At 34.7% G+C, this 72,089-nt stretch overlaps 1 protein-coding gene across 1 annotated transcript; it reads left to right on the top strand.

Moving 5' to 3' along the window:
* Nucleotides 1–52,987: 52,987 nt before the first annotated feature.
* On the top strand, nucleotides 52,988–59,364 carry LOC139840091 (histidine kinase 4-like). The gene is made up of 8 exons (XM_071830312.1): nucleotides 52,988–53,722; nucleotides 54,330–54,566; nucleotides 54,648–54,817; nucleotides 55,357–55,762; nucleotides 56,372–56,653; nucleotides 56,752–56,850; nucleotides 57,235–58,346; nucleotides 58,789–59,364. The coding sequence occupies exons 1-8, from the start codon at nucleotides 53,378–53,380 to the stop codon at nucleotides 59,042–59,044; spliced, it is 2,907 nt and encodes a 968-aa protein (XP_071686413.1). The 5' UTR covers nucleotides 52,988–53,377; the 3' UTR covers nucleotides 59,045–59,364.
* Nucleotides 59,365–72,089: the final 12,725 nt, after the last annotated feature.

The raw sequence follows: 72,089 nt of genomic DNA, 5'->3' as shown, positions 1-72,089 counted from the left end.
ATAGAGTGGATATACCTAAACCTTCTTACAACACTATAGGCAGTGTTCCTAATCGTAAAGTAGTGTAGTTTTTAGTAAGTCCGGTTCGTTCCGCTGGGAGCTAGCTGAGTTTAACGCTATATTTATTTTAAACTATATTTGTATCAATATATATATATATATATATATATATATATATATATATATATATATATATATAAGTAATATTATTATTATTATTATAAAAGGGGGTTTTTACCGTTTAGTGACCGGTTTGTCGATTTTATGTCTTAAGTCACAATTAAAACCTAATGTAAAATATTAAATATAAATACAACTTAATTTAAAGCGTAAAGTAAATGACGATAAATAAAAGTGCGATAATTAAAAGTGCGATAAATAAAATGACGATAAATAAAATTGCGATAATTAAAAGTACGATGAGATATAAAATAAAGGAATTATACTTATTTAAACTTCCGTAATCATGATGTTGACGTGTTGATTTTAATTTATTACCATAGGTTAATTGTCCTTTGTCCTGGATTATTCGATATGTCCGTCTGGTTTTGTCCATAATAGTCCATCAGTCATAATTATAAAGTGCGAGAGTCTTCGTCAAATTAATCTTATTATCCGAAGTCAAATATTCCAACTAATTAGGGATTTGAACTGTAACAAGGTCTTAATACTTTGTTTAATAAATACACCAGGTTATCGACTCCGTGTAATCCAAGGTTTTAATACTTTGTTAACAATTACACCAATTACCCTTGAATGTAATCCACCCCTATTTTAATGAGTCCAGTGACTATTAATCCATCCCCGTGTCCGGTCAAATGAACAATAATTCGTATTTATAAATATCCCGCCCACCGTACCCGATTAAGCGTATGTGGTTATATATAGATACGTCAAATTGTAACCTTTATATTAAAGTAACGAGGTATCGTTTAGTTAATATAAAGCCCATTAATAGCCCATAGTCTAATTTCCACAAGTGTCGATCTTTTTTCCAAACCGCAATTATGGTACAAAGCCGAATATCCCCGTCTTTAATATTTAGCCCAACATCACGATTACTTCGATTTAAATAAGCATAATAATAACTTAGCTACGAGACATTAAATTAAAAAGGTTGAACATAACTTACAATGATTATTAATAGCATAGCGTTACACGGACATAATTTCGACTTACAAACTTAAAACATTCGCCAACATTACCTTATTATTATTAAACTTAAATTAAAATTATAATTATAAAATATAAATAAATATATATATATATATATATATATATATATATATATATATATATATATATATATATATATATATATATATATATATATATATATCGTATATGATATGAGAAAGGAAAAGAAAAAGGTGTAATGAAGTCGATCAGAATGTGCGGCCTTTTATAGGCCCACTTTGAACTGTACAGCTCCGCGAGTGCTGAGGTTTTGTGCTTCACAGCTCCGCGAGTGCAGAGCTTTGGATTCCAGCTCACCATAGTGATTTAAACGTGGGCTGCTTTTAATTATAATATATAATAATATATATAATTAATTATATATTATATTATATTCTTGTGCATAGTTGACTTGTAATTTTTGGTCCGTTGCGTCGCGTGCTGATAGTTGGTTCATGTCTCGGTTCCGAATTTCCGAACGTCCTTGCGTACTATTTAATATCTTGTACTTTGCGTTTCACGGCTTGTACCCTTGTAATTTCTAGACGTTTCTCATCAAGAATTTGAACCACCTGGATTGTACTTTGTACTTTTTAGCTTTTTGGTCGTTTGCGTCTTCAAATCATCGAATCTGTCTTTTGTCTTCACCGTTTATTATTTAAATGAATATCACTCGTAAATAGAACTATTGCAACTAAAAGCTTGTCTTTTTTGAAGGATAATGCTATGAAATATGTGTTCGTTTTTAGCATTATCAAATATTCCCACACTTGAGCATTGCTTATCCTCAAGCAATATAGATCTTGAATAAAACTTTACTAGAATCACTTCTTTATTCTTCACACTTTGTACATCAGTGATTTCAATACGGCGGTACGAACAATGATGGTAACGATGTGGTTTATAGTCCCACATGACTAAAAAAATTTAGATCCGTTAGGAAATTGGATCTTTATGAAAACATTTGATCTTTTAAAAATTCAATCTAGTTTTACCCTAGATAAGTTTTCCGGAATAACCCTTCACCGGTGTTTGCAAAATGTTTTTGTGGATTTTGTGGGTTTCAGATTTGAAAATTTTAGCTTAAAACTTGCAGTTTTGTGTCACCCACTTACTAACCTTGTATTAGGAAAACAACACGTCCAGTTTACTTGCTCTGTATATTACCTTTCGGTAAACTACCGTCTGGTTGTAAAGGAAAGCGTTGAACAAGCAACTGTTAAGGCAATATCCCGTGACATGCAGATAATTATGTTCTATATCGTGTTGGATGCAATTACTATCCTTTGTAGGAGCAATAGTAAAGATCACCCTATAATTTTTTTTCGGTCTGGCACAAGGTCCTGACTTCGACCATGCTATGCAACCACCGTTCTTACGGTTGACACCTGATTTGGTTCAGGTGACCTAATGAATTCTGGTGAATTCTTAGGATTTTACGTTCAATGGTGATGAACGCATTAAAAATGGGTTTTCTGAAAACAAATCGGTTTGTAATTTGATCAAAATATTTTCTCGTTCAAGCTCGAGTTTAGATATCATCGAATTCCATGAGTTTGTAATTCTCAATCTTTAAGGTCAATCTCAAGGATTGAGTAATATCAGGCTTAAAAGCTGATTTTTGATCTTTAAGGAGATTATCCTTTCTAGGGATCTGATTCATTAGTCTTATAAGCTAATTTGCACGGTGCCCCCCCATTGTATGAGACAGATCCTCTCATGGTTAGGATAAGTCTGACCACTTGGCGACCCTGTTTGATACTGAGGTCCATGGATTTCCAGCTGATTTTCGAGAAAATTTTTCAAGGTTTTTCGTAGACTCTACAACTGGTCTGGATGACAACTTCCTGACCTAAATCAAAAAGTGCGTATCTTTTTCTCGGAAGACTTTACTTCCTTTTAAATCAAGTGGCACATTTCTTTCAAATATATTATAAGAAATCGGGTAAAACTGATAAAATCGTTCAAAACAAAAGTATTTTTAATTATTTGTACAAAGATATGTTATATGTGATTTAAATAACTTGGTAAAAATTTCCCACACTTGGCTTTTATTTTCCTTTCTTTGCCTTTTTATTCTCCTCTATTCCATTTTAAATGAATTCTAACATTTTGGGTTGTTTCTCAATTTATGTCCTTTACGAGGTAACGACAATTTCGGTATTAACACCTAGTTTTATCGTTCATAAATATGTATAAACATGATTTTGAATTCATTTATTTGAACATTTTTAAAAAAAATTACTAGAAGTGGGTAGTCAGTATATAAGACTAGGGTTGTTCTTTATTATCAGAGAGCACTAGATTCTAATAAAACTACTGCGTTACTAGTATTTTTAATAGTAACCAAATGTTTAAATTAAAAATTTAAAAAAAAAAAACCTAAAGAATTTAACCCCTTCTCACACTTAAGATCTTGCAATGCCCTCATTTGCAAGAAATCAGTAACAATTTAAATTATTGAGGGTGATTAGCGTAGAAAAATGATTAAAATTTTACCAAAGTTTTCAAACATATTGGCGTTTGTTTTGAATGATAAATGGTGCACTTCATTTGTTCATTCCGTCTGTTGTTACATCACACTTGTTTTTCGTTTTGTCGTCAAAATTAATAGCTTTTGCTGAACTTAATGACAGTCTTTGAAAGTGCGCTGTTTTACCCTGTTTTGTACATGAGATAAACTACAAACATATATATACATATTTTTTAAGTTAGGTATATCACCCCCACATTCAAAAATTATTAAAATCTAATAATAAAAGTTAGAAAATTATAAAAACTATTATAGTATCAAAAGAAGTATTAAAAGTATAAAATTACAAGTTACAAAATAAATAAAAATAGGCATAAAAGAAAATTAGGGTTGATGAGGATGGTTCCAGTAGGGATTCCATTCATAGCCGTAAGTGCTGTAGAATGCTTGAGCTGGGTCATATGTAGGGTACGGTGGTCGGGTCTGTGTAGTCCAGGGAGGAAATATGGGCATTTGAGTAGGAATGTAGTTTGTATTTATGTGTGCACAATGACTTATGATTTGGTTTTGATGATACTGCCAATCTTGAAATGCTCGTTGTCTAGCCATTTCATACTCATGTTGAGCCATAAAAATTTGCATTTCTGTCATCTGATTCCCCCTCCCATATTACCTTGCTGCTGATCTCTTTCGACCTGTGGATGATTGCCATCATATGGTGCTGTAGCGTTATGTCGTTTCTTTAAAACCTTAGCACCATGATATACTTTCAAACCAATTATATCACGGGGTTCTGGTGCTGCAATTATTAATCCCCCTGACTTCTATCGACACCGAGATACTCAGCAATTAAAGTAACAAAGATACCACCTCCTATTATACTATTAGGTCGTGTACCCCTAACTATAGCTAATAAATAATAACCCACACAATAAGGTATATTCACAGCGCTCTGTGGGTCTCGAATACACATGAGATAAAATAAATCATTTTCATTTACCTTCTCTTTGTTCCTACCTCGTTGTGTAATCGAGTTTTCTAAGAACCTATGGATTACTCTTAGCTCAGCTCTATCAATATCAGTATAAGAGTAATACCCCCCACGAAATCGGTTATGGCTAGTCATTCTACTCCATATTCCATTCATATCAAAATTTTCATCAACCCTCCTACCATTAACTATCAACCTTTGACAATCAGTAGATGCTAGTTCCTCAGGCGTATATATACACAAAGTCTGAGCCATAACTAGTAGAGACATATGACGCATCACACCTCCTAATAAAAATCTAATAAAACTCCGATCGGTTAAGCTAGCTACCCGATCATTTATTTCAACACTACATAATAATTCCACACACCATTCTCTATATACATGCCTACGTATATTGAATAAACGTTCCCAATCATTAAAAGTAGAATTACCATACCTTTGTGTAAGTAATTATCTGATTGGATCGTCCAATCCCACTGTTTCTAACGGTTCCCAATCTATTACCCTGGGTACTTCAACATCATTAGACTGAAGGGTGTGTAAGTTCCTTTGATATTTTGGATATTCTATCCAAAATCTTTCAAACCTCAAGTTTGGGTGTAAATCTGCCTCATGGATATTTGAAAATGAAATGACTTGATGAGGTATATTTTGTCTGTATTGGTCGTTAATCTCCTGTTCATCTGCATTCTCAGGAGGAGCATTGCGAGCCTGAGATGCAGATGAAGATTCACCCCTTTCAGTCTGTAAAACACATTAAACACAATTTTTGTGCATCCAAATATGTAGTAGTGTTAGCAGAATCATAAATCAAAATAATCATAATGACATGTTTAATCCATATTAAACTTTATACGCATTTTCACAATATTAACAATTCTACACTTTTACAAATAAACATATATGAAAATGTATACAATGTTCCTTAGCATTCATCTTCTAAATCATGTCAAAAATAATTATTATAGCAATTAAACGAGTTCCAAATGGCATTCATATCAATTAAATCGAGTTCATGTATTTTTAACTCAAAAAGTCCACTTTAATACTCAAAAATCATGTTTAGGATCAAAGTTTTGATTATTTAGCAACCTAAACATGTTACACTACTTAATTAAGCATGAACCATCAACAAAATTCGGCCATAACCCGTTTATATCAAGAAGTCCCAATTTTGCTCAAGAACACAAACCCTAGATTACTCACAATTTGAAGTTTAAGGCTTTTAATCATGTTAAATAGCATCAATCTAGGTTATACAAGCATAATATACAAACAATTTAAGCACAATTAAGCTAGAAATCATTAAAATTAAATTAGGTATAATTTTGCTCAAGAACACTAAAAATCCAAATTAAAGAGTGTTTGGATATAGAAATTACCGATTTCCTTGAAAAACTTCTTGGCAAGTATCTCCTCATCGTGATTTTAGCAAGAAATTTGATGATTAACGGTGAAAAATCGCGTTTTTTTAGATGGTTTTTGTGGGTTTTTTCGCAGAAAATATGTGGGTGTGTATGTTTGGGGACTGGTCTGTCGACCAGTTAACCTGGTCTGGAATTTTAGATCTCCACGAGTGCGAATGTGCTACCCCACTAACCTCCGCAAGTGCGGATATTTTTTTTTATAAAATCTTTAATAATAAAACAATTAATTAAATTTAAAATTTTGTTTTCCTTTTTATTTAGGACGAGGTTGTTTCGGTACGTTTACCTAGTCCGTCCCTCGACAAAATTTTAAAATTTGTCATTTTAAAGCGATTGTTTTAAAAGCAAAGATTTTTGGATTTTTTAAATGTTTTTGGCATACTTTAAATCAATAAGATTAAAAATAATTATAACAAAATTTCTCGCCCCGCCCTTGGGTAAAGCAATTTCAGTTACATAACCTAGTCTTCAACATACGACGAATTTTAGAAATCATATTTTTAACTTAATGAAATAAAGAAAATTTTATTTTTAAATTCACACCAAACTTAAATTTAAAATGCATAAAATTTCATATAAATATTATTAATATTTATATATTTTAGTTTTACAAACTTATATTAAAAATATTAGTTTTTAAAATATTTACAAACTTAAATATATTGATTTTAAAAAATTATAATATTAATTTTAAAAATATGGTAAAAATAAAATTAAAAATCTTTTTGGTCTTTTATCCCACTCTAATCAATCAAATATTATCAAAAATATACGCCCCTCTTTTGGGTAAAGTAATTTTGGCTATATTACCTAGTTTTACTCCTGACGAATTTTTGAAATATTTTGAATTGATTGATTAAAGATATTTATACCTTATGAATAAACGGTAAATTTCGCAGTGATGAATTAAATTTTTGTATGATATCAATAATTTCGGTTTTGCATACCTAATTTTATTGAATATCAACTTAATACTTTATAGCGAACGATTCAGCGTTTATTATCAAAAGGTTAAAAGCAATAAAAAATAAAAAATAAAACTGTACATACTTACCTGTGAGGTAGAATTCTCAGTGACCTGCTTTAGCCGACTCATAGGAGAGTCGTTCGATTTGGTTTTCCATAGCTACGTAAGCGTAACCTCGAATTTTCAATAAATTTTCTTCTAAACATATGAACGGTCCTTTTCTGCATAAAGTAACGAATTCGGTATTGGAATGTGTTTGATTGCTCGAACATTTACCTTTGTGTGACCATTTTCCGCATTTATGACATCTTTCAAGGTGTTGTGCTCTTCTTTTTGTTGCGGATTTTGACTTTCCTTTACCAAAATGTGTCTTATGATGATCTTTCCTGAGTTCTTTCCTCACTTCATCCATTTTTCCTCTTATGAATGATACTAGTTCACTCGGGAATGTGTCATTATTACGTTTAGTAATTAAAGCGTGTAGTAGTAGACCATGGTTCAAATCAAAGGAATTCTTCATCTCGTAAAACCTAAAAAAATAAAAATTCAGAATGGGGGGAGAAGACTAGTTCTTTAGGGTCTACTAGGGATAGACCATTCGGATTCCATTTTCGAGAACTACACGAAAACAGAAAATCTAACTCTAACAGAAATATATATTATCCTTAAAAAAAACTTGATTCTCCCCAACTTAGTTATTTTTGGTGTTGAAATTGTGATTAACTTCATTGTTATCTTTAATTGGATCATCAACAACTTGCATATCTCTGACTTTGGCTTCAAGCCATTGATTGATTTCTTCTGTAACATTCATAAATTCAATTAACATTGCCCTTTCTTTAGGCGACAAATTGGATACTAATCGGTTACATAACTTAAAGTTCCCCTTAATCCTAGCATCTTGAATCCGTTTATAAGGTTTCTTCGTTGAACTGTTGAAAACGAGTTCATCTAATTTCGTATCAATAACGGGGTTCTTTGTTATCGGGTTATCATTAGGTGTTTCTTCATCTTCCCCACACATAGGCATTTTTATGGGTTCAACAGTTTTTGTTGGTGGAGATCTAAACTTTCGGTTCACAAAGGTAACCGATTTGTCACCATCCCTAAGTGTCATTCTACCTTCTCTTACATCAATGAATACTTCGGTGGTTGCTAAAAATGGGCGACCTAAAATTAGAGGAATATCAAGGTCTTCCTCCATATTAATAACTATGAAATTTGCAACAAAGGTCAAACTTCTCACTTTAACAAGTAAATTATTGGCTATTCCAACCGGGTGTTTAATGGTTTGGTCAAATAATTGAACACCTATGCTGGTTGATCTTAATTTACCTACACCTAATCTTTTGTATAAGGAAAGAGGCATAACATTTGCACTTGCTCCTAAATCTGCGAGTCCATTATACATAGCACCATCATTAAGCAAGCAAGAAATGATAAATTCACCTGGGTCTCCTACTTTAGTAAGTAGAGTTGGTTTGTTAACCTTTTTTGGGTGATCTTTTCTTGGTTCTTTCACTTCTACTTGAACTTCTTGTTCACATTTTTCTTCGTTTCTTGGAATGGGAGGTTTGTATAGGAATTCTTCTTCATCACTCCAATTTGAAGCTTCCCCATCTTCCAATTTTGGTTTTTCATATGTTGTTGATAACATATTTATGTTTTCATTCTGAGGGTTTTTTTGGGTGGTGAAATTATGATTGACTTCATTGTCAACTTCCATTGGACCATGTATGTAATGTTTAACTCTGTGACCATTAACTTTAAATTCAATCCCATTTGAATTTATCAACTCTATTATTCCATATGGGAAAACTCTTTTGACTATGAATGGTCCAGACCATCTTGATTTCAATTTTCCAGGAAATAGCTTGAATCGTGAATTGAAAAGAAGAACTCTGTCTCCTTCTTTAAATTCTTTTGAACTTCTGATTCTTTTATCATGCCATTTCTTCGTTCTTTCTTTATAGATTAACGAATTTTCATATGCTTCATGTCTTAATTCTTCTAATTCTTAGTTGACTTAACCGTAGATGTCCGGCTTCATGCAAATCAAGATTACATGTCTTCAAAGCCCAAAATGCTTTATGCTCAATTTCTACTGGAAGGTGACATGCTTTTCCGTAAACAAATTTAAAAGTTGTGGTTCTAATTGGAGTTTTGTAAGCTGTTCTAAAAGCCCATAGTGCATCCTCCAATTTCATGGACCATTCCTTCGGATTTGATCCTACGATTTTTTCTAGAATACATTTTAATGCTCGGTTGGTATTTTCAACTTGTCCACTTGTTTGTGGATGATAAGCGGTTGAGATTTTATGAGTTACTCCATATCTTTTGAGAACTTTCTCAAGTTGATTATTACAAAAATGAGTACCCCAATCACTTATTAAAGCTTTCGGTGTTCCGAACCTAGCAAAAAGACGTTTTAAGAAGTTAACTACAACTCGTGCATCGTTAGTTGAGAGAGCTTGTGCTTCCGCCCATTTAGATACATAATCAATGGCAACGAGAATGTAGAGATTATTATGAGATTTTGGAAATGGACCCATAAAGTCAATACCCCAAACGTCAAATACTTCACCTACTTGAATGACATTTTGTGGCATTTCATCACGTTGACTTATTTTTCGGCCCTTTGACAAGCATCACAGGATTTACAGAGAAGGTGTGCGTCTTTGAAAATTGTAGGCCAAAAGAATCCAGCATCGTAAACTTTTATTGCTGTAAGTTAAGGCCCATAATGCCCTCCTGTTGGTCCTGTGTGACAATGGTTTAAGATTTGACTAGCTTCATCCCTGAATACACATCGGCGGATTATTCCATCAGGACAATTTTTAAACAAATGTGGATCTTCCCAAAAATAGTGTTTTATATCACTAAAGAATTTCTTTCGTTTTTGGTACGACAACCCTTTTTCAAGGAATCCACATACTAAGTAGTTTGCATAGTCTGTAAACCATGGAATTTCACTATAATCGATTTTCAATAGATATTCATCAGGAAAGTTATCTTGTATGGCCGATTCATTTAGAACTTCTAATTCAGGATTTTCAAGACGAGAAAGATGATCAGCTGCAAGGTTTTCTGCTCCCTTTTTGTCTCGGATTTCAATATCGAACTTTTGTAAGAGTAAGATCTAACGGATTAATCGTGGTTTGGCATCTTGTTTCGAAAATAGGTATCTAAGAGTAGAATGGTCGGTATAGACCACCGTTTTAGCTAGAACGAGATATGAACGAAATTTGTCAAAAGCAAAGACAATGGCAAGGAGTTCTTTTTCAGTAGTTGTGTAATTCGTTTGTGCTCCTTGTAACGTCTTACTAGCGTAATATATAGGTTGAAATCGTTTTTCAATCCTTTGTCCTAAAACGGCTCCCATTGCAAAATCACTTGCATCACACATGAGTTCAAATGGTAGATTCCAATTTGGAGTTATCATGATCGGCGCATTAGTGAGTTTTTCTTTAAGAATATTAAAAGATTTGATGCATTCATCCAAAAAGATGAATGGAGCACCCTTTTCTAGGATTTTATTCATAGGAGTGGCAATTTTAGAAAAATCTTTTATGAAACGTCGGTAAAAACAGGCATGCCCTAGAAAACTCCTAACTCCTCTAACATTGGTGGGATGTGGAAGTATAGCAATTACATCTACTTTAGCTCTATCCACTTCAATTCTTTCCTTTGAAATTTTATGACCAAGAACGATGCCTTCTCTAACCATGAAATGGCATTTCTCCCAATTAAGTACTAGATTTGATTGTTCGCATCTAATAAGCATTCGTTCAAGATTAACTAGACATGATTTAAAAGTATCACCGAAGACTGAAAAGTCATCCATGAAAACTTCAATTCATTCTTCTATCATGTCGTGAAAAATCGCCATCATGCACCTTTGAAAGGTTACAGGGGCGTTGCAAAGTCCAAATGGCATGCGTTTGTAAGCAAAAATACCATAATGGCACGTGAATGTAGTTTTCTCTTGGTCCTCGGGTGCGATTGGAATTTGAAAGTATCCGGAGAAACCGTCAAGAAAACAATAGTAACTGTTCCCAGCTAACCTTTCCAACATTTGATCAATGGACTTAGGGAGTCCCCAGAAGTATCTCTCCATACGCTTGAATTCCGGGGTAACCATGGTAGGACACATAAGAGCTAACTCAAGAAACCTCCAATTGTAACCATCGAGATCGTTGCCAACAGCTTTCAATTGCATAAACTCTATTTCCATCTTTTGTATCTCGGTTCTCGGACAATACTCATCAATCATAGCCGCTTTGAACTCCTCCCATGGCGTAGCATACGCCTCATCAATACCTTGTGCTTGAGCCATGGTGTTCCACCACGTGAGGGCGCCATCAGATAGCGTGGAGGAAGCAAATTTGGTTTTGTTGGACTCGAAACAGTTGCTGACTCGGAATACCGATTCAAGCTTTTCAAACCATCTTGTGAGACCAACAGGCCCCTCAGTTTCGCTGAAGTTATGTGGTTTACAGCTCTGGAATTCCTTGTAGGTGCACCCGTTTCGAACGGGTTGGATAACCGGCGGTGGTTCAGGTTGAGGGTTCATTTCCGCCAAGGCTGCGGTGACTCATTCATTAATCATCTCTTCGATTTGAGCTACTGTGGGTGTTGTTCATGTGTTTGCCAATGCCCTTCGAAACAGAAATTTTGACTTCAGTCAAAATCCAGCATTTAATACATAATAATATAGTATATAGTAAACAGGGAAACAACACAATGCATGCCAATATAGTAATGCAACCAGGTATAAATACCGCAAAACCAACATACAGTAACGTAAATAGAACACTATGCAAGGATTAAACAACGCAAAGTTCCATTAATAAGGAGTTGCATACATAAGTTGGTACATTACATAAGGAAAACATGGAACTACAAACGAGATTACAAAATGAAACCTACTACAAAGCTCTATGGTGATGGTGGTTAAAGGATGTCCAGCACATGGGACATCTGCTCCTCGAGCTCAGTTACCCGAGCATGGAGGATCTCCACCTCCCTTGCCAGTTCCTCGACAGAGGGAGGGGTTGGCAGAGCAGTCGGTGCTGCTGGTGCAGGTGGTGATGGTGGTGCAGATGGTGCTGCTGGTGCAGATGGTCCGGCTCCAGAGGTAGATGCTGCACGGCGGTAAGGCTTACGCACGAACGGATCAGCCGAGTAAGGCACGACCCACTTACGGGCGGTAACCCTACGACGTTGGCCATGTGCATCAGTGAATGCTCGACCTCCGTTGATCCCCGGAATAACGATGCCATCGGAACGGTATCGCTTCTTCGGCGGGGTGGAGGGTGGCTGCACAGGTGCATCATCAAGGTTCTCTTCGTCGGAGTCGTCGTCACTAGTGTCGTCTGTGGATGAGTCGTCGGATGATGAATCAGCTAGGGGTGGCGATGATTGGCAACCGGTAGTCATGATCCGGTATCTGAAAGGTGGGATCGGTATGACACGTCCATCAGGAAGGCGTCGGCACCAATGGTTATGCTCATTACGAAACGGGACATCCCCGTATTCCCCGGGAATCACAACACCACCGGGGCAGGGCTGTGGCTCCTGAGGTACCGGGGCAACTGGAGCTGGAATCTCCGGAGGGTCCTGGGTTCCGACTGCGTTAACCACTGGTACAGGTGTATGGCTGCTGGTTCCGGAGGATAAAGCGTCGGGGTCACTGGTTAATGGGATCTGTGTGTCGGTAGCAGCAGTAGGTGAGGTGGCTGACGAGTCTGAATCGCTGCCCAAAATAATGACAGGTGGAATATCCGACATCTGAACAAGGAAAATAAATTTTCCATATCTGTAAGTCATAAGCAAGCAAGTATTAGGCACTATAGCAACCAAGCATGGCAATCAGTACTAATCAGAGATAACATGTGAAAGTAAATAGTAGTCATGCCAAGGCATAAATAGGCATACAGCAAGTTCGCATGGCAGTAAAGATAAGCAATAGCATGCAGTAAGATCATACAGCAGAAAGTTGGCAAAGCATGCAGTAAGTCTCGCAGAAACAAGTAAACTAGCAAGTTGTAGATTAGTCCTATTAGTGAATCCTACTTAGGTCCGGTCTAGACTCACTAATGTAACCTAATTCCCTACAACCAATGCTCTGATACCAACTGCGACACCCCGTACAAAACCATCATGTACGGATCATCAACAACACGATCATCACAAGGTCAAACACTATATGCTGTTTGAAAACCGATTTGCATTCCTTAAAAGATAACGTTTTACAAAGATAACATGTCATAAGACTTATTACAAACCATTGCTCCAAAATAACATAAGTTTACGAATGCAAAACATAAGTTTCATAATTTGAGACATCTCTAGTAATGCAGCGGATAACTAGTACAGTAGGTCCATAACAGCAATTCAATAACAGCATGACATCAAGTCTAACAGCGGAAGCAATAAACCTCTAGGCACCTGAGAAATACACGCTTAAAAAGTCAACACGAATGTTGGTGAGCTATAGTTTAAGTTGTAACAGTAACGCAAGATAGGCCACGAGATTTCAGTGCTGCAACAGCGTATCAAAACAGTATGAAAAGTATATGTATAACCGTGGGCACCCGGTAACTAGACTTAACGTTTATAACCCCCTGAAAGTACACTTGGCCAGTGCGTATGTCCACAAAGTATTAAACACCGTTAAATGCTAGCGTGACTAGCCCGAGTGGGGATGTCAAACCCTATGAATCCATATCTAAGATTCGCGTTCACCGGTTCAAAAACCAACGACTAAACGTTACCGTGCTAAAGGGAATGTTTATGCCGTTATATAACCCACACACATATAAAGGTTAAGTACTCGTGCCTAGTATGTAAAACGTAAAAGCTCAGTCCCAAAATAGTTAAAGTTAAAAGGGATGCTATAACTCACAGTGATAAAAGCGGTAAAGTCGGTAATGAAAGTACGCAAGTAGTAAGTCGGTCCGAAAGGTCGTCAACCTAAATTAAAGGTTACTAGGTCAGTAGGTTGTCTTTATATATTCCAATAGTGCATAAAATAAGTTTAAGTGTCATCATCATCATCATTCATCATCATAAAAGCTAAGTAAGTTGACGAGAATAGAGATCGAAACAATATGATGACTTCGGTCAGCTGCTGCGACCTCTACGTAAATCGAAAAGACGCACGGTCAGTAGCTATGGCTCCGTATATGAGTCCCCTAACAGCTGACCAATTTTCAGAACCTAACTCGTCTTCGTTTGACCGTGGCGATGGTTTAAGTGCGAGTAGGTCAGAAATTTCAGCACAACGTTAATAGGGTGTAGTGACTCTCGGAGGGCCATTAATCCTAAACCGTAACTCGGATTAAGACGAGGCCTAAACGGAAAATCATCTACTCGAACCGAACTAACTGAAAATAAACTTTCCAGTAGCCCAGGTGGTCTGATCAGATACGAAAATCAGTGGGTTATGTGCTCCGGTGGGGTTCTTAGTACTTGATGCTCATCACGGTTCTCATCCTTGATGCTTGTAGCTTCAAGTGTACAACTCGTTGATGGTTTAACATCACTTTTGACCAAGATTCACCATCAATACACAATATGTTAAGACCAAGTAATAATACAACTCATTCATGAGTCTTAGATGGATGATGAACCAAGGTTACATCATATCCTTAGTCTTAACACTAATACAAGTCACAATAACAACTAAAGTTACAAACTTTACATCAATTCAACAAGTATAAGCATAATCCAAGTCAAAAGAGGTGATGGAACCCTAAGCTAGAGAGCTTGGATCCATTTCACACAAGTTACAAGGTTACAAAGCTAGAAAGCTTGAACCTTTAAGTGTTCTTGAAGATCTTGAAGCATAAAGCTTGGATCTTTAAGATATATGAAGATAACAAACACAAGTTTGTATCTTTTTCACAAAACAACATGATTAAAGCAAAAAGAACTTAGATCTAACAAAAAGATATGAAGATTCAAGCTAGAAAGCTTGCATCTTGATTGTTCTTGAAGATCTTGAAACATAAAGCTTGGATCTTGAAGATGCATGAAGATTTCAAACAAAAGTTTGAATCTTTATCATAAAGTAGAAAGATTAAAGTATAAAAGAAGTAGATCTACAAAACATATGAAGATTCAAGCTAGAAAGCTTGAATCTTTGTTGTTCTTGAAAGATTCATGCTTGAATCAACAAGATATAAGTAAGATCAAAGCTAGAAGGAACTTGATCTTCCACATAATGATGATGATGTACACGAATTTAAGAAGAAAAGGGGAAGGAAAAGAAAAACTTACAAGCTAGGAAGGAAAGAAAGAATAAGTGTGTGAAATGCCAAAATGATCAAGTGTTGGAATGAGGGACTAAAGGCTAGTATTTATAGGCAAATGAAGATCACATGTGAAATGTCCCGTTCTTATTGATTAAAAATGTTCCATATTAATTGATTTCGTTGCGAGGTTTTGACCTCTATATGAGACGTTTTTCAAAGACTGCATTCATTTTAAAACAAACCATAACCTTTCTTTCATCAATAAAGGTTTAAAAAGCTTTACGTAGATTATCAAATAATAATAATCTAAAATATCCTGTTTACACACGACCATTATATAATGGTTTACAATACAAATATGTTACAACAAAATAAGTTTCTTGAATGCAGTTTTTACACAATATCATACAAGCATGGACTCCAAATCTCGTCCTTATTTAAGTATGTGACAGCGGAAGCTCTTAATAATCACCTGAGAATAAACATGCTTAAAACGTCAACAAAAATGTTGGTGAGTTATAGGTTTAACCTATATATATCAAATCATAATAATAGACCACAAGATTTCATATTTCAATACACATCCCATACATAGAGATAAAAATCATTCATATGGTGAACACCTGGTAACCGACATTAACAAGATGCATATATAAGAATATCCCCATCATTCCGGGACACCCTTCGGATATGATATAAATTTCAAAGTACTAAAGCATCCGGTACTTTGGATGGGGTTTGTTAGGCCCAATAGATCTATCTTTAGGATTCGCGTCAATTAGGGTGTCTGTTCCATAGTTCTTAGATTACCAGACTTAATAAAAAGGGGCATATTCGATTTCGATAATTCAACCATAGAATGTAGTTTCACGTACTTGTGTCTATTTTGTAAATCATTTATAAAACCTGCATGTATTCTCATCCCAAAAATATTAGATTTTAAAAGTGGGACTATAACTCACTTTCACAGATTTTTACTTCGTCGGGAAGTAAGACTTGGCCACTGGTTGATTCACGAACCTATAACAATATATACATATATATCAAAGTATGTTCAAAATATATTTACAACACTTTTAATATATTTTGATGTTTTAAGTTTATTAAGTCAGCTGTCCTCGTTAGTAACCTACAACTAGTTGTCCACAGTTAGATGTACAGAAATAAATCGATAAATATTATCTTGAATCAATCCACGACCCAGTGTATACGTATCTCAGTATTGATCACAACTCAAACTATATATATTTTGAAATCAACCTCAACCCTGTATAGCTAACTCCAACATTCACATATAGAGTGTCTATGGTTGTTTCGAAATATATATAGATGTGTCGATATGATAGGTCGAAACATTGTATACGTGTCTATGGTATCTCAAGATTACATAATATACAATACAAGTTGATTAAGTTATGGTTGGAATAGATTTGTTACCAATTTTCACGTAGCTAAAATGAGAAAAATTATCCAATCTTGTTTTACCCATAACTTCTTCATTTTAAATCCGTTTTGAGTGAATCAAATTGTTATGGTTTTATATTGAACTCTATTTTATGAATCTAGACAGAAAAAGTATAGGTTTATAGTCAGAAAAATAAGTTACAAGTCGTTTTTGTAAAGGTAGTCATTTCAGTCGAAAGAACGACGTCTAGATGACCATTTTAGAAAACATAATTCCACTTTGAGTTTAACCATAATTTTTGGATATAGTTTCATGTTCATAATAAAAATTATTTTCTCAGAATAACAACTTTTAAATCAAAGTTTATCATAGTTTTTAATTAACTAACCCAAAACAGCCCGCGGTGTTACTACGACGGCGTAAATCCGATTTTATGGTGTTTTTCGTGTTTCCAGGTTTTAAATCATTAAGTTAGCATATCATATAGATATAGAAAATGTGTTTAGTTGATTTTAAAAGTCAAGTTAGAAGGATTAACTTTTGTTTGGGAACAAGTTTAGAATTAACTAAACTATGTTCTAGTGATTACAAGTTTAAACCTTCGAATAAGATAGCTTTATATGTATGAATCGAATGATGTTATGAACATAATTACTACCTCAAGTTCCTTGGATAAACCTACTGGAAATGAGAAAAATAGATCTAGCTTCAAAGGATCCTTGGATGGCTTGAAAGTTCTTGAAGCAGAATCATGACACGAAAACAATTTCAAGTAAGATTTCCACTCGAAATAAGATTGTTATAGTTATAGAAATTGAATTAAAGTTTGAATATGATTATTACCTTGTATTAGAAAGATAACCTACTGTAAGTAACAAAGGTTTCTTGATCTTGGATGATTACTTGGAATGGATTTAGAAAACTTGGAAGTAAACTTGCAATCTTGGAAGTATTCTTGATTTTATGAAACTAGAACTTTTGGAATTTATGAAGAACACTTAGAACTTGAAGATAGAACTTGAGAGAGATCAATTAGATGAAGAAAATTGAAGAATGAAAGTGTTTGTAGGTGTTTTTGGTCGTTGGTGTATGGATTAGATATAAAGGATATGTAATTTTGTTTTCATGTAAATAAGTCATGAATGATTACTCATATTTTTGTAATTTTATGAGATATTTCATGCTAGTTGCCAAATGATGGTTCCCACATGTGTTAGATGACTCACATGGGCTGCTAAGAGCTGATCATTGGAGTGTATATACTAATAGTACATACATCTAAAAGCTGTGTATTGTACGAGTACGAATACGGGTGCATACGAGTAGAATTGTTGATGAAACTGAACGAGGATGTAATTGTAAGAATTTTTGTTAAGTAGAAGTATTTTTATAAGTGTCTTGAAGTCTTTCAAAAGTGTATGAATACATATTAAAACACTACATGTATATACATTTTAACTGAGTCGTTAAGTCATCGTTAGTCGTTACATGTAAATGTTGTTTTGAAACCTTTAGGTTAACGATCTTGTTGAATGTTGTTAACCCCTTATTTATTATAACAAATGAGATGTTAAATTGTTATATTATCATGATATTATGATATATAATATATCTTAGTATGATGTATATACAGTTAAATGTCGTTACAACGATAATCGTTACATATATGTCTCGTTTCGAAATCATTAAGTTAGCAGTCTTATTTTTACATATGTATTTCTTTGTTAATACACTTAATAATATATTTACTTATCATTTAACATAATTAACCAAGTGTATCAATATCTTAATATGATTCATATGTACCTAGTAAGACGTTGTTATAACGATAATCGTTATATATCGTTTTCGAGTTTCTTAAATTAATAGTCTCATTTTTATGTATATAACTCATTGTTAAAATACCTAATGAGATACATACTTATAATAAAATCATGTTAACTATATATATAACCATATATATGTCATCGTATAGTTTTTACAAGTTTTAACTTCCGTGAATCACCGGTCAACTTGGGTGGTCATTTGTCTATATGAAACATATTCCAATTAATCAAGTCTTAATAAGTTTGATTGCTTAACATGTTGGAAACACTTAATCATGTAAATATCAATTTCATTTAATATATATAAACATGGAAAAGTTCGGGTCACTACAACATGGATTGATGACATGGCCATGACCATGGTGGTGGTGGTGGATGGCATTTAGAGGGGGAGGGGGAGACAAAAACTTGCTTTTTGGCTAATGGTGTCTAAAGTGTGTCCTTTTGCTAGAATCTTATGTAACATTTAGATAAACCTTATCCATTATGCTAGTATGACTCATTAATTAATTTATTCATTATTTATTTATTATTATGGGCCACTAGTAATAATACTTGGGCTAATTAATTGGGTCACTAGCTAGTGTAGGGTGGGCTTGAGCACAACAAGGTAGAAAGTCCAACAAGACTAACTATTGGGCTTTAGCAATTAAATAAATAAAATTAAGCATCCAACGGCCCAAGTAATTATTATTATAAAATAATAATTAATATTTCGCAGTCCAAAAGTTCCGGTTCCGACAAAAGTCAAACGTGCGCGCAGTCCGCGGTTTATTCGTAACGGCAAGTAACACTAACGGTTATAAAGCATCCAATGGACAAGTTAAGCATTCCACATACACCAAGGCATGTTTTTAAGTATATATGAATATAAAACATGTTTTCCAGGGTTCCGGAGTAATAAAGTAAAGCAGTACACAAAAAAAAGCAGTTTCATTAAAATACAAGGCACAAAAGCAAGTCGAAAAAGTCGGGTCATTACAATCAACCACTCCCACTCACTGGTCCTCCAGTTGAGGAAAATTCCCCTACCACCCAGATTACAAAAGCAACTAACCCCACTCTTGGAGCTGATGATCAGTTAACTCAGTTCATTCGAGGGAAACAACAGTTAAATCAGAGAACTGTAACCAGACAAGATCAGACGGAGATACTAATGAGAAATCAATTGGCTCTGCTCAAAAGTTTGGAAATGCAGCTCGGACAGTTATCACAACACCTTGAAACCCGACCGCGGGGAAGATTGCCAAGTAATACTATCCAAAAACCCCACATAGAAGAAGCAAACCAAATGGATTCCGTAATCTCAGAGGAAGAACCACAGAGAAGGTCAGCTAGGCTCAAGAACAAATCGACGTATACTCAGAAGTTGACCCCTGAAACTCCAGTTCGCGTACCTTATCCTGGAAGGCTACAAGAAGAACCATCTAAGCTTGATTCCTTCAAACTTGATGGAAGATTCCTGGACACCGTGTCCAAAGTTCCCAACCAGAAGAGATACATCCGAAGGCTTCTCTCTACAAAGGAGAGGATACCAGACTCTAAAAAAATTCCATTGAGTGAAGAATGCTCTGTATTACTCAGAAACTCTTTATCAAAGCTAGGAGATACGGGTCGATTCGTTTTCCCGTGTTCAATCTACCAATCTGGAACCATTCATGCGTTAGCAGATTTAGGAGCAAGTATCAACCTAATACCCTACTCTCTCTACAAAAGATTAGAGTTAGGAGACTTGTCACCACCCAAAATGACAATCCAACTTGCCGATCACACAATTCGATATCCTAAGGGCATAGTTAATTACGTCTTGGTGAAAGTCGACAAACTCTTGTATCCTACAGATTTCGTAGTGATGGACATTAAGGAAGACCTACACACACCAGTGGTGTTAGGAAGACCTTTCATGAATACGGCTAGGACTGTCATTGATGTGTACAATCAAACCTTGATCTTACGATCACATGGGGAGAGCGTTACCTTCAAAATTGACCGACCAACCGATCTCTCTGGACAGGCAGAAATGTTTGCTATTTCCACCAGACGGATCACTTCCGATGACGAGTCTTCACCACCAGCTGACGATGTCGAGATGGGTGTCGAATCACAGTCTGTAGACGACCCAGAAATGGAAGAAGAGGATCCCAGCGAAGAAATAGAGGAAGAGGAGGAATCTGAAGAGGAAGAGGAAATGGAAGACGTAAAAGAAACTGCGACAATACCCGCTCCAAGCACTGAGCGTCATGAAGAAATAATGAGGCTTGAGATGGCAGATCACAGTTTAATCATTCGCTTTAAGAAGAAGACCGACAAGGCTGAGGTTAAGGATATAGAAATTGATCCTGCAAGTGTCAAAGTGGAGAATCAAAATACTGAAGAAACCCGTTCATCAGATGCATCCTCAGAAGAACAATACACCGATGATAACGAGGAAGAGCAACATAAAGACATTTTGAATTACTCACACTCTCCAACTGAACCAGATCAAGGGGAGCCGGACTCTTCTTCAGATCGAATTCCGGTTATATCCACACACGCGGACATGATAACCTTCATCAACGATACTGATGAATTTGAAGACATTCTCGAAGCCATCCGAAAATCAACCATTGATTTTTTGCTACGCTTAACAGAACGAATTATGGCTATCCGAGAAGAACACCACCTCTATCTCCGAAGAGAAGACAATGATGTTGAAATCCTAGAAGAACACATTCAAGACTTTATCAATTCTCTTCACGATCATATCTATCATGAAGAAAGGCAATGAGAGCACAATTCAGTGGTTCGCACTATTCTTGAGACAAGATTCTGTCGAGATCAGAAGATCATTTACTCTAAGGTTTATAATGCCTTAGCTAGATCTGCACTTCCGTTCTCACGAAACCAACGAGCACTACTGACTCTCATCCGGAAGCATATGGATCTTTCCACCGGACGCCCGACTTATCACTCCGACTTGCAAATGATCGAGGATATTCACAGCTTTTTCGCTCTCTTGGAAAGAGATAATTTCGAAAGCACACCAGAGAGGCTAGTAATTTACGTAACCATTGATCACCACGCCGATCTGATTATCAAAGAGCTACGAGACGTTGTTATGGAAGAAGCAAGGAGAAACAATCCGTTCTCTCATCTTGAACCAGACCGAATCAACATTGCCACCATCACCAACACCAGCACTGCTTCTATGATTGACATTCATGGGTCAACCAGCAGATCCATGGATCATATCCTCATCGGACTTCAAGACTTATCAAAAGCCGAAACTGCGCACTACTTATTGTTCAGAAAATCTTCAAGAAAAGTACCGGATCTTCTACCACTATTGGTCCGACACTTTCTCAGGATTTTTCCGCCAAGACTTACATTCCCTCAAGAAGACCAAGATCACAACCATCAGCGAGGAATGTGTGCTTTTTGAAGCATCACAACGGTCGAGCCAACGACCTTAAACAAAAGCGCTTCTCGGGAGGCAACTCGTGCAATAAAGTAGAGTAGAAGAATAAAGAACAACAAATGAGCTAATAAAGACGCAAGGATTAGAAACCAGCCGCATCTGCTAGGGGTATTTCTTTCTTTTCGCTACTAGCTCAAGATTCAAACTATGCGACATCCTAGCTTATCACTAAGTGTGGGATAACACCCAATTAAGACACTAGACAAATACTCCCAAATCTTCAACTAAAATACCTAAGTGTGTGATACACTAGGAACATTGAGGACAATGTTCGTCTAAGTGTGGGATGTTGGTATAATCTTTTTATGCTATATTATAATAACCCATTACGAAGATTCCAAGTCCTTAAGCTAAATTTCAAAAATTTTGCAAAAGAAACCCTTTTCGAAAGAGTATTTTTGAAAACCTAAAACGTTTGTCAATAAAAATAAGGCTTAAGTAAGGGGGAAATCTTGTTAGATTGAAATCTCTAATAGAGCATTGCATGACTAAGGCATTATCGACCTAAATTGATTATGGTGAGGCACCCCAAATAAGACCAGCATTCATCTTTAATGCTTCACTATTTTCCGTTGAGAGTGCCGATGTCTGTGCTCAGAATCAGAACTTGCTTTAGATCTACATCTCCAAGCAGCAAAACGCGATTCAGTTGTAATCAAAATAGCTAGCCATTTGTCAAACATAAACCTTCCGCACCTCCACTACTTCTACTCCACCACCACATCCACATCACTATTTCTCGAAAAATTCAGAAAATGAGATTCCTTCCGAAAACCCGATGTTATAAACCTCTCAAGTATCATGGCAAATGTCTTGAAAAAGTTTACCGCCAAAAAGTTTCTCGAGATGAAGTCTCCAAAAAAAATGATTTTCAAGTTCTGAAAAAATGAACAGAACTATATAAAGAGAAATGCCGAAGAAAATGATTATCAATTGAAGAAAAGTTCCAAAGTGCTTCTCAAAATACTTCAGCACTCCTATCTATCCGAATAAAAATCTGTATAAAGACCACATTACCCTTTCATCTCACCCCTCAAAACAACTTCACTACCACTCCAAAATTCCTTTCCCATCATTGACAAATGACCTATAAAGCTGAGATTACTACCGTTCTCGCATTAGCAGCAAGGATTTGAGTCTTTATCAAGCCTATGACGATGGGTGCAGCATGACTGGCTATGAGTGTATTCATTTCTTATATCTATAGGGAACCCTAAACACTTGAGTGATTTGAGTGACCCGTGAAAGCTACCCTATGTCATGTAACCTCCTCGCATGCTTGCAGAGATAACTTCAATCCTAACTTAGATAACTCATCTTATATTTTGCTCTTATAATAAAAGCACACCGCTTAGGCTATTAGAAAAGAAACACTGAAAAGATTCTTAAGAATGAGAGTTTGCTTGAGGACAAGCAAAGTCTAAGTGTGGGATATTTGATATCGGCTAAAAAGTCACGTTTTCACCCCGGTATTAAGGCTCAAAAACAACAAAGATTCGAACTTTATCGGAAAAATACCCACTTTGTTGGTTAGAATTGAAGAACAATTAATTACAAAGGCGGTGCAAAAAGAATCAAGAGAATCGGAGCTAAAACGAAGATTCTAGAGCGAAAACGATGAAAGACAAGAAATCAAGTTACGATCCAGTGAATCAAGGCTGACCAGCATCAAAAAAGCCCTTCCATACGGCCTGCCATACAGCCTGCCAGTATGGAAATAGCCTGCCAAATATGGCTCACCAAGCGGCCTGCCATACGAGCTGCCAGGCAAACGGCCTGCCAAATACGGGCCACCAAACGGGCTGCCAAACGGCCTGCCAGCTGTATTTTGGAAAATTCCTAGTCTATTTAAAGGGGCTTTGTCATTCATTCCAACACACACTTCAATTCACTTCTTTCTCTCTCTTGTACAATATTAGTCATACTCTCAAGGCCTTCGACTCCGTGCGGGAAACCTAGTACCCAGAGAAGAACGCTGAAGATTGTATTAGGAGCGGTCTGGAGTCTTGAAGTTGTCACTTTTGTATTTGCAAATCGTTTAATCTATTGGTACTTCTATCCTTTATCTTATATAATGTTTTATGATATTGTTGCCATGATTAGCGAGTAGTTATCTTTAGTGTTTGCTATGATGTAAGCAGTTATAATGCCGAAATAATATTATGGTATGTGTATGCTGTTGAAATGCTTTCTGATTATGCTTTAAACTCATTCGCTTTTCCAACTAATAGAACGTAGTTATAGGCTCTATTATTGGGAAGTCGCGAACCCCGATTCAGAGTACACTATCTGTGTCACCCCTTGGTAAGAGAAGTCTATTGGATACAACGTAAGATCGACCGATGCGCATCGGTTGTAGTAAGTCTATCGAGCTTTGGATTTCGACTGAGGACTCTTTCATAGTGAAACATCTGACTAGACCCTTAGTACATTGTCGGTCCCAGACCATGCTAGTGTAGTCACCAAGCATATAAACTTCGTACGCGCACACTGAAGCACAGCAGTTGTTGTAAGCTGTACCTCTGCTAAGTAAGGCCATGGAACCCGGTTAGTGTTGACCAGTACACTGCACCATAACACGGTCTCAAGCATTGCACCCCGCTTGAGGGATTTTAGTTAATTAAGGAACTGTTTGTTTAGACACATAAAGGATTGGACCGTTAGGATAACCGAACGTGTTCATGGAAGTCAGCTTGACTTGGCCATGGTTTTCTTTATGGTTGAACTATTTTTAAGGGCCTAACTATCTTTTACCAATCATTAACGAAAGCATTGCAACACATCACGTCTCTCAGATATGGTAAACTATGTATTTTATTATGCTTAAGAAAGTTTAGACCATTTCGGAATGTTAATACGTCACACAACCGAGTCGCTCAATTGGATGAGCCGTCTGAACGTGTATGCCTGTAGTCAGACTGCACGGGCGTCGGGGGTAAGGGACGTTGCTGTTTATTCAGAATCTTCAAGCCTAACGCAGTACCCAGTGACATGTCTTATGACATGGGCGTTTAGGACCAGTGTAATGAATACATGGCCTCTGCCTATTCATGAGCCAGCATTCTATAATCTCGGCAGAATAACTGATGAAGTCATAGTATGCACTCACTTTAACCTTATCTGAATTACGAATTTTATCGCATTTACTTTATCTGTCTTATTAATTAGAAAATCCAAAAAACAAATATTCACTACTCCCTAACTATCTTAGGCTTAAATATATGTTCGATTCTACTGATATCTCAAAAATACGACTCTAGGTCATACTTCCCTTACTTATAAGGAGTAGTAAGATTTAGGCCCCGCTAAATATAAATTTAAAACAGTACCTTCCTCCCACGAGTGGCTGATCCTGGCGACACCGCGCGAATAAAAACCATCCATTTCGGCCATATCAGTACCTATGTGTGATATAGGTGGTTACTTGCTCGGATTTGAGGACGTAGATCATGTTGTACATGACTTGTGCGGGCATTCCAAGGTGAGTGGAATAATTATGCATGTATGTATATAATGTATTTATTTATGTGGGATGCGATGTGAGATTAAAGTTCGGGCGTGCGATACCACACTGTTTTGGCATGGGATGAGGGTTTAAAGTTCGGAAGTTCGATACCTCATCATCATGTGTGGCATGTGATATGGGTTTAAAGTTCGAGCATTCGATACCATATCATATGTGTAAGTGGGCGTGAAGTGTGGGTTTAATGTTCGGGCGTTCGATACCACATTTCACGTGACCGGTGGGTTTAAATTTCGGGCGTATGATACCACCCAGGGGTTAGTGATATATGTCGTTGTACACTAATGGTTGTTGTGAACACTGATGGGAAATGCGAGTACCATTCCCTTGTGCTATTTGTTAACCATGGTTATGTGTTGTAGTTTTAGCATGTTAAATTGTGAACTATATGCTATTGGCGATGCCAGCTTATTGTGAAATGCGGATATTTAGTTTATGCATTATGATTGCATGGTTGTTGAATTGCTAGCTCGTATGCGGTATTTGTGTAAGTGTTTGCAAGTAAGTAGATTATATATGTATATGTATAATTATTGCATTCACTAAGCTTCATGCTTACTCCCTCGTTGTTTACCTTTTTATATAGGTACCGTTGGTTGTATTGGAGAATTCTAGTAGCTTGGCTAGGTTGCTAGAAGTTGGCTTATGACGGAGTAGCATTGGCTTTGGATGTGGGTTGGGGTTTGGTAAAATCCCCGGAATCATGCTCATGGTATTAGGTTGGGATGTCGAGTCTTAATCCTTTGTTTTGGTGTAATTGGGTCGAAATTGTCATCTTAATTGTAACGGGTCATTTTGTTGCAACTAATGATTGGTCTTGGTTATGTAAGACTAAAATGTGTAAACGGCGGTATTTTGTGTCATAATGAACTTGTGTTTGAGTTCTTGGAGTGTAAACTTATGTTTGGGTAATTGAGTTGGGATGACACTTAGTCAAATTTCGAATCTGCAACATTCGGGTGCAACAATGCCGCTTTTAAGGGTAAAAGCGTCGCTCCTGGTCAATAACTGGTAGTCTTTTCGAACATTCGGCAGAAGCACCGCTTTTGGGCAACAAAAGTGCCGCTCCTGAGTCACAAAAGCGCTACACCTGTTGGATGGTGCGCCGCTCCTGTATTAAAAAAAAGAATTTAGTCAGTTTTTAATTAAACAGTTTAGAGTTCTTTCACATCTGCTCTCTCTGTTTACTCTTGGTGGCTTTGACGTCTCCTTCCACCATTCTTGCCATAGCAAACGCTTGAGGCAAGGATGTTGCTAATCTCACCATTGATCGGTATTCAGGTAATATCATTTTAACAAACTGATCAATTCTGGATTGTTCGTCGGGAAGCCATTGTTGTACAAAGCGGAGTTTGTCCGTGTACTTTTCGATCACTTCATCAATTGACATTTGATCCGTCATTCTTAAATTCATGAACTCCCGCTTCATCTTGGAGATTTCGTAAGGAGTCCAATATTGCTCGCACACCTTTGCTGAAAATTGTTCTCACGTGACTTGACTCAACTCTTCTTTTAACACCTGGGCGGTCAAAGAATCCCACCAGCCCATTGCTTTCTTTTTCAAAAGTCAGCTTGCATAAGTAACACGCAATTCAGGTTCGCATTGAAAAGCATCAAATGATCGATCTACTTAACGCAGCCAATCTAAGGTGTCTGTCGGGTTTGTACTTCAAGAATACTCTGGGGGTTTGCAATCAATGAATTGTTTGAATGTACATTTCTTTCGGGTTTTAGCAACTGGTTGCGGTATCATTTGTAATGTGTAAGTGTACATAAACTGGTTAGGATATTAGTTTTCAGTTTGGAGGGGTATCTGGTTAGGCTGTGGTGTTTGGATTGAGGAGGTAACGGAAACTGATACTGTTGTTGTTGTGGCTGAGATGAACTCCCAGTGGGTGCAGGCCCACATTGGGGGAATGGAAAACCAGGAGGTGACAGTTCCACATTTGCCCCTAAGGTACGTGCAGGAAGAGTATTTTCTAATTTTGTAATCTTTTCCCCAGCTTCCTTTAGCTCACTTTCCAACCTCTGGATATATTCTCCTTTATCTTCATCTGAAATTTCACCCTCTGTCGGATCTATGAAGATACCAGAGGTTGGGGGAGCATGAACATTCTGTTGTCCGTCAGTCACCTTTAACCTGTACTGCACATTATCTCACCAAAGCTTAGTGGATAACTTGTTAGTACCTAAGACTAACATAAACCCTCCACATTCACTTAACTCTACCCCACGGATGTGTTTGATATAACATAAGCAAGGTTTGGGAACATGACATCCATGTGTACACGTTGCCAAACCTACGCTCTGATACCAACTTGTAACACCATACTTTTTTTTCAAATCACAACGGAAACATAAACATATATTATATTTACAAACATATTTAAGTAATAACCCAAAGCACAGTTATTACAATAACCAAGTGTTACGTTATTACAAAACCATAACTTAATAGTATCAAAATTCGGACATCGGAGTGAAGCCTGTCAAACATATCCAACAACAACTTCTCCCAAAGCTCTAACATGTAATGTCTAACCTGCAAGGGAGGAACTGTGGGGGATTAGCATAAAGCTAAGTGAATGGAAATATCCTAACAGTCATAGGCATCTAGCATCAAGCTAAGTACAAAGACATAACATCAACAGGGTAAACCAGAATGGTAACAATGGGCTCGGCGGCTTGTACGGGCCATTAACTACTAGCTGATTGGGCTAGAGTTTACCGAAAGTTCCTGTTACTGTCTCCCTCGCATAGTAATCCAAACGCAGAGGATGCATCATTCAAACTATGCTACACGAATAGTAACTCTTGAACCCAACCTGACAGCAAGGTTGACCTTATGCTCAGCTTTATACCCAAAGCTGATTACCAACTAGACATCATAGCCGATAATACCCAAGTGCACATAATCATCACATAAGCATAAATATCATATGCTAACTCATCAGGTACAACATGGTAGGACAACAGTAGCATAACCCACTACTGCATACATATAACAGTTAAGATAGTCTCACTCACCTAATAAACAGCAAGAACTCAGAAGTCTTATATTACTAAGCCTTCTCCGTTCCCTTATTACCTGAGAATATCATATCTCAAGTTAGCACATATCAAATCAATAATATAATCAATTTATACTCTAAACAACATCATATAGCCTAATATATCAATATATGACAAGTTTACATGGTTCCACATTCAGTTGCAACTATTACACGCGTGTAAAACAAAGCATAAACGTTATCCCATCATTTCGATCAAAATTAAATTTTGATTCAGTGTTTTAAAACTTTACCATTGGAAGGTAGACCTCATTACGTTTCCAATGGTAGTTTATTCATCAAAAACAGAGTAACGGTTTGAAAGTTACGGCCAAAACAAGTTTCTCAAAAAGCTGACAGACTGCAACCGCATGGGAGCACATGCAACCGTACGGATGCATCTGTATCCGTACGGTTGCACCAGCAACTGTACAGTTGCACCCAAAATGGCCCGGATACACCCCGTATCTGTACGGATGTATCCTGCAACCGTACGGGAGTTGTTCATCCGCACCAGTTCGTTGTTTTCATCATTTTGAGCCCCAAATCTCGTTTTTGCACTGTTTTGACACCATAAATCAATTAGAAAACATACGTAACTCATATACAAACGTTTTATAACATCTATGGGTGTTTATAACACCTCAAAATACCATTTTGATTTCAAAACTCATTTTCTATAAAAACTTAAACAAAATCATCAAATTCAATTGAATTTGGACATGAAATCGCTTGTAAATACCTTGTTTAAGCTACTGAAATCACAAGGAATGATTTCACAACTTCAATATAACACAAAAAAGAGAATCAAGGATTAGGGTTTTTGAGGATTTGATACGTATATGTGTGGGTATAGAAATTTCCAAAATTTGAAATAAGGAGAAACCGGAGTTTTAAAGCAAATGGTGTTTCTTCATTTGGAGGAAACCTCTTTCGTGTGTCACACGGGTATTTATCAGTTATTTAAAATACGAAACACCTCATTAAGTGGTCCAAAAGAGGTCCAATTTAAATGAACAAACCTGTTCTGTGGCCCTTGTCACGAACTGGTCTCAATAATATATACAATAATTATAAACACGTAATTATTTAAAATAACATATAATAACACGCAAGGGCAATTAGGACAATTACCACGAGGCCCAATGTGAGGTTGTTACAATAATTCTTCTAACCAAAACGTATAAATGCTTATTCTGGGCAGTAACTTACTATCCAGTTCTTGTCTCGTAAGGGTCACAAAATACTCTTCTTCGTTTAAAAACTTCCATGATCAAGCATCGATGAAACCTGAAAATTCAATAGTACCTATGTACGAGACCAGATTGAAATGTCCCGTTTATATTGATTATAAACGTTACATATTAATTGATTTTGTTGCGAGGTTTTGACCTCTATATGAGACGTTTTTCAAAGACTGCATTCGTTTTTAAAACAAACCATAACCTTTATTTTATCGACAAGGTTAAAAAGTCACCACCTAGATTATCCTGAAATGATAATCTAAAATATCACACTTACAAACTACCAATACATATTGGTTTACAATATTAATATGTTACAACAAAGTAAATCTCGAATGCATTTTTAACAATATTAAACAAGCATGCTGACACCAAATCTTGTCCATATTTTAGCATGCAACAGCGGAAGCTCTTAATAATCACCTGAGAATAAACATGCATTAAACGTCAAAAAAAATGTTGGTGAGTTATAGGTTTAACCTATATATTTATCAAATCGTAATAATAGACCACAAGATTTCATATTTCAATATACATCACATACATAGAGATAAAAATCATTCATATGGTGAACACCTGGTAACCGACCTTAACAAGATGCATATAGAATATCCCCTATCATTCTGGGACTCCCTTCGGATATGATAAATTTGAAGTACTAAAGCATCCGGTACTTTGGATGGGGTTTTTGAGTCCAATAGATCTATCTTTAGGATTCGCGTCAATTAGGGTGTCTGTTCCCTAATTCTCAGATTACCAGACTAAAAAGGGGCATATTCGGTTTAATAATTCAACCATAGAATGTAGTTTCACGTACGTGTGTCTATTTTGTAAAACATTTATAAAACTACATGTATTCTCATCCCAAAAATGTTATATTTAAAAAGTGGGACTATAACTCACTTTCACAGATTTTTACTTCGTCGAGAAGTAAGACTTGGCCACTGGTCGATTCACGAACCTATAACAAATATGTACATATATATCGAAGTATGTTCAAAATATAATTACAACATTTTTAATACGATTTGCTGTTTTAAGTTTATTAAGTCAGCTGTCCTCGTTAGTAACCTACAACTAGTTGTCCACAGTTAGATGTACAGAAAATAAAGCAATATATATTATCTCGAATCAATCCATGACCTCGTGTATACAATACTCATGCTAGATCACAACTCAAAGTATATATAATATTTTGGAATCAACCTCAACCCTGTATAGCTAACTCCAACATTACTGCATATAGAGTGTCTATGGTTGTTCCGAAATATATATATATATATATAGATGGGTCGATATGATATGTCAAAACATTGTATTCGTGTCTATGGTATCCCCAGATTACATAATATATTAGAATACATGTATAATACAATATGAGTTTGCTAGGATATGATTAATATAGATTTGTTACCAATTTTCACGTAGCTACAACAAGAAAAATTATCCAATCTTGTTTTACCCATAACTATTCGTTTTAAATCCGTTTTGAGTGATTCAAGTTGCTATGGTTTCATATTGAACTTAAGTTTATGAATCTAAACAGAAAAAGTATAAGTTTATAGTTGGAAATATAGATTACAAGTTGTTTTTGTAAAGGTAGTCATTTCAGTCGAAAGAACGACGTCTAGATGACCATTTTAGAAAACATACTTCCACTTTGAGTTTAACCATGATTTTTGGATATAGTTTCATGTTCATAAGAAAAATCATTTTCATAGAAGAACAACTTTTAAATCAAAGTTTATCATAGTTTTTAATTAACTAACCCAAAACAGCCCGCGGTGTTACTACGACGGCGTATATCCGGTTTTACGGTATTTTTCGTGTTTTCAAGTTTTAAATCATTAAGTTAGCATATCATATAGATATAGAATATGTGTTTAGTTGATTTTAAAAGTCAAGTTAGAAGGATTAACTTTTGTTTGCGAACAAGTTTAGAATTAACTAAACTATGTTCTAGTGATTACAAGTTTAAACCTTCGAATAAGATAGTTTCATATATATGAATCGAATGATGTTATAAACATCATTACTACCTCAGGTTTTGTGGATAAACCTACTGAAAATGAGAAAAATAGATCTAGCTTCAAAGGATCCTTAGATGGCTTGAAAGTTCTTGAAGTAGAATCATGACACGAAAACAAGTTCAAGTAAGATTTCCACTCGAAATAAGATTGTTATAGTTATAGAAATTGAATCAAAGTTTGAATATGAGTATTACCTTGAATTAGAAAGATATCTTACTGTAAATAAGAAAGATTTCTTGAGGTTGGATGATCACTTGAAATGGATTTGCAAGATTGGAAGTAAGCTAGTAAACTTGAAAGTGTTGTTGGTGTTTTCTTGAGTAGTTGTTTTGTAACTTGATTTATGTATGGATTTATGAACTATATTGAGCTAGATTTTGATGAAGATGATGAAGAACACTTAGAACAATGGAAGAACACTTGAGAGAGAGTAGTTTGATGCATGTAAGTTGCAAAATGAAAGTGTTTATGGTACTCCTCATTCACGTGATTTTGTAGTCTCAATATAGGCTCCATTAGTTTGTAATTTTGTGAGATATTTCATGCTAGATGTTAAATGATGGTTCCCACATGGTTAGGTGACTCACATGGGCTACTAAGGGCTGATCATTGGAGTGTATATACCAATAGTAAATACATTTAGAAGTTGTGTATTGTACGAGTACAAATACCAGTGCATACGAGTAGAATTGTTGATGAAAATGAATGAGGATGTAATTGTAAGCATTTTTGTTAAGTAGAAGTATTTTGATAAGTGTATTGAATTCTTCCAAAAGTGTATGAATACATATTAAAATACTACATGTATATACATTTTAACTGAGTCGTTAAGTCATCGTTAGTCGTTACATGTAAGTGTTGTTTTGAAACCTTTAGGTTAACGATCTTGTTAAATGTTGTTAACCTATTGTTTATTATATCTAAAGAGATGTTAAATTATTACATTATCATGATATTATGATGTATTAATATATCTTAATATGATATATATACATTTAAATGTCGTTACAACGATAATCGTTACATATATGCCTTATTTCGAAATCCTTAAGTTAGTAGTCTTGTTTTTACATATGTAGTTCATTGATAATATACTTAATGATATGTTTACTTATCATAATATCATGTTAACTATATATATATATATATATATATATATATATATATATATATATATATATATATATATATATATATATATATATATATATATATATATATATATATATGTATATATGTATATATATATATATATATCCAAATATATGACATCATATAGTTTTTACAAGTTTTAACGTTCGTGAATCACCGGTCAACTTGGGTGGTCAAATGTCTATATGAAACCTATATCAATTAATCAAGTCTTAACAAGTTTGATTGCTTAACATGTTGGAAACACTTAATCATGTAAATATCAATTTCATTTAATATATATAAACATGGAAAAGTTCGGGTCACTATACAGATCTTGCAGTAAGTCTTCGTTTCTAGGTCCAATCTGGGACCTTTTCCATGACCAGCGCCAAGTACCAGCATTGCACCTTTCGGCTAAAGTGCAATTTTCGGACGAATCCAAATGATAAAGACGACTATATTTATCTTTTAACGTACCTTCCCCAATCCAATGATCTTTCCAAAATCGTATGGAAGTACCATCTCCAACTTTCATTTGTAAAATATCAGGAGGAATTAAGCCACTCTGTTTGCTCTTAACAAAAGAAATACAATGTTATGCCAAATTCTATTACCTACAGAGCCTCCATCCCCTACTGAAGGAGTACCATACATAGCCTTACAACTAAAACCCACAAAGAATTGGAATTAGTAACGAAACGCCATAACCATTAATAAATTAGAGCAAGATTAAAGGCACGCAAACTATAAACATCCAACCCACCATGATCCAATGAATTAAGAGCAATGTTCCATTTAATCCAATGAATCTTTTTGTTGCCATCTTGACTTCCCTAAAAGAATTTAGCCTGCAAACTTTCTAACTCGTTAATAACTGCATCCGGACATTTAAACAAAGATAAATAATATATCCCCATACTCCCCAAAAGCGCTTTTAACAACGTGGTATCCACCCCCGATGGATAACATATTGGCTTTCCATCCTGACAATTTCTTGTGAAACCTATCACATAATGGCTTCCAACTCGAAGAAATATTCATATTTACTTCTATTGGAAGACCTAAATAAGTGAAAGGGAAAGTACCTCTTGAACACCCAAATTCGTGTACAGAGTCTTCTAGAATGGAATCAATAACTCCAAGACCAAACGAGTGAGATTTGGTCACATTTATCTTTAAACATGAGAAATAATAAAAATCATTAAAAAACTAATGGTGTTAGAAATGATGTCTCTGTCCCAATTTGAAATGATAATCGCGTCATCTACATAGAAAAGATGAGAAATATTTACTCCTGAATCAGCAATACGAACACCCTTAATCAAACCCACATCAACTTTATCTATCAGAATAATATTTAATCCCTCCATTATTAAAAGAAATAAAAACGGAGTTGAAGCGTCACCCTGACGAAAACCTCATTTAATACGAAATTCTACGGTTGGGCAACCGTGAATCAGAACTGAAGAGCGGGCATTATTCAAACACGTGTCAGCCCACGCTCGCCATTTGCATCCGAAACCTAGGACCGACAACATGTGATCCAAGAACTCCCAACTAACCGTGTCATACGCCTTTTTGAAATCAACCTTAAAAATCATTAATTTTTTCTTCTATTTCTTGTATAAGTTAAACAACTCACTAACAATTAGAGGCTCGTCCAATATTTGTCTACCTTTAACAAATGCATATTGTTCTTTATTGATCACCTTGTCAATCACTAATTCCATTCGATTAGTTAAAACTTTTGTAATAACTTTGTATTGAGCACCAATTAAAGATATCGGACGACAATCCTTTATACATGTAGGGTTTGCGATCTTGGTAATCAGAGAAATCAAAGTTGAATCTACACGTATAGGAAAACGGAAATCACCAAAATCAGTTTGAATAGATTGAACCAAATCAGCCTTCAAAAAATCCCAGAATTTCTTAATAAAATAAAATGAAAAACCGTCTGGACCCGGGAATTTCTCACCTCCACAACTCCAAACTGCGTTTTTAATTTCCCCCTATGTAACCTCTCCTTCTAACATCAACCTATCAGCTTCTGTAAGAACCGAGTCAGGCCTCAACAAAGGAGGAGAGGTATTATTCGAATCTTGAGCAAATTTGACACTGTAGAACTCGTTAAACATTGTTTTCTATCTCATCAATATAGAAACTCGTCTGTTTAGTACTCAAAATGTAAGTGTCAAACACATTTTAAGTTTTATTATCGAAAATCATTGTAAGATCCTGTTTCCAGAATATATGGGACGTCGTCCAAAAAGGTTGGACGCCGTCCAACAAAGAAGAATTGAACGCCGTCCAGGTAGTTTGGACACCGTCCAGATGAACTGACGGGCCAGCTGTTGGATTTTCGATATTTTAAAGGGGTATTTTGGTATTTTCACATGTGGGACGAGTTTAAGGCCCCAAGATCAGTTTGTTGAGTGTCATTACTCCATTTTCAACCACCTTCACCTTTCCACTTAAATTGTAGAGAGAGAAGAGGTTTCTTGTGTGAGAAAGCTCAATCAAAGGTGGAAGAAGCTTGTTTCGGGTTTAAGCTCGAGTTTTAAAGTTGTTCATCTAGTCACTAGTTGCGTTGTGATTGTGGTGGTAAGTTCTAATCTTAATTTCCTTACTTAATTAGTGATAAAGGTTAGGGTTTAAGTTAGTGACGAACATAAAACCGATTTGTTAGTGATTTGGGGGTTTTTGGGTAAGATTGAGTCATGAGGACTCAAAAATGACAAACCTAGGGTTTTGAAATGGTAAATGTGTTTTTGAGTCTTAAATTGGTTAGTTAATTACTAGCACACTTTATTGGTAAGTTAGGCCTATGATTGGTGTTATGAGGGCAATGGGTGAACACTTACACTAAGTGGTCTCTTTGGGCGGGTAAAGAATCCCATTTAAATAAGTGTTGATTTTATGTTAATATTATAGGTGATTTCGTTGATGGTTGAAGAGCTTGTTGGCTTACCTTCATTTTAGATACAAGGTGAGTGGAATAATTATATGCGTATGTATATAATGTAATTATATGTATGCTATGGTATGAACCAAAGAGCCGGTAGTACCATATTATGTGCGAGTGTGCTACGATGTGAACCAAAGAGTTGGTGGCATCGTAGTACGTGGGTTATAGTGTGAACCAAAGAGCCGGTAGCACTTAGAGCGAGTATGACTCGGGTTGTGATGTGAACCAAAGAGCCGGTAGCATCATAACCGATGCGTATGGTGTGAACCAAAGAGCCGGTAGCGTCATGACGAGAGTATGGTTAACCATATGGTTTGTGTATGCGTGGTAGTGTAGCATATTTTATTGTTCGATATTATGCTATTGATTATGCTAGTTGCGGTATTGGAGGTTATTAGCTTCGTACTTGAGATGGTAGGCTAATTATATTGCTAGCGTGCATGCGGTATGTAAGTAAGTATTTGCAAGTAGGTATATTATATATGTATGTGTTTAATTAATGCATTCACTAAGCGTTTTCCTTACCCTCTCGTTGTTTACTCTTTTTAGGCTCCGGCGTGGACAAGGTAAAGGGTATTCGTTTGGAATAGTGGCCTCCCACTTTATTTTGGATAGGGGACACTTTTGGAAGTTTAGCTTTTGAAGTTTGACCAAGAAGTGGGTAGTTTAACCCCAAACACCATGCTCTAGGGGTCGTTTAGAAATTAAACTCTTATGGTCGAAACTTGTATTTTGAACGAAATTCGTAAACGGGTCGATGTGGGCCCGGTGATGTAAAACTCGGTTTTATTGTGAAAACTTCTTAGTTTTACTTATTATAAAGTGTTGTGATATTTGGTTCCCTGAAAAAGTGTCGGGAAGCGGATTTTCTGTCCGCTTAAGTTGGACTGCTGGGACAGTCCCTGGTAGTTCATTTGGACGTCGTCCAGATCTTTTGGATGCCGTCCTGCCCTTCACAACTGGACGCCGTCCAGATAGTCTGCTTTAAAAAAAAAAATTAAGGCGCGTTTTTGTATAAACGAAGTTGGGTCGTTACAATCGTAATATATTAGAATGCTAAGAGCAAAGGGAGTGGGATCTCGTTACTCCATCGCTAAAAAATTTGATCCGTGATAAGGCACCTACTTCGTTGGACTGTTTCCCTCTTCGTCTCGCTGCTCATCACCATATTCAAGATTGTGAGTGATGAGCGATTTTGTTTTAATAGTTACAATTATCAAAAAATTAACTTTAAAGGCTCCAACGGTCAATGACGTCTTTTTTTATCCTAAAATTTCTACTATAAATACAACATCATTCTTTACTCATCATACCATAAAAAACTTCTCCTTCCTTATTCTTTATTTATAAATCATATTCATATTAAATTCTCACAACAATATTGAATAACCACAACCACCCATTTTTCATTGATTTACAAAACCCTTTCAACATGAAACAATCACCTTTAATCGAATCCACTAAAAACTCGAGTAATATAGCTACATTCGGTTTTGGACAATGCCCACATACACATTACCCACAAATACAATACTTAACAATAAACTCACATTAATACCAACAATTTAGTATGTGGCAACAAAACTACTTGCAAACACAATTTCAAGCCGAAATTCGTTCCCTATGAGATGATGCGATTGTTGTGGAAACCCCTACGAGTACCAAAATGGGGAAAACAAAAGGAAAAGACAAGGTGGTTTCAGAACTTTCCCAACTAAACACACGAGGCTTGAAATCTTTGGAAACCTGAAGACGAACTGCAATTAACTCAATCTTGAATTGTGGCTTCTTAGCCAAACTTGGGTATTAATCAAAACATGTTTCCTTTTTTGGAAAGTAGTTGTGATGAATTATAATCCTAAAGATCTTCCATTCGTCCATACTAACTATGCTTTGAATTCTAAATGGAGAAAGACGAATGAATCTTGTAAAAAATTAGGATGAATCTTGTCTCGATTAAATAAAAGGGGATGCCAATTTTAGGGTGCATTATGAAGCATAGTACTGGATGAAGACTTTAAAGAAGTTTCCAACTAGTGTAGTTGAAATTTTTTTAAGGACAAATAAAAGTGGATCAACCCTGGACCATTAAAGATAAAATGTAGATAATTTGTCCACTTAGAAGAGTTTGATCAGGTTGTAGAACATGAGAAATAGCACGTGAACTAAAACGCAACTATATTTGGTGACGATACAATCCCACGACCCCCGAGAATATCAATAGAATTAAGATCACAAAAGACTTCTTCTGGTTTTTTTGTGAGGCTGTCACCGATACGTTTGATTCAATGTAAAGTAACATGGATCTAAAAATCTTGCAAATGTCTACTGAAGGTATGTATTAAAAAGACAAACCTGTGATTGAGATGAAAAAGGTTGCGATCCGGGTCAAGAGGAGAGCTTTGAGAGGCGACTAGAATAGAGTTCGGTTATTTTATCTTTAAGAATTGTTAATCACTTTTTTTTTATTTAAATTGTTATAGTTTAATTATTAATTAAAATTGTAACTTTTTAATTTATTAGTGAGTTATTTTTATTTTTATTTTTATTTTTATTGTTAATTGTTTTAATTTGCTTAATTATTTTAATAACTTTTTATGAAAAAATGGAGATTGATTTACTGAGTATATCTCCTGTAACGACCCAACTTTTTCGACTTATATTTGTGCTTTATATTTTTACGAAACTGCGTATTTGTGCGTACTGTGTTAGATTACATTCTGGAATCTTATTTCATGTTGATTACTTTCGTTTATATTTTAAAACGTGCTATTAAGTACTTAGTTACTTAACTTGATCCACGAATGCTTTTATGACCGTTAGTGTCACTTGACGTTTAGAACGAGCTATGTATTTTGGTACACGTTTAACCTTTGTCATAATTGGAACATTATGACTACGTAATACTAATTGTAATTTTCTAATGACAATTACTTGGCTTATTGGTTGCTTAATCACGCTTAGTAATTTACTAATGCACACTAGTTAGTCTTAGTGGACTTTCTACCTTATTGGACTTAAGCCCACCCTACTCTAGCTAATGGACTCTTAAGTTAGCCCAATTTTAATAAGTTTATGACCCATTAAGATGTAGGATAAAAACCCATTAATATGAGCCAACATAATAGCATTTTTGTTAACCATTATCACACATGTTGTATAGGATCCCAACAATAAGCACCACCTTTAGACCACCACTAAGCAAAAAGCAAAAGTTGTCCCCCTTTTTGTCCCCCCAAACCGTCGGCCAACCTACACCATCACCACTATATATATCAAGCTTATTTCACCCATTTCACACTTGATCTCATTCACATTTTACACACACTTACTCTCTAATTCTCTCTCTAGTCTTTCTCACACTAAAAATTGTAAGTTATAAATTTTCTTCTTCTTCTTCTATTTTTCTTCTATTTTTCTTCTACACGACATCATCATCATAAGATCAAGCTTTTTAGCTTTTTGATCTTGTTATATCTTGAAGATTCAAACTTTGATTTGAATCCTTCAAGAACATGAAAGATTCAAGCTTTCTAGCTTTGAATCTTCATTACTTTTGTTGGATCTAAGTTTTCTAGCTTATGATCTCTTTATTTTGTTAAAAAGATCAAAATTTGTGTTTATGATCTCCATGGAACTTGAAGAGCTAGCCTTTTGCTTTAAAGATCTTCAAGAACATAAAAGATTCAAGCTTTCTAGCTTTGAATCTTCATTACTTTGATGGATCTAAGCTTTATAGCTTAAGATCACTTTGTTTTTGTTGAAAGATCAAAACTTGTGTTTATGATCTTCATAAGACTTGAAGATCTAGCTTCTTGCTTTAAAGATCTTTAAGAACATAAAAGATTCAAGCTTTTTAGCTTTGAAATCTCATAATTATTTGTTAAAGGATCCAAGCTCTCTAGATTAGGGTTCCATTATTTTGATTGATCAAATTTATGTCTTTCTTGCTTGATTGAATCAAAGTTTGTAGGTTTAATCTTGAATAGAACTTGTATTTGTGTTAAGACTAAGAACATGATGTAACCTTGGTTCATCATCCATCTAAAACTCTTAAGTGAGTTATATTACTTCTTAGTCTTGACATTATGTTTTGATGGTTGAAACTTGGTCAAAGTGATGCTAAAACATCAAGGAGTTGTACACTTGAAGCTTACACGCATCAAGGATGAGAACCATGATGAACATCAAGCACCAAGGAACCCACCGAAGCATTTGTTTTCTGTTTTTCGGGGTCTGATCAGACTCCTGGGACTTCTGGAAAATTTATTGTCAGATAGTTCGGTTCGATTAGATGACTTTTCGTTTAAGACTCGCCTAAATCCGATATACGGTTTATGATTTATAGCCTTCCGAAAATCACTACTCCTTTGTAACGACGTGCTGAAAATTTTGACATACTCGCGCTTGAACCGTCGCCACGGTCAAACCACATCGAGTTAGGATCTGAAAATTGGACAGAGGTACGAGGACTCACATACGGAGCCTTGGCCACTGACCACATGTCTTTTCGGTTTGTATAGCGGTCGTAGCAGCTGTCCGAAGTCAGCCTTTTGTTTTGATCTCTATCCTTGTTGAAAACTTACTTTATCTTTTACGAATGATGATGATGATGATGATACTTAAGACTTAATTTATTTACTTTAAAACCTTTTGGGACAATATACTGACTTAGTAACCTTTGACTTAGGTTGAGGACCTTTCGGACTGACTTACTACTTGCATACTTTTTATATCGACTTTTACCGCATTTATCACTGTGAGTTATAGATCCCTTTCTACTTTACTATTTTTTAGACTGAGAGTACATGCGCTTTTTATGTTTTACTTGCTTGACACGAGTACTTAAACTTTATATATGTGTGGGTTATATAACGGCATAAACTTTTCCCTTAGCACGCTAACGTTTAACTATTGGTTTTTGAACCGGTAGACGCGAATCTTAGATATGGATCCATAGGTTTTGACATCCCCACTCGCGCTAGTCGCGCTAGCGTTTAACGGGTGTTTAATACTTCGAGAACATACGCACTTGCCAAGTGTACTTTTAGGGGGTAATATATTATTTTTACGTTAAGTTAGTTACCGGGTGCCCATGGATAAGCATATACTTTTCATACTGTTTTGAAAACGAAATCTCGTAGTCTACATTACATTATTGTTTACAAAAACTATAGCTCACCAATATTCGTGTTGACTTTTTAGCATGTTTTATTCTCAGGTAACTAAGACGCTTATTGCTTTCGCTGTAATAGACTGCTGTGTTAGAACTGCTGTTAGACCTGCTGTGTTAGACTTCCGCTGCATTGTTTAGAGATGTCTCAATCATGGAACTTTTATCTTGCATTTACAACTTATGTTATTTTTTAATAATGGCTTTGTAATCACCTTTGAGTCACGTACTTAGGTTTATGCTTTCTATTCGTAGAAGCACGTTATCTTTTGTAAAACTTTTGACGTTATCTTTTCATGAATGCAAAACTGGTTTTTAAACAGCATATAGTTTTTGACCTTGTAATGATCCTGTTATTGTTGATCCGTACACGATGATTTTGTACGGGGCTTCACATCTCCATTACCAGATCAATTACTTGAGACTAAGTAACTGAGACTAAGTAAGTGACTGGAACACCACGCCATATGTTCTAACAAACATGATTACGTACTAAACACATTCTATCATTTCAATCATTATAGAAATAATAAATGTTTATTTTTCTCGACCAGAAAGTTGGATAGATTACAGGCGGGGTCCTTTTCTGATAAGTTTGTGCAGATTGTTAATGATTCTGTGTCGAAGGTGCCATCGGGTGGTTTTTCGGTTGAATTGGGTCAACGGGGTCAAGGTGTTGAAGGTTTGAATAATGGTGTTTTTGAGTTTGGATGTTCTTCTCTGGTGATGGTGGGTTCAAAAACACGTGGTCACAAAACTGGTTTGAGTTGTGTTAGGTCACCCTTGGTTTTATTCTCTTTAGAAAAGGTTCAAGATGCTCTTGATTCTCATGGATTCCGTAAACGCAAATGGGCACGAGTTTTAGGTGCTGGTAACGGGTTGGAGGGGCTCGATAAGGATATAAGGGTGTGTGGATCGGTTCGTGTGGATGATTCGGGGTTAGTTATGGGTAGTCCGGTAGTTGAAACTGTGGTTGATGATTTGGAGAATGGAGGGGACGTTCGGGTCAAGACGGGTCAGAGTTTAGATGGTTCAAAAATAGGTCGTGAGGTCGAATCCAATTGTGGCCTGGTTGATGGGCTTGGGCTTAGGCCTGGCCTTGGGTCTGGGTCGGTTGCGGGTGTTGGTGAGTGTAGCTCTTCGGGTAAACCGTTTAGTTTTTTTGAGGAGGCGGTTAAGGGACTTGAAGGTTTGGTGAGGGTGGAGGGCAAATTGATCGGTTCGAAGACACTCACGAAGCAAAAAGAGTGTAGGAGGTCACGGGCAAAGAAAGGTAAAGAGGTGGTGGGTCGTAAGGATAATTTTGATGGATCGTGATGTCTTGTTTCATTTATTTGTTTTTAGTTTGGTAGTACTCGTTATTTTCTTTTAGTTTGTGTTTGATCGTTAGTTTTTAGTTTGTGTTGTAGAATGTTTATTTGTCTTTAGGTTTGGCCTCTTTGCCTTTGTTTGTAATCTGGGTTCCGAGTCTTCATTTTTTTGATGAAGGCCTCGGGTTTTTATAAAGTTAAAGTTTTTTGCCCAAAAAAAAAAAGGTGGTAGCGTAGTGGTAATTTTTTTTTTTTACAAAATGGTGAAACTCCATGAAGGTCTTTGGTATACCAAAAAAAACCCCTTGTGAACACGGAGGCTTATCCGTGATGAATCTAGGCTTTTGGGTGGTCCCACTTGAATTTATCATTTCACAATGCTAATCGAAAATCCAAATATACCAAAAAGAAAATATGTTTATGTGACGATCGCTCCAAATCCATATGGACGAACACGTCATTCATTGATTTCATTGCGAGGTATTTGACCTCTGTGTGATACATTTTGTAACATTGTATTCGTTTGAAAAGGTATTTCATAAATGAATATATAAATTCCAGGTTTTTAACATCTGATGATTCCGACGTATAGACAATCACCATTTAAATGGTTTACAATAATACATTTGTTGACAATACAGTCAAAATAAGATACATGGTAATGGTTTGGTGAATGCAAGTTTCTTGTATATAGCATGTATGACTCCAAGCACATATCTTGTATCACGTATAAGCAAACAGCGGAAGACTTCTAGAAACCTGAGAATAAACATGCTTCAAGTGTCAACACAAAGGTTGGTGAGTTCATAGTTTTAATATTACACATAATCCGTATATCAATGTGGATTACAAAAGTTCAGTTGTTTTATTCAAAACGTTTATCAATAGGTTTTACATAAAAGGTGGATCACAAGATTTCAGTTGTTTCATCCGAAACGTTTATCAATCGGTTCTACAAAATTGAGCACCCTGGTAACTAAACTTTAATGTTTATATAATTTGTACCCTTTGAATAATCATCTTAATAATACACGCAAACCAACGTGTACGCTTCTCAAATAGCATACGTCCGTTAAAAGGCTAGTGCTCTAGCTCGGACGGGGATATCAAGCCCTATGGATCCATATATAACTACTCGCGCCCACCAGTTCTTATAACTGGTAGTTACTAGTTACCAAAGCTAAGGGATTTTCGGTTCAAACTCGGTGTAGAATTTAGTATGTACTTGTATCCATTGCGTTTGAAATAAAGTGCATGTATTCTCAGCCCAAAAATATAGATTGCAAAAGCAATTAAAAAGGGAGCAAATTAAACTCACGCATATAAATATTGTATATCGGTTAATAAAGCATTTGCATGTATTCTCAGCCCAAAAATGTAGAGAGTAAAAGGGATCTTATGAAACTCACTCAAATCAGTTTTAGTTTTTGTATTCATTTTATAAAACAGCGCATGTATTCTCAGCCCAAAAATATGTATAAAAAGGGATCAATGAACTCACTGTTTTATATTGATATACAATATTGCAGGAAAGCACGTAGACGCATCGGAGATGATAAACACGAGGTTTGATTCACAAAAATACCCCCGAACATTACCCATAACCTCCTTGGTAATAACCCATATTTTCCTTAGCTATAGCTCGCTCGGAAACTCGTTTTGAAAATTACTTGGACAGCACTCCGTCGTAATATTTTATGTACATTATTATTTTTGTATCGCAAAAATAATAACATTAATAATAAAAATAATAAGATTAATAATAATCTTAATAATAATAATAATAATAATAATAATAATAATAATAATAATAATAATAATAATAATAATAAATAAAATAAATACGGAGTAATATATGTTAAAACAGAAGCAGAATGATCGAGTTTTTATAGGTGTGGCCTGTCCCCAGACCCCATGCGATCGCATGGTTCTGAAGGCCATTGGCCATGCGATCGCATGGCCCATTTTTCCAGCTCACATAATTTTGTCCTAATGCTTGTCGACATAATTAAATAATATATATATAATATATAATTTAAATTAATTAATTATATATTATATTTTATTCCCGTGCATAGTTGATTTATAATTTTCGTTCCGATAAGTCGTACGTCATCACTTGACTTATGTCCCGGTTCCGGTTTTTCGAATGTCCTTTCGTACCTTTAGAAAACTTGCATTTTACGTTTCGTGTCACGTACCTTTGTCAAAATATAGCCTTAAGTTATCCATAAACTATACCACTCAAAGTATATCTTAAACTTTAGAGTGTTTTGCTATAAATCATCGTCTCACTATTTGTTAAAATACATTTTTAAAATAGTGTTTTAATGTAGCAAGTTACTGTATCAAAGTCAATTTTCACTGTAGCAATTCACTGTAGCAAAGTAAATTTTACTGTAGCAAATAGTGATTTTCGAAAACACTGTAGCATTTTGGGTACTGTAGCAATTTGAAAATACTGTAGCAAATTAGTGTTTTACTTGTTCATCTTAAACGTTTTAGTTAACTTATCTAAATATCAATCGAATCAATAATCGAATGTTACTATCGTTTACTAAATAACTTGAAATCATATATATTCAAATAGATATATAAACCAATAAGTTTAATGTACGGTAACATGCAATTAAAACTTTGTTACGTTTTCAAGTTATAGTATATATATGTATCTATTTACATATAATGGTTCGCGAATCGTTGAGAACAACTGAAGGGTATTTGAATAGTTTAAAATTTTTGAGATTTAGTTTTACAGACTTTACTTATCGTGTCGAAATCATTAATCATTTAAGATTAAGTTTAAATTTAGTCGAAATTTCCGGGTCATCACAGTTTATTTTTCTCTTACTACATCCGTCACATTACAAATGTCCGCTTACTTTTTGTACACAGTTTTAGAAAATATCAGTAACTTCATTCTTCACTGATAAAAAAAATAAACTATAAAGTGGACATCTGAAAGAGACATTCTAAAATAGTAATATGGGGACACTTGTGGTGAGACGAACGAATATAAAGAGAAAATAAATTTCTAAACTATCTTTATCTTTATCTTTATCTTTATCTTTATTCTTTATTACTATTATAGTAAAAGCAATATTAACAAAACATCTTATCTAAAAGTTGACATGTTAAAAAAGTGACCCTTAGATCTATTTACAATCATTAAAAATCATTGGATTAAAATAAATAGCGTAATTTGCCAATATATAAGTCCTAATCAAACATAATTACTTGCCTACTTATACTCCTCCGTATATACTATTTCCTTAGACCATCTCTAACAAGGCATTTTGGAGCCTTTTTTGGACCATCACGCTGGCTACACGCCATTAACGCGGCGTGCTGGTGGGTGATTTGCGGTGGCGTGCTGTTAGCTAGCACGGAGAAGGTAACCGGCGTGTTTGACTTCTTGACATACGTGGAAGGCAATGAATGAAGGGAGTGGCAATGGATGTTGACCAGATTCAAACCAAAAGATTCAAAAAATAATGGATATAATAAATAAATAAATAAATTTAATTTTCACCTTAAAAATAAACACCACCCAACTCATTTTTTACGCAACTCATCTATATCTTCTCTCAATTTCTCTTAATTTTTTACTTCAACAATGGCAAACCCACACGATTGGTCATTTTACAATAACATTTTAACCGACGTGAGCGAACCGAGTACACTCGGCTCGTTATCTTCTAACCATTCTCGACCTTCACTTGATTTTGCAAATTATACGACTTGCTCGTTTAATATGAGCCAACAAGAGATTCGACAACAAATCTATCAACTTCAATAACTTCAAAAGTTACAAGAAATTGAACAAGAACTCGGGTTAACCCCTCACAGACCCGAACCTCAACGTCAACCCCAACAACAAACAGAAAATGAACCCAAAAAAGCAACCCAAAAAGGCGGTGGCGTGAGGCTAAGAAGAAGTTATCAATGAAAAGGCAAAGATCAGGCACGCGAACCATGCAACAAAACATTTGGACAGCGTCTGAAGAGGTTTGGTTGGCAAAATGTTGGATTGATTCGTCAGAGAATCCGATTGTCTGAAACTCTCAAAAATATCGTTCTTTGTGGGGTACCATAATGAGCAAATTCAACTATAACAACAATGGATGGTTTTGAAATGAAGATCTGTTATCGAAAAAATGGCGTTATGTGGACAAGGGATGTAAAGATTTTCAAGGTTATTATGAGGACGAAAAACGCAATCCAAGGCGTAGTGGAAAAACCGAACAAGACTTTTACGAGGGTGCGGTAAAATCGTATTGTATAAATGATGTGAAAACGTGGGCATTTAAAGATGCTTGGAAATTTTTGAAAGACAAACCGAAGTGACTTACGCCTACTCCGGTTGGTGGATCTGTTTTTGGTAGAGGTATGCGGGAGGAGGATGAGGAAGACACTGTCCATACGATTGATATCACGGATGATCATGCTGATAATGTGCTTTTAGGTGATGATCTGATTCCAAGGCCTATTGGAAGGAGTTGAGCAAAGAAAGCGGCCAGGACTTCTGTATCTTCCGATGGGACGACAAGCTCTCGTTCAACAAACATTCAAAATTTAAGGAGTTATGTGAACAAGTTAACGCGTACAAGACTGAAGTTGCACAGAAAAAGCTTCAACAAATGGACACAATCGTCATGGCAGAACGTATGAAAGCCGCACTCGAAGCTACACAATTTATGTTGTCCTTGGACATTTCAAACATATCAAACCCGAAGGAAAGGAAGGTTGCCTGAAGATGAAGAAGAACTTGCTCGAAGATTACGTCGACTTAATTAATTTGTCGGATGAGGACGACGAGTAATTTTAATATTTATATTATTATATTTTCTATTTTTTAGAACTTTTTAAAAATAAGGTAATTTAAAACTTTTATTTATTGTAATTTTCAAAAATAATAATATAACTAATTAAACAAAATAAAAACTAAAATCATTTAATATTAAAATAAAATGAAAAAAGAAATAAAAAATACCCCATCCCTACCCATCAACACGCCAACCATTATTTACCAGTTTATCAGCACGTCCATTAAACACCTCACCCATACCCATCACACGCCAACACGCCCATCATTATTAAAGATGATCTTAAATAAGTAAAATATAATATAAATAAATATAAAATATAATATAATATACTCCTCCGTAATAATTACCGCAAACGGGAAGCTATCTATAGTGTCTCAAGTGATATTTACAAGGATATGGAATTTATTGTTTCAACATGAAACAATCACCTTCAATCGAATCCACTCAAAACTCGAATACCACAAAGTTATTCTTCGATGTGGCCACGAAGGTTCGCCTGTAATGACTCCGAGCTGCTAGCAAAGTGGGTAGTTGTCCTGGAATTAGTCAGTTCAAAAAGTTAAATACCCAGGTTAATAAAAAATAAATAAATAAACTCAGATTAATACCCAGATTAATAAAAAACTACTCGCAAACACAATTTCAAACCGATGCTCATTCCCAAGGAGATGATGTGATTGTTGTGGAAATTCCAACGGGTACCAAAATAGGGAAAACAAAAGGAAAAGACAAGGCGGTTCCGGAACTTTCCCAACTAAACCCAGGATGGTTGAAATCTTTGGAAACCTGAAGACGAACTACAATAAATCAATCTTGAATTGTGGCTTCTTAGCCAAACTTGGGTATTGATCAAACACGATTCCTTTTATTGGAAAGTAGATGTGATGGATTATAATTCTAGAGATCTTCTATTCGTCCATGCCAACTATGCTTTGAATTCTAATGGAGAAAGATGAATGAAGCTTGTAAAAAATTAGGATGAATATTGTCTCGGTTAAATAAAAGGGGATGACAGTTTTAGAGCGCGTTGTGAAGCATGATGAAGACTTTAAAGAAGTTTCCAACTAGTGTAGCTTGGAACTATCTTAAGGACAAATAAAAGTGGATCAACCCGGAACCATTAAAGACAAAATGTAGATAATCTGTCCACTTAGAAGAGTTTGATCATGACCTAGAACATGAGCAATAATACGAGAACAAAAATGCAACTATGTTTCGTGACGATCCAATCCCACGACTCACGGGAATATCAAGAAAACTAAGATCACAAAAGACTTCTTCCGGTTTTGCGGCGAAGCTGTCACCGCTACGTTTGATTCAATGTAGAGTAACCTGGATCTAAAAATCTTGCAAATATCTACAGAAGGTATAGATGAAGAAGACAAACTTGTGATCGAGATGAAAAAATTGCGATCCGGGCTAAGGGGAGAGCTTTGGAAGGCGATAAGAATAGAGTTTGATTATTTTATCTTTAAGAATTGTTAATTATCTTTATTTTTATTTTTAAAAATTGTAATAGTTTAATTGTTAATTAAAATATGTAACTTTTTAAATTATTAATGAGTTATTTTTATTTCTGTTATCAATTGTTTTAGTTTGTTTAATTATTTTAATATTTTTTTATAAAAAAATGGAGATTGATTGACTGACTAAATCTCCGTTCATCATCTTTTCAGCTAGATCAATTACTTGATAGTAATTGAGAAATTGAGACTGAGTAACTGACTGAAACACCACTCCATATGTTTTAACAAACATGATTACTTTCTAAACAGATTCTACAATTTCAATCATCATAGAAGTAATCAATGTTTATTTTTCTCAACCATAAGGGTAGTAGTCTACATGTAAAAACTTGGGCTTCTAAAAAATGAAAACTCCAAGGTCTTGCGCATACCAAAATAAATCCCATTGAGAACACGGAGGTTTATCCGTGATGAATCAAGGCTATCCGCTAAGCCGGTGGTCGCTTTGGAATTAATCGATTCACAAAGCGAATCGAAAACCCAGATGTACCAAAAAGAAAATATGTTTATTTTTCTCATATAACATCCGTCTCATTACAAGTGTCTACTTACTTTTTGTACACAGTTTTACAAATTTATCAATAACTTCATTCTCCACTAATAAAAAGTTTTCTCTCTCGAGAATAACCTCTTTTGATTTCTATTTTGTTAAAATACAATGTGGACATTTGAAAGACACATTCTAAAATAATAATGTGGACACTTGTGGTGAGACGGAAAAATTATAAATTTCAAAACTATTTAGTTAATCTAACATCACAATTACATAATGTATGGCTAAATTTTGTTCTTTGTGTTTTTTGATGTTATAATTTATGTAACTAGGCGACGCTCTCTGAAAATTTTTAAGCCTGGAGTGTTTTTGGAATTAGCTAGGTGTTATCTTTCCTGTTTTAAATTGGTGTTGTTGCCTTACTGAGTTTGCTCCATGCAAGCCTTTGGTGACCTGTTTTGTTTTTGAAATAAAAAAATTCCTAGCTTTCGAAAAAATAAAAACACAATTTAGGAAATTTTGAGTGAATCAAAAAGATTTTGATTGTTTTATGGTATGTTTTTATTGAAAGAAAAAAGGGCCGGGGGGCCCCAAGGGGGACAAGAGCGTATCTTGAAAAATCCTGAAAATTCGATTCACTTGCTTTACAAAAAGTAAGCTAGCCAAACACATCATTCTTTTTATTTTATTATTAATTATTAAATTATTAATTATTAATAATACTCCTTAATAATTAGAGTTAGATAACTGATACTCCCCGTAATAATTTAACATTATTTATTTTATCTTCTTCTAATTATTATTATTATTTCATATTATATTATTAACTAGTTTTATGAGCCATACCTATAAAAGTAGGGGATGATTCTCACACAAACTTTTTTGATCCTCACACACCTATTTTAACCTTTTACTCTTCTAATAATACTCAATTGGTGTGTGAGGATCAAAAAAGTGTGTGTGAGAATTATCCCCATAAAAGTATTATGAAATACAATAATTTAATCTATATTTCTATATAAGAATATAATTCTATTATTATAATATAATGTTTAAAAGTCTCACTTTCTTTATTATATTTATTATTAAAATTCACCATACATGTAAAGACTTTACTTAATACTCCTAAATGTGTAATAATTATGTATATCTTTTTTATAAATATATAAAATATAAATTACATACCTTTAATTCTAGAGGGTTATTTAAGGAAGTTACTAAGAATAATTAAAGTTAATTAAGAAAATGACACGTGAATTATATAATTCAGATTAATTGAGAAGTTGACACGTAGGATTATTGACACACGCTTTATAATAATGTATAAATAAATATAAATTCACTTCTCTAATATTTATGGACTTAAGTTTACGTATATTTAAATTAATTTAAATGTAACTAATTAAATGACCATGAGATTACGAATTTATAAAATAATTCAAGTTTGAACATACTATTATTGAGAAAAATAACCAAATGACTTATGTTTATAAAATGTATGTAGTAAATAATCACAAGGAAAGCGTACCATAAATTTTTTATCTGAAACATATACATCCAAAATAATCAAAGATAAACTACAAACATATTGATGTATTTAATTTGGACATAATAAATGAACTACCTTCATTATCCCACCACCCTCTTCAATTTTCATCACAATTACTAATATCGTTGAGTTTCTATGTTTTGATGGATACATGTTGTAACTTCAGATGGCGTTTATATAAGATATATGAATATGATGATATGATATGCAAGTTATTTGAAGAACTATAACTTGCGATTCTGTTGATGTGTTAATGATACGCATATCCGCATGCGTATGCGGTATACGCATCCAAGTCCTAACCTGCGTACTAGATGCCATCATCTACGTACGCTGTGAATAAATCCAAAGGTATAGCCGCGCTCCCTATGCGCATGTACCAATGGATACGGTCTCTAATGAATTGGTCAAATGTTTACCTTGCACGCTAAGCTAAACGATAAGACTAACCTTATTCGATTTCCTTAAATAACGCATGTTAATTAGGAAAAGATATCACGATTATATAAGGATAGAATCCTATTCAAACCCTAATCGTTAGCCTATAAATACATGGCTCTAAAACCCTAAGAGGTACACGTTACATTCTACGTACATAAAGCATACTCTCACGTACTTCATACGTACGATCTTCATCATCGTTCAAGACTTTTTAGGTAAGTTCATTTAACTATGAATCTTTCATGTCTTGGGGCACTCAACCTTGTATGCTAGATTGTTGGTGGACTCGTGATCGGCCACCCCACCGGAATCCTATTGGCTCCGATGTGGGTTATTCACGACTATCGTCGGAGGTTCGATTATATTTTGTCCTTAAACCTTAGTTATTGCACTCAAGCATAGGTTCACCCTAACCATGTGAAAATATGCTTAATCATGTGTTATTAGGGATGAGAAAATGATTTTTGGCTTTGAATTGAACTTAAAAATATTTGCAACCTGATTATATAAAATAAAAGTACATTGGATGGTTTCAAGTTGTTTTCTTGGTTTCTTAGTAATTTTGGGTAGTAGTTTCAGCCTGCTGGTTATGGTATTAGTTGGTGTTGGTATTTTCGGGTTGTTTTGGATACTTTTTAAGTCGTGATGTTAGAGCTGCTGGGATCAATACTTGGGATGGTAATGGTATTAATCAAAGTCTGTGGTCATAATTTTGGAGGTTAATGTTCATGAAATTGAATAGGTGGCATCGGGTTATTTCGAGGTTTGGTTTCGAGTTCATTAATATCATCGTGGGTCCTTGTTGATTCAATTGTTCGAAGGTATAGATCGTGGATATCGGTTGTGATTTCATAGTCGTGGTTTCTTTCTTTGGTAACATCTCTGCATTTCACGATACCTCCACACTCTTGGATTTCGTGATCTAAACTGTTTGTTTTTATGGTTTCGCGGTTTTGTTTCTATTTTCGTTTTCGTTTTGTTGTCGTGGTTAGTTTTCGTCCGTTTACATGCTTTCTACTAATTGATTGCCCTTAAATGATTTTGTGTGGTGTTGATCTGGATGACGAGTAGATTCTTTATTTGTGAGATTGTAGCCCTATATTTTCGAGATCGGTGTTGGTCATGAGGTCAGGTCGGTATTAGTCTTTAGGTCGGTGTTATTTCTTAGGTCGTTGTTGATCGTGAGGTCGGTGTTGATCGTGAGTTTATCATTTTGTATCATTGTAATTACTAGCTTCTTCCTTATCTTAGTTTTATTTATTAAATTATGCCTTTCAAACGAAGGTATTAATATATATATTTTTTTAATTTTGACTTTTTTCTTTAATGTTATCAATATTTAAACTTAAATTTGAATTTTAAATTAGTAATTAAATTATATATATAAATATAATAATATAATATAATGTATTTATTATGTATATAATAATAATAAAATATAGTATTATACGGAGTATAATTAAACGTAAGCCGAAAGATTAGGGTTAGGATTCTCCTATATTTATTTCACCCACCATTATTAAAACAACTCCCTGTTTATTAGTTTAATTTAATATAGTTTAAAACACATACACACACTTTTTTCTATCCAAATTACAACTAGTTTTTGGTGGGTCTCTCTTTGTTTTGCTGGTCAAATATCTTTTAAATCGGCTTTTAGATTTTAGTTGAATTCTTTATTCTTTATTAAGATTATTACAGTATTACGGAGTCTAACAGAAAAGAACACTGCATGTGCTACTCTTTGTCTCCTTCCTTAATTCCTCTAAATACATACATAAAGTTTTTATTTTTATTATTATACTGTATTCATTAGGGTTTTCAGTAATACATAACACAAAGTTCCTTTGGAATTTGAGCTTTTTCTGCATCTTTTTTGGGCTGCAAACATAACCCATGCCCTGTTCCCTCTTTAGTTAAATCTAGTAATTCTTTTATTACACCCTTTTTGTGTTCTTGACCAAATTCACACAAAACAATGTTGCAATAATTTGGTTTTAGAAAACACTTTATATTTTACTGAAAAAGTTGTCTGCTTGAAACAAAAGTACTCAACTTTATTAACTTGTGGGCATCAAGTCTTCAAGAAAATAATATCAAGAACGGTTGAAAAAGTGAAGAATAATGGGTGTAAATATAAATATGCGAGGGCATCATCAATTTGTAGCAGTTAGTATGAATGAGCAAAATTTGGGAACAAAAAGAAAGTACAGATCGTATATACCAAGAACAAATCAGGGGAAATATTTAGCATTATGGATAATATTTTTTTGGTATGTTGCTATAAATGTTTATAAATGGATAGATGCAGGGCATCAACAAAGAATTGAAGAAGGGTTGGTGAGTATGTGTGATCAAAGGGCAAGAATGTTACAAGATCAATTTAGTGTTTGTGTTAATCATGTTCATGCTCTTGCTGTTTTGGTTTCCACTTTTCATTATTTCAAGAATCCATCAGTTATTGATCAGGTATCAACTTTTTCTTTTTAGCCGTTAAACAAAATTTTTAGCTGGGCTTATTTTACAATTGGGGTTTTCCTTTTCTCAGCAAATTTAATTTTTTATTTTGAGTTTTCAGCGATTTCACTTTTTTTTATATATATAATTTGACCGGTAATCCACCAAAAATTGAGCTATAAAAACTGCAATTTTAGTTGGGATTTTGTTTATTAGTTTACTGAATTTTGTTTTTTAGTGTCTGTTTGGTTTTATAAAAATGTGGAAATTCAATGAAACATATTTGTGGAGGAAGCAACAAAGTTTGAAGCTAAACTGATTTGCAATTTTATAGATTTAAAACTTGTTTATTTTACAATTGTAATTCATACCAATTTTGAAATTGGAAAATTACTTCCCTTGACTTTAAGAAGTCAAAATCAAATACAAACGACAAAGCTTCATAAATTGCTCCATGTATCCCTTTTCTTAAAGAAAAAGGAGATACCTTTTTGGCTTATTAAAAATTCTAGCTGATAATGATATATTTTCATATAATTATATAGAAACGATAGAAATATGTGGTTTTTTTTTTTTTTTTTTTTTACAAAAAAGGAATTTGCATTTTGGGGTATTACAGGAAACATTTGCAGAGTATACAGCAAGAACAGCATTTGAGAGACCTTTATTGAGTGGAGTAGCATATGCACCAAGGTTAATGAATTCGGAACGGGACGAATTCGAGAAACAAAATGGTGGGACCATAAGAACAATGGCCAACAAGGAGCCTTCACCTCAACGCGATGAGTACGCTCCCGTAATTTTCGCTCAAGAAACAGTTTCTTACCTCAATCTGCTCGATATGATGTCAGGCGAGGTAAAATTTGTTAACTTTTTGGACTATATTCACTATCTATTGAAAATTAAAAGTGAATTAAACTATTGTATTTGATTATAGGAGGACCGAGAGAATATTTTGCGGGCTCGGTCAACTGGAAAAGCAGTGTTGACTAGCCCATTTAAGCTTTTGGGCTCGCATCATCTCGGAGTAGTTTTGACTATTCCGGTTTACAAGTCGAAGCTGCCCCCAAACGCATCTGTTCGAGATCGTATTGAAGCTACAGCTGGGTACTAATTATTTTTCGCCTTTTGGGTCATTTGAATTTGTATTTTGGAACTGATTATACTATTGTTTTTTCAAAGTTGGTTAATTTAAAGGCTGCTTTTAAGCATTCCATATATAATTTAATTCCCTATTTATAACTCAAAAATACCTTGAATAAATTGTGTTAACAAATTTAAATAAGGAAAGTCAGTATTAAAAGAAATATTTATACTTTACAGTTAATTCAACCGAGTTTATAAACTTAAATATGTAAAGCTTAATTGTAGTCCTAAGCATTTAACATTGTCCTTAAAATTTACGCATGTGGCGGGATTGAGAATTGTTGTTGTTGTATTGTCTTTTAAATTTAGATTAGCATATTTTGTTTTTTTGTCATTCATTAGCATCAAATCAGTCTACTTCTTTCTCTTAAAAAAAGCTAAAAGGAATTTTATTTTTTTGGCTAAATAATCTCGAATGATTTTGTTAAAATTTGGTGAATCGATTTTTTCTGCTAAAATTTGTTAATCTAATGTGAACAAATTTGGTGATTTATAAACAGATATCTCGGCGGAGCATTCGATGTTGAGTCACTCGTCGAAAACCTGCTCGGTCAGCTTGCAGGAAATCAAGAAATCATAGTTAAGGTTTACGATGTCACCAACAAATCCGATCCGTTAATCATGTACGGTCGCCAGACACAAGATGGCGATCAATCACGTTCACGGGTCAGCATGTTGGATTTTGGCGACCCGTTTAGGAAACACCAGATGACGTGTCGGTACCTTCATAAGGAACCTATCTCGTTAACCGCTATCATAACTGCATTTTTGGGCTATGTGATTGTTTTATTAGTCGGTTGCATGTTTTATACTGGGGCCATTCATATTGTTCAAGTTGAAGATGATTTCGATACAATGCAGAAGTTAAAAGTTCGTGCAGAAGCTGCTGACGTGGCCAAATCACAGGTTAGTTTAACTTTTTACAGTTTTGTGGAGTATTTCAGAACTCGGAAATACTCGGTTTTTGCAACTCGGGGCGTACTCGGTCAAACTTGGTCAAACTCGGCTAAAACTTTGGATTACTTGCAAAATCGGTCAAAACTGGGTACTCCAAAAATTAGTCAAAGTTGGTCAAAACTCGGTCAAAATAGGTCAAAGTCAAACTTGGTCAACGTCCATAAACTGGGCCAAAACTCGGGATTACTCCAAATCAAAGTTGGTCAAAGATCGGTCAAAGTCAAACTTGATCAACATCCGAAAACTGGGCCAAAACTCGGGAATACTCCAAAATTGGACAAAAAACTTGATCAAAATCGGTCAAAGTCAAACTTGATGAACATTCGAAAACTGGGTCAAAACTCGGGATTACACCCAAAATTAGTCAAAGTTGATCAAAGTTTGGTCAAAATCGGTCAAAGTCAAACTTGGTCAACATCTGAGTACTCCAAAGTCAAACTTGGTCAAAGTCTCGACTGAGTACATCCAAGTAGCGATCTTTGCAACTTTGGTTAATCTTATCTATAAACATTAAGGTAAAACATATTAATTGACCTACAAACTTTTGTCGAATGCTAGTTTCTTGCTACGGTTTCACATGAAATTCGGACTCCGATGAACGGTATTCTTGGAATGCTAGCGTTACTTCTAGATACGGATTTAAGTTCAACGCAACGAGATTACGCTCAAACGGCTGAAGCATGCGGACGGGCGTTAATCACGTTAATAAACGAAGTGCTTGATCGGGCGAAAATCGAAGCTGGAAAGTTGGAATTACAAGCAGTTCCATTTGATATTCGGTCAATATTAGATGACGTTCTTTCGTTATTTTCTGAAAAGTCCCGCAATAAAGGAATCGAGGTAAAAAAAAAGTTTAAAACTTTTAGTTTACTTTTATTATCTAGTTTATTCTTTTCGGATTATCTAATCTTATAATCGTCTTTTTTTGGAAATCGAAGCTGGCTGTTCTTGTATCTGATAAAGTTCCGCAAATTGTGATGGGTGATCCGGGAAGATTCAGACAAGTGATCACGAATCTTGTTGGAAATTCGGTTAAAGTAAGCCAAATTTGTGAATTTGATTTTATTTTAGAAAAAATTACACGAGTCTCCCTATGGTTTACCTCACATTTCATGTGGGGTCCCAAACTTTTTTTTTTTGTTTTTGACATGCGGTCCGCGTACATTACACTCGTTTCGTGAGGGGTCCTTGTGGTTTACTGATACTACTTAACGAGTGTAAATTATGGGGACACCACATGATACTCACAGGGACCCCTTGCGAAATGAGTGTAAAGTACAGGGACCCACATGTCAAAAAAAAATTAAGGGACCCCGCATGAAATTTAGAGTAACCACAGGCACGACTCATGTAATTTTTTCTTTATTATATTTAGTTTTAAGATTTTTATAAAGATGTGATTTTTTTTTTTTTTTTGACAGTTTACCGAAAAAGGACATATATTCGTTCAAGTTCATCTTGCTGAACATGCGAAATCTGTACAAAACGCAAAACCCGAGATTGGTATAAACGGGCGATTCAAAACGTTAAGTGGTCGTGAAGCAGCAGACGATCGAAACAATTGGGAAAATTTCAAGCATTTAATTGCAGACGACGAGTTCCCGTTTCAAGTCCTAACATTTAACGGGACTTCACAAAACGTTAGCTTAATGGTGTCGGTTGAAGATACGGGAATCGGGATCCCGTTACACGCTCAAGACCTCGTTTTTATGCCGTTTATGCAGGCCGACAGCTCAACATCGAGACATTACGGAGGAACGGGAATCGGATTAAGTATAAGTAAGTGTTTAGTTGAACTTATGGGTGGTCAAATTAACTTCGTTAGTCGACCTCAAATCGGTAGCACGTTTTCGTTCACCGCTGTTTTCAAACGATGCGAATGTAGTAACGTAGGTGGTGAGAATTTACCTACTGCGTTTAATGGGTTGAAAGCGACGGTTGTTGACCCGAAACCCGTTCGAGCTGCGGTAACGAGATACCATTTGAAACGGTTAGGTGTAGTTGTTGATGTCGTGAATAGCATACGGACGGCGGTTTCGGGTCCCACACAACCGGACATGATTCTCGTCGAAAAAGACGTGTGGTTATCGAGTGACGAATTAAACAACATTCGTAACGTTAGACGATACGGGCACGTGCTAAAATCGCCTAAAATGATACTTCTTGCAACGGATATCACGAGTGGTGAATTTGATAAGGCGAAATTAGCGGGATTTTCGGACACGTTGATTATGAAACCGTTGCGAGCGAGTATGGCGGCGGCTTGTTTGCAACAAGTGTTGGGTACGAAAAAGGTGGAGCGAGGGAAGGTTTTGGGTAACGGGTCGGTTTATTTAAAGAGTTTGCTTTGTGGGAAGAAAATATTGGTGGTTGATGATAATAGGGTTAACCGAAGAGTTGCGGCCGGTGCGCTTAAAAAGTTTGGGGTTGAAGTCGAGTGTGCGGATAGCGGTAAAGCGGCTCTTGATTTGCTTCGGATTCCGCATGGTTTCGATGCGTGTTTCATGGATATTCAAATGCCGGAAATGGACGGGTATGTATAACTACTCGTTTATAAATGAGCAAATTGCACGTTAAAGGATTAAAATTTCTCTCTTTGTCGCACTTTAATTGTCCACCTTTAAAATGCACATAGTTTTTAACATGTGCAATCGTTACACTATTAACTACTTCCTTCGTCCCAAATTTTTTTTTTTTTTGAACGGCGATATTTAGCTATATACAACTAAACATGCTTTAATGATGCTTTAATGTGTTGTAGTGTACAATAAATGAAGCATATTTGGTTGTGTACCGATAAAATTTGGTTATGTACGGATCACTCCCCAATTTAACCCCCAAATTTAATAGTGCACAGATTAAAAACACACACACAGTTTAAGAAAAGTTCCTGTAAGGCTGTAACACAACACAATACCTTACCTAATTATTCTTTTCTTATCTTAATTATAAGAAGTGTATTATTAATTTTTCAGTTTCGAGGCTACACATCGTATTCGGTTAATGGAGAACCAAGCAAATGAACAACAATTGAACGAGTCAGAAAAAGGCAACTGGACTAAAGAGTGGCATTTGCCGATTCTAGCGATGACCGCTGATGTCATCCACGCCACATTCGAAGAGTGCCAAAAAAGTGGAATGGACGGGTACGTATCAAAACCGTTTCAAGAAGAAAATCTTTACCAAGCTGTCGCCAAATTCTTCGAAACCAAACCCACAACTGACTCGTGAGACGGGAAAAAAAATAAAGATTTAATTTCCTGCAAATTTTGTATATTTATCCTGCTGGTTTGTGCATAATGGTAGTATTTGGCAACCGGTTGTTGCAAACCCTAACCCACTTTGGACCTAAACTGATTTAAGCAGCTTCTCGATGAAATACGGATCGAACTCTTAACGTGTTTGTATAGATGGTTTAGGGTAGAGTAAGCGCACGGGCGAGAGTTGTATCGTGTGACGCGATTGTTTGTATTAATTTGTCGTGTTTATTGATATTGATAATCTGTTGGAATCACATATTAGATTATGCGTGTATCATTGATCTTGCTAATTGCTGATAGTAATGCATTTCTGAATGTGTATCCATTTTTTTTATTCTTTTTTTTTTTTTGCTAAAATAACGAATATTATTAAAATGAGGGATGTTATAATAATATATACATATATGTATATATATGTATATGTACAAGAAGTCATAAATGGATGGCTTTATAATAATATATACATGTACAAGAAGTCATAAAATGGATGCCAATTTTGTAGTATAAATACCTCATGTATTAGCATTGTAAAATGTACCATTTCATAGAATTATATGAAATACACACTTATCCTCTCTTTTACTAATATTTCATAAATAAGTATAATTGTATTTTGTAGTTCTTTTATTAAATTATAACACGTTATCAGCACGAAGAGCTCCATATAATCATGGTGATTCTTATAGTTACTCAACCACCACTTCCACCTCTCAAGATTCCCACCGGCCATCGTCCTCCGCCGCTAAAACCACCGGAAGATCTAGAAACCTCCGAAGTGTCTTCTGATCAAAATTTTATCAGCTTGGATTCTTCCACCACTGAGTTATACTCATCAGGTTTGATGTGTCTTGGGCTAAGTTAACTTTTGCGTATTAATAAAATAAAATATATTGAGCCACTTAAATTATTGGGCCCTGTGCAAATGAACATGTTGCACTACCTTCGAGCCCGGGCTGGCGCATTATTTCCTTCGAGTCCGGGCTGGCGCATTATTTTCTTAGCCTATCCTTTTTGGAGGTTCGTGAATCCGAGGCCAACCTTGCATTGTTCAGTTCCGTCGTATGCATATTTTTACTACAAAATATCGTATGGTGAGTTCATTTGATTCTCTTTTACTCTTTACATTTTTTTGGGGCTGAGAATACAACATCAATTAAATGGTAAAGAGCTATGTATTGCAGATAGTAGTAACATACACATTATGATCAAATCTAAGAAATATTTCATTGATTTGAAATCATCTGAAAGAATTATAAATACTATATTAGGTCCTGCAAAAGGAAATGGAAAGATAAAATTCATATTACCAAATGGTACGAATTTTCTTATAAACAATGTCTTGTTTTCTCCCAAATCAAAGAGAAATTTGTTAAGTTTCTCTGATATATATCATAATGGATATGATTATCAGTCAATGATAATCGGAAATGAGAAATATCTATGTAGCACTGAAAAGCGCATATTAATGAAAAACACATATGGTGATTAATGAAAAGCACATATGGTGATTAATGAAAAGCACATATGGTGATTAATGAAAAACACATATGGTGATTAATGAAAAGCACATATGGTGATTAATGAAAAGAATAGGTTATATATATGGACCAATTCATCCATCAAGTGGACCATTTTGATATTTCATGGTTCTAATAGACGCATCTAGCGGATGGTCTCATATTTGTGTGTTATTAAGCCGTGATATGGCATTTGCAAAGTTTCTTGCACAAATTATTAAATTGAGAACACATTATTCTGATTACACCATTAAAGGGTGCAAATTGATAATGCTGATGAGTTAACATCTCAAGCATTTAATGATTATTATATTTCTATAGGGATTGTTGTTGAACATCCTATTGCTCATGTACATACAAAATTGATTTAGCTGAATATTTATTGCTTGCAGCTAATATCTAGACAATTGGTAATGAGTACAAAACTCTCAATATTTATATGGGGACATGTAAATTTACATGATGCGACACTGATTCACATTAAACCAAGTGCAAATCATAAATATTCTCCCTTACCAACTTAATTTTGGTCGAGAGCCAAAATAGAACATTTGGTTGTGCAGTGTATTTTCAAATTGCACTACCACAACGCACTAAAATGATTCCTCAAAGAAGGATGAGAATATATGTTGGATATGAAACATCTTCAATCATAAGATATATTGAGCCCATGACGGGTGATGTTTTTACAGCACGTTTTGATGATTGTCATTTTAATGAAACATTGTTCCCTAGATTAGGGGGAGAAATGAAAAATAAAGAAAATGATGTTTCATAGTATGAACATCAATTAAGGTATGTTGATTCTCGCACAAAAGAATGCGAAAAGAAAGTTTAAAAAAAAATGCATATGCAAGAATTTGCAAATTAATTACTTTATGTATTTAAAGATACAAAAGAGTGACTAAATCATATATAATAGCAGGAAATGCTCCAGCTCGAATTGAAATTCCAAAAGCTGGCAATAATGTCACTCATGAGTCTTTGCCACATCTGAAACGTGGAAGACAAATTGGTTCCAAAGATAAAAATCCTAGAAAAGGAAAATCAGCTGATAATGAGATAAAAGAAAGTGTTCAAGAAGAACCATAAATCAATATTCCTTCTGCAGAGGATATTGATAAATGTAAATACATAAATTGCGATAAATTATGCAATATTATGGAACCGAAATGAAAAAAAAAAAAAAAAAAAAAAAATCTTGATGAGATATTTTCATATAATATTACAATGACATCATGAATAAAGATGATGATCTAGAACCAAAATCTGTCATTGAATATCAAAATAGACATGATTGAGCTCAATGAAAAGGAGAAATACGAGCTGAATTAGAATCGCTCAATAAAAGAAAAGTTTTCGGATTAATCGTTATCACTTTGAAAAATGTGAAACGTATGGGATACAAATGAATTTTTTATCCGAAAAAGAAATGTGCAAATGAAGTTACAAGGCAAAACTAGACTTGTAACTCAAGATTTCCCACAAAGACCGGAAATGAATTATGAGGAAAACTTATCCTCCTGTAATGGATACAATTACTTATTAGATACTTAATCAACCTGGTAGTTACTTAAATGCATCTCATGAATGTTGTAACTACTTATCTGTATGGATCACTTGATAGTGATATACATGAATATACCTGAAGGGTTTAAGGTATCATAAGCATCTAATGCAAAACCCAAGGGAATGTATTCTATTAAATCACAAACATTTTTATATGGGTCTATACAATTAGGACGTATGTGGTATAACTGATTAAGTGATTACTTGATAAGAAAAGTGTATACACATAAACTTATTTGCCATGTTATTTTATTATGAAAAACAATGATCTTAACATCATATGAACAAATAAAGAGATCTATGAAATCATTCAACTTCTAAAGAATTATTTTGAAATGAAAGATCTTGAAAATACCAAGTATTACCTTAGATTGCAAATTGAGCATATGCCTAATGGTTAACTTGTACATCAAACAACTTATACCGAAAAGATTTTAAAACATCTTTTAAAGACAAACTCATTGTTGTTAGATCACTCAATATTGACACTGATCTATTTCATCCCTGCGAAGATCATGAAAATCTTAACAGATCGGAAGTTCCATATTTTAGTGCAATTGAGGTTCTTATGTATCTTATAAATTGTACAAGACCTGACATTTCTCTTGCAGTTAATTTGTTGGCAAGATTCAGCTCAACTTCTACCAAATGACAATGGAACAGGATCAAACACATATTTTGATACCCTTGAGGAACTGCCGATTTAAAATTATTTTATTCTAACGCTTCAAAACAAGATTTGGTTGATTATGTATATGCAGGTCATTCATCAAATCCTCATAAAGATAAATCTCAAACTCGATATGTATTCCTAAATGGAGGTACCACAAAATCATGGCGTTCTAAAAAACAAACACTTGTTGCAACATCATCAAATTATGCCGAAGTGATTGCATTACATGAAGCCACTCGGGAATGTTTTTGGTTAAGATCAATGACACAACTCATTATTGATTCTTGTGGACTAGAACGCGATAAAAGTTCAACAACTATCTATGAAGATAATCCAGCTCGCATAGCACAGATGAAAGAAGAGTATATCAAAAGTGACCGAACAAAACATATACCTCCTAGATTCTTCTCATACACTCAAAATATCATCAAGGACAACCAGATTGAAATGAGATATGTTCAATCCAGCAAGAACTCTGCTCATCTTTTCACCAAAGCATCTTCAACTGCTATTTTCAGAACGCATGTTCATAATATTGGCATGAGGCATGTTCAAAAAATGTAACAGCTCAGCAATGTCTACTTGAGGGGGAGTCAACTATATGCTGCACTCTTTTTCCCTTAGCTAAAGTTTTTATCCCACTGGGTTTTTCTTTGGCCAAGGTTTTTAACGAGGCAGTAAATTGTAGTTTATCTCCAACAAAACAAAAATTGACATCCAAGGGGGAGTGTTATAATAATATATACATATATGTATATATATGTATATGTACAAGAAGTCATAAATGGATGGCTTTATAATAATATATACATGTACAAGAAGTCATAAAATGGATGCCAATTTTGTAGTATAAATACCTCATGTATTAGCATTGTAAAATGTACCATTTCATAGAATTATATGAAATACACACTTATCCTCTCTTTTACTAATATTTCATAAATAAGTATAATTGTATTTTGTAGTTCTTTTATTAAATTATAACAAGGGAAACCTAACTGTGACAGACAAAATAAATAGGATAGGCTCGAAACTAGTAAACGTCACAAATCGACGCTTACTCCAACCGACCCAAACCAATACCAAAAAACACTAGTAAGTTGTAACAACCTAACTTAGGATGGACCTTTTAGGTTGTCACAACTTAGGATGTGTATCCATTGATGATGTTAAATGTTTATGTTAATTGCACAAGATTAAGAGAGTGTACGGTTGTTTAAGCATAAGGTACAACAGAGAAAAATGACCATGTACTTAAAAATGGTCAGTTGGGTTCAGATGATAAAGAGTCTGGGTTACAGACCTGGGTAGTGGTTGGCTCATCTTTGACTATTTCTGTATAGATGAAGATGTTAGCCCTTTTTAGTGTCTACAATGACACAGCTTTTGAGTTTTTGATTTTTCTAATATACAAGAAACAAGAAAACTGGTAGATAATATATATTTATATTTATATTTATATTTATATTTATATCTAATCGACAAAATTTGTCTCACTCTCATGAATAATACTAGTACTATTTTCATTTTCGCTTTTTACAAAACTAACCCCCTAACTTCCATTAAAATATAAATCAAACCCCCCACTTTATACCTAATTCTAAATTCTAAATTATTATTTATCTCATTACTAAAACCAAAAATACTGAATAATAACACCCACCACGCTTTACCGAAATGTACGCAACGCTTAAACAGTTGGACTCACAGAGGCCACTACTGTGCTACAGTAATTTTTTTTTTTGTGCTCCCCAACGTTTTGCAAAAAAAATCAACTACTTTTTTTTCCTTTCCTTCCTCGACGATAAAAGAATCAACTTTCATAAAAGGAACAACCCTTCAATGCTACAAAAAAATGTCGAAAAACATTCTTTTTACAAAATAGATCAACTAACTTAAAAAAAAAAAAAAAAAACCCGAACGCTAAAAGAAGCAACTTTTACAAAAGGAACAACTCTTCAATGTTAGATGTCGATAAAATTCTTTTTTACAAAATAGATCCAGACTTTTTTTTAACTCGCATTTAAAACGGAGCCCCTGGCGTGAAGCGGGCTCCACAACTAGTTGTTTATCAATTTCTTCGAGTATATTACAAAAATTGTCAACGTGTCCTTGTTTTATGTTTTTGCTATCTACAATACCAACGGAATATAAGAACTATTTCTTTCTCATATTAACAATAATAAAAAAAAAATACACTGTTTAAGAAATCTTATAATTATATTGTGTTTTTTTACTTTACAATTTAATTACTTTTTAACTATTATTTTGTCTTATATGCAACACTAATTATTATATATTCAATAGAAAGTATAAATTTACTATTTCTAACAATATTATATTACTAAAATTTACTTTTTCAAAATAACTCTTTAACTTTGATCAAAATACAAATCGACCCCCACAAACTATGAATTTACTATTCATAACATTATTATATTACTAAAATTCACTTTTTCAAAATAACCCCCCCCCTCCCCCCCCCCCCCCCCCCAAACGCCGCGAGTTAAATTTTTCCAACAATACCGTTGAACTCGAAATAATTTTACGAACACAACACAACTAACTACTCACAAAACGGATGCCTTTTAAAAAACGCTAAATGGTTTGGGCCACCTTTCGTACACATTGTTTTTTTTCCCCCAAACACTTGATTTTCCATTAGGACCTGCTTTGGAGCTCCGCTGCCAAGCGCGGGCCCCTTAACTTGTTGACATAAAAAAAGTTTAACTTATTATTCTAATTTATTTATGGAAGAACACTATTAATTTGTAATAGCTCAACATAGAATAGTAGACTATGAATATGAGATAGAGTCTCTTATCCACATAGAACTGTTATATTACTATTAAGGACTGTTTATTTATTTTTTTCTGAATTTATCTCTGTTTTCATTTGCTTCGTAATGGGAAAAGGGGTGTTTGATTCTATATCTCAAAATAAAATGTCAATTTTCACATTAAATGACAGATTAAATGAAAAAAAAAGTCATTTTACTTGCGAGAAATAAACAAATCTTTAAAAAATAAACACTCTTAGTCTCTTATATCCCACATGGATGTTTCTAGGTGTTTTAATCTTTATGTGTCAACATAACATGTGTTCTAGGAAGTAGACATTCAAAAAACATGAGTGAATAAGACTTTTGTTCTAACCAACCATGACATCGAAGGCCTTTTGATGCAACCAACCATAACACTGAAGTAAAAAGGCCTTCTCCATTCATCGTATTGACGTCGTGAAAGGTCACTCGTCACTGGCTCACTGCTGACATTCAATCTTTCGGTTTCAACTTTGTCTTCAGTTTTGTTGAACGTATTTCTTGAATAGACAATAGGAGGAACAAAGTTATGCCTTTAAGTAATACGCATAATATATCCAAGTGTTATGTGTTAGTTAGTTATTCTATGTGATGACTCACTTACTTATCTTATTACTGATCAACTTTTTGTTGATTTACCTCTCTGCAGACTAGTTTATAATTTCTGCTAACTAGTCTTTGTACCGGCGGCAAGTTTGGGCTGTTTGGCCAACACAATTCTTAACCCTTAGACTTAACTAAAAAGTTGATTACTATATTTTGAATATTAATAATATAATAATTATAATTATAATTATAATTATTATATTAAAAGTAAATAATAATAATAATAATAAAGTTCGCTCAAAGTTGAGTATTTATATTATATTTTTAACAATAATAATAATAATTATTAGTAATAGTAAATGCCTTTTAATTTTTTTTAGAAAATTAAAATTGCAATTTAGGAGAGATTAGTATTTCCTTTTATAAAAGATTTTCTATTATTTTTTAATTAAACTAATATATAATTATGACATCATCATTATAAAAATTAAAGAGTAATTAGCTTAATGATGACATCATCATTTTAGAGATTTATATGACTATATAGATTTGCTTTGCAATTTATATATAAAAAAAAAGATTGTAACAGCGGAATCTTGGAGCGTGTGAAAATTTAGTAGATAAATTAACAAGGGTACTTATAATTTTCTAATATTGTTCTCATACAAGTTTAATTTGATTTTCAGGTGTTTTACAATACATAACTTAAAATTGGTTGAATGGATACAAGGAAATGTTTGTCTCTATCTTGATTGATCAACATATTCACTTTGGAGAAACCACAATCAACAGAGCAGCAGAGAGTCAGCATATGAAGTTAAAAAAATATCTTGAAGGCTCTAGTTCTAGTTTGGATAGATTTGTAGGTTGTATTGACAAAATCGTACAGTCACAACATACAATAATCAATGAAAGTTTGGAGAAGTAGAGTTGTCCGCTATCATCACCATAACATACGATGTTTCACACTATTACGAGGTTTGGTTTCAAATGAAGCTTTCGACAAAATTCGTGAAGATCGTGATCGATTGAAAAATCGTAAGTATGGTTGTGGTTGTTGATATCGCTCTAATTATACATGTTTTATCTCGTGATATCTCCCTCACTTTGCTCGGTTTTTGATGATTATGGAGCCTATTTGGTATGCTAATGAGCTAAATGGCAATTTGGGGGCTAAGAGCTTGATTTGGTGTAAAATTGACCAAGTCTTGATCAAAAGTGGCAAAGAAAATGGCAAGTGCAGATTTCAGCATCAAAAGCGCTGCTCCTGCCGGATAAAAGCGCCGCACCTAATTCAAAAGCGACGTTCTTGTGCACGTTTTGGCACCATTTTCCAGCAGTAGCCAGAAGCGTCGCTCTTCATTGCCAAAAGCGCCGTTCCCAGTAAAACAAAAGTGGCGATCCTATGTCAAAAGCGTCGTTCCTTAATGAACAAAAGCGGCGCTCCTGAGCCAAAAGCGTCGCTCCTGAAGTATGCCAAAAGTGCCGCTCCTGCTCCAAAAGTGGCGCTCCTGTCGCTGATTCAGCCCAAAATTTTTAGCACTATAAAAGGAACGAGAATAGGTCATTTTGAAGGGAGCTGCAATTCTAAGTCCGATTTTCACCTACAAAACCCTAATTTCATCATCCATTGGTGTTTGAAGGTGGATTGAAGGAAGCTAGTGTGACGCCCCGTACAAAACCATCATGTACGAATCGTCAACAACAGGTCCATTACACGGTATAATACTACATGAAGTTTTAAAACAAGTTTTGCATTCATGAAAAGATAACGTTTTACAAAAGATAACGTGACACAAAGGTCGTTACAAAGCCATTATTCAAAATAACATAAGTTGCGAATGCAAAATAAAAGTTCCATGATTGAGACATCTCTAAGTAATGCAGCGGGAGTCTAACACAGCGAGTCTGTAACAGCAAGTCTAACACCAAGACAGCAAGTCTAACAGCGAAAGCAACAACGTCTAAGCACCTGAGAAATACACGCTTAAAAGGTCAACACGAATGTTGTTGAGCTATAGTTTGTTTGTAATCAGTAATGTAATGTAGACCACGAGATTTCGTATTCAAAACAGTATGAAAAGTATATACTTAACCGTGGGCACCCGGTAACTAACTTAACGTAATATTACCCCCTAAAAGTATACTTGGCGAGTGCGTCTGTTTACGAAGTATTAAACACCCGTTGAATGCTAGCGCGACTAGCCCGAGTGGGGATGTCAAACCCTATGGATCCATATCTAAGATTCGCGTTCACCAGTTCATAAACCAATGACTAAACGTTACCGAGCTAAGGAGAATCTTTGTGCCGTTATGTCGCCCACACATATATAAAGTTTAAGTATTCGTTTCTAGTATGTAAAACATAAAGAGCGCATGTATTCTTAGTCCCAAAAATAGTAAAGTAAAAAGGGAGGCTATAACTCACAGTGAATAAGCAGTAAAAGTCGATATGAAAAGTATGCAGGTAGTAAGTCGGTCCGAAAGGTCGTCAACCTATGTCAAAGGTCACTAAGTCAGTATATTGTCCCCAAAAGTTTAAAAGTGAATAAATTAAGTCTTAAGTATCATCATCATCATCATTCGTAAAAGCTAAAGTAAGTTTTCAACAAGAATAGAGATCGAAACAAAAGACTGACTTCGGACAGCTGCTACGACCTCTATACAAACCGAAAAGATGCATGGTCAGTGGCCAAGGCTCCATATGTGAGTCCTCTAACTGCTGTCAAATTTTCAGATCCTAACTCGATGTCGTTTGACCGTGGCGACGGTTCAAGCGCGAGTAGGTCAGAGTTTTCAGCACATCGTTACAAAGGCGTAGTGATTTTCGGAAGGCTATAGATCCTAAACCGTATATCGGATTTAGGCGAGTCCTAAACGAAAAGTCATCTACTAGAAACGAAATATATGAAAATCAACTTTCCAGAAGTCCTAGGAGTCTGATTAGACCCCAAAAAACAGCAAACGAATTCTCCGGTGGGCTTTTTGGTGCTTGATGCTCATCACGGTTCTCATCCTTGATGCGTGTAAGCTTCAAGTGTACAACTCTTTGATGTTTTAGCATCACTTTGACCAAGTTTCAACCATAAACACATAACTAAGAGTAAAAGCTAACATTCTACAAGTTTTGAACATCAAGGTTGTCTCTTTATTGCATAAGTCCAATAAAGCTTCAACCTTTGTCCTATTGACACAAGTTTATGCATCTTCATCATATGAGATGATGAAGACTTGATCTTTATCATCACAGCAATCACAAAAAGGTTCCAAGTAAGTAAGATCTACAATGATAACTTAGATCTCAAGTATTAAGAAAACCCTAAGCTAGAAAGCTTGGATCTTTACAAGATTAATGAGACCATAAGCTAGAAAGCTAAGATCTAGTAAAAGTAATGAGACCATAAGCTAAAAAGCTAAGATCTTTAACAAAATAATGAAACCCTATGTGACGACCCAGAAATTTTCAACCAAATTTAAAACTTAATCTTTATATGATTTCGACAAGATAAGCAAAGTCTGTAATATTGATTCTCAAAATTTTTGAACTAATGTTATATATTCAGTTAACCTTTGACTATTGACCGACGATTCACAAACATCTACTTGTAAATATATATATATATATATATATATATATATATATATATATACAATAAGTTGGAATATTAAAAATTAATTATAAATAACTTGCAATGTGTATTTAAAAACTGATTTATGTATATTAAATAAAGATATATACATATATATATAATTTCAAGTTATTTAGTAAACGATAGTAACAATCGATTATTGATTCGATTGATATTTAGATAAGTTAACTAAAACGTTTAAGATGAACAAGCAAAACACTAATTTGCTACAGTATTTTCGAATTGCTACAGTACCCGAAAAGCTACAGTGTTTTCGAAAACCACTATTTGCTACAGTAAAAATCATTTTGTTACAGTGAAACACTATTTCAAAATGAAAATGTATGTATATTTTACAAATGTTATAAAATATAATATTAACTTAGATATAAAACGTTTTGATATTATTAATTATATTTTAATTGATAACGAGATGTTGATTTAAGGAAGCAAATGACTAAAACACTCAAATGATTAAGTTATACTTCGGGTAATATAGTTTATCATTGATTAAGTCTAATTATTGATAAATGTACACGTCGCGAAACGTAAAGTACAGGTTTTCTAAGTGTACGAAAGGACGTTCAAAAAATAACGGAACCGGGACATAAGTCGAACGTAAACGCACAAGACATCGGAACCAAAATTACAAGTTAACTAGGCACGAGAATATAATATATAATTAATTAATATAAATTATATATATTATATATTTATTTAATCATGTCGACAAGCAAAACGTTAAACGATTGTGAGCTGTCAAAGGAACCCATGCGATCGCATGGGATTTACCCCTTCAAGCCATGCGATGGCATGGGATTTACCCCTTCAAGCCATGCGATCGCATGGCAGGGCTGGTGAGTTCAGGTCCTATAAATTGATCGATTCTGGTTGCAGTTGATACATATAAACTCCTTCGATCTCTCTCTATATTATTAATTATTATTATTATTATTATTATTATTATTATTATTATTATTATTATTATTATTATTATTATTATTATTATTATTATTATTAAGATTAATATTATTATTAATCTTATTATTATTAGTAGTATTATTAATATTGTATATAAAATACTACGACGAAGTCATGAGCGAGTTATTTCAAAACAAGCTTTTCGAGCGGGATAGAGCTAAGGAAATTATGGGTTATAGCTATGGAGGTTATGGGTATTACTTGGGGGTTATGATCATGAGTCAAAGGTCAAACTAGCATTTATCATTTTTGTTGCGTCTACGTACTTTTCTGCAATATTGAATCACAATATTGATACGTGAGCATTCATATCTTATCTTTTATATATTAATAGTGTATCAAGGTCTATTGCTCGAGTATATATGTTTATATATGCTTGTATGCTTTAATTTTGTCGTTAGATAATTTATGATGAATCACGAATTTGATACATATGCTAGTGATATAAAGTATATGTTATGCATGTCGTTGGAAAGCTATCAAAAAATTTATAACTTTTCATTTAGAAATTGCATGATTTCGATAAACAGATTAAAAGATATGGTCAACTGAATTATGATTAACGTTAATTGAAATTGCTTTTGAATCTGCAATTGATATTTAAACAACATGTTTATAAGATTGATAAATTGGATTTTCAAATATTACTAATCGAGTAAATGAATTTCTATATAAGGCACGTATCGTCTTGTTGAACAATTGTCAAAGTTGGCTGTCTTATCATGTTTTAAAGCTTTATAAACACTATAATTTGATTTTTCAAGTATTGGACAACTATATGAAAATCATGTTCGATTGCCATGATAATTCAAATATAATATAGCTCCTGAAATAAATAATATTTTGAGTTTGATAAACTATAAATTCGTTCAATTATCAAGACTTATACTATGTTAATAAACATGTATAGATTTAAAGATCATAATGGGTCAGGATGACTTTTGAGATGACTTTTGTTAACCTTTGCATGTCGGTCTCGAGCATTAGGATTGTGATACACTATGACCCGACCTAGATTGTTAGACATGTATTGACCAACATATGTTCTCTAGATTGAGATCTACGGTTATTTTTCATTCCGAGTTTCGGTCACATTTCGGTGAATGACCTTATGTGCTGCTAAGGTGAGTTTCATTTGCTCCCTTTTTAATTTCTTTTGAAATCTATATTTTTGGGCTGAGAATACATGCACTTTATTTTGAACGCAATGGATACAAGTACATACTAAATTCTACACCGAGTTTGAACCGAAAATTCCTTAGCTTTGGTAACTAGTAACT

The sequence above is a fragment of the Rutidosis leptorrhynchoides genome, chromosome 4, assembly GCF_046630445.1.
Source record: "Rutidosis leptorrhynchoides isolate AG116_Rl617_1_P2 chromosome 4, CSIRO_AGI_Rlap_v1, whole genome shotgun sequence".
In the NCBI taxonomy this organism is placed as follows: Eukaryota; Viridiplantae; Streptophyta; class Magnoliopsida; order Asterales; family Asteraceae; genus Rutidosis; species Rutidosis leptorrhynchoides.
The sequence above is the reverse complement of the archived record's forward strand: the minus strand, read 5'-3'. Positions and strand labels throughout refer to the sequence as shown.

Excerpts from the sequence above, each read along its gene's own strand:
- LOC139840091 (XM_071830312.1), top strand. The coding sequence starts at position 53,378 with ATGGGTGTAAATATAAATATGCGAGGGCATCATCAATTTGTAGCAGTT. Across the intron at positions 56,654-56,751 it reads CCCGCAATAAAGGAATCGAG|CTGGCTGTTCTTGTATCTGA; the intron begins GTAAAAAAAAAG and ends TGGAAATCGAAG. Across the intron at positions 56,851-57,234 it reads TTGTTGGAAATTCGGTTAAA|TTTACCGAAAAAGGACATAT; the intron begins GTAAGCCAAATT and ends TTTTTTTGACAG.